This window comes from Gavia stellata, chromosome 9 (genome assembly GCF_030936135.1).
Source record: "Gavia stellata isolate bGavSte3 chromosome 9, bGavSte3.hap2, whole genome shotgun sequence".
NCBI classification, from domain to species: Eukaryota; Metazoa; Chordata; class Aves; order Gaviiformes; family Gaviidae; genus Gavia; species Gavia stellata.
In genome coordinates this window covers 38,817,689-38,889,777 of record NC_082602.1, presented here as the reverse complement: position 1 = coordinate 38,889,777, position 72,089 = coordinate 38,817,689, and the positions used below count along the sequence as shown (strand labels likewise).

General features: G+C 41.4%; 1 protein-coding gene across 3 annotated transcripts; it reads right to left on the bottom strand.

The window, feature by feature from the left end:
• Positions 1–23,965: 23,965 nt before the first annotated feature.
• On the bottom strand, positions 23,966–53,788 carry PTPRE (protein tyrosine phosphatase receptor type E). Of its 3 annotated transcripts, none has more exons than XM_059821558.1 (18): positions 53,692–53,788; positions 53,355–53,428; positions 51,487–51,623; positions 47,024–47,114; positions 46,415–46,491; positions 46,255–46,291; positions 45,358–45,455; positions 44,173–44,292; positions 41,897–42,075; positions 38,647–38,782; positions 38,073–38,222; positions 35,724–35,817; positions 34,807–34,883; positions 33,587–33,721; positions 32,801–32,926; positions 30,449–30,609; positions 25,541–25,676; positions 23,966–24,040 (listed from the first exon to the last, which is right to left on the bottom strand). In XM_059821558.1, the coding sequence occupies exons 1-18, from the start codon at positions 53,748–53,750 to the stop codon at positions 23,966–23,968; spliced, it is 1,962 nt and encodes a 653-aa protein (XP_059677541.1). In that variant the 5' UTR covers positions 53,751–53,788. The 3 variants fall into 3 exon arrangements, with proteins under 3 accessions (XP_059677541.1, XP_059677544.1, XP_059677542.1); XM_059821561.1 differs by having other exon boundaries at positions 30,449–30,600; positions 41,897–42,057; XM_059821559.1 differs by having other exon boundaries at positions 53,355–53,422.
• Positions 53,789–72,089: the final 18,301 nt, after the last annotated feature.

Here is a 72,089-nt window from a genome sequence, read left to right as displayed (position 1 = left end):
TCTCTTGTCAGAATTGCTGTGCAAGTTGGGGAAAGTCTGTAAATAAAAAGAACTTTCAAAAGCTGTCATTGCTAGGGTGTTCAGAATATGTAGAAAAATGCCAAGCATGCAGGAAATTATCTGAAAAAGCATTGGAAACACAGAGTTTTATTTTGGATACAAAGTAGACATCAAAAATTTTTAAGACCTGTGGTGTTCTTTTCCTATTACAGAAGAAACTGATGCACTGTTTTTCAGTGTTTCCAATGCTGTCAAAACTATTTCAAAGCAGTGTTCAACATTCAAATTCAAATGTTCAACATTCAAAATATTCAAATTAACACCCAGTTATTATCTTATTTTTTAATTATATCTGTTATATACAACAACAGTTAAGTGCAGTCCAGTCCATGGACAAAGGTTGTGAACTGTCTATAAAAAAAGCACAAAGAAAACAAACTGAAGCTAGATTGCTATAAAGCGCACGTTTTCAAATCAAAATGGATGTTACTGATATAATTTGATTTAGTTCAATACTAGACGAACTTGAAGGATCATTATTGCAACTAAACTTGCAAGGAGAACCTTAATTCTACCATTTTTCAACTTCTGAACATTAGGATTTGTGTTCTAAATGCTGCGGTGCTATAGATGCTTTAGTTATTTGCTTTATGAATATGAGAGAATGTAAGACTTTGCAATTCCCAATTGTTTCCAACAAGTCCAACAACCGTCAGAAGATATGCCAATCATTTAGTGGCCTCTGCACCATGAAATAATAGACCTACTTCGGTCTTGTTCCTGTATTTTAAAGCATTAAAATTAATAACAAAAATTAAATGCTGAAACAAACCTAGTAAATTGGCACTAGAGGCACCACTTCTTCTTTTTGCATTGATAACTGCTACAGCCCCACTTCTCCTCTTCACGGGGGTGACCTTCAAAGCAAGTTGTGCACTTGTCGATTTGTCAGGTGTAGCCGTTAAAAAGGTTTTATCATCTTGGTTAATGTGAGAAGATTTAGGTGTTTTCACTCGGGCACCATTTTTCTCCTTTGTATTCATGTCTTCTGCAACAGCATCCTTCTCTTCTGCAATTGGTAATGGTGTCGTGACGTGAGAGACAGAGAAACGTCCTTTTGTGTAAGGTGCTGGAGAGCCTAAAGTAAACTTAGGTGTTGCCTTCCCAGAGGCAGGGGATGAGGCCACTGAGGACTTCTGGCTTGGCAAATTTTTTGGTGACATTTTTTCTTCCTGCAAATGTTCGGAAAGTTCCTGGTAGAAAAAAAAATACATAAAGATAAAATGTTACTGCATGTAGCTGAACTACAAATGCTCATCTACATCTCTGACAAGTAAATACAATAGTATAAAGTATCATCAGATCATTTGAAAAAAAGCCTTAAATTATTCTCTGGGAACACTCTTGTAACAATTTCTAAATTTCAAAACAGTCTCAAAAGACATATGCAAATTCAATTGAATAAATTAACTGAATTTATTATTCTACTTTATTCAAAAGTTTTGTTCACATGAAGTACACTACACACATTTTAACTAGTTTAAATCAACAGCAAATGTTTTCAAACTTCTAGCCAAACCACGAGGCAGTCGCTTGCACAGTCTACCAACAAACTACTGTTCTGTTTTCTGTTATTTATGGTAAACTGGAGCTTGTAGACACCGCTGCTAAGCACAAACCTACAGAAATATACACTCACATATGCACGAGAACAAGCAATAGTGTGTGAGGTGAATAAAAACGCACCTCCTGTATAAAGACAGGTAGATATAAAGGATAAGCTGAGCCCTTTCCTACAGTGGAGAAGCTAAATAAATGCTGATTAAATTCTTCTGATTTCAAATACCATTTTAATTTGCAATTAAAATTTCCACTTCCCAACATACATCTAGCAAGGTTTCCTAATAATTTTTAATTACTTTTTAGAAGTCTTAGAATTTACAAATTCTGTTCACATTAATTGTCTTAGCAACTTGATTAGTTTTAACATTTACCTGAACTGCAAAGTGCTTCAATCCCTGAGCCTTTTTCAGAACTGCACGCGGTGAGTTTCCATATGGTAAGCTCAGTCTCGCAGGAATCGCGCCTCTTTTAAGGGGTGAGTTGGGAGGCAAACTTTTATCAAAAAGTTCTGGACTTAGATGACCACCAAAAGACACTCTCTTTCTTTTTCCTAAAGGCTGAAGTAACAAATCACCACTTTTCCTCTTCTGAGATATCCTTTTTGTCTTGCCTAAAAATAACAATTGAAAATATTTCTATGTATCTGAGAACCCAAGACAACATGTTAACCCACATAGAAAACAGTGCTTACTTGTGCATTTTAAAGTTGGAAACTCATCAGAAGGTAACTTACCTTAAAGAGAAATAGATTCAATTGAGTAAACTTTTATACGTATTACTGTGTATTTTTATGGCCAAATATAACTACTGAGAAATATTTTAGAACTAATGATGTCAACAACGAGTTCTATGTTTTATGTAAGCAGAAAAATTCTCATAAAAATGCTACAAGAATTTATCAAATACAAAAACAACAAGGCAGGGGATTAAACATATTTACCTGATTCTTCTCCAGCCAACAGGCCAGAAATACTCATTTCTGAGACAGCCTCGTTGTCTTTCAGTACAGTAGCACTTCCAGAAGACCTTCTCTTTGATGACAATCTACGAGGTCTTGTAACACTGGCATCTTCCGGATCTTGTTTCCGATGATATCCCTTCGTGGCCAGCTCTTCTTCAGTTCCACTGTCTTTTCTGTCTGTAGTCTCATCGTGATGTTCTTGAACAGCATTTGCCTGCAATGCTTTTTCAGTTAGCAGTCCAGAGGTCCTCGGCCTACCCCTCTTTCTTCCAGAGTCAGATTTCTGACCAGCAGGAGATGCCAGTTCCGATGTTAACTCTTCTGAAGCCAGTGTTTCTGAATGGACACTTTTGTTTGATAATTCTTTACTTTGCCTGTTATTTCTTCTGGGACTCTTGGAATTAGAAAAAGCGGCAGGAGTTTCAGAATGTCCCTCTTTTGAGTTAACAAAGTTTGCCTGATCACAAATTTCTTTCAGCACTTCTTCTTTTACAGGTTTTCCTGGGGTATGTTGTTCAATATTTTGTCTTTGTTTGAAGCATTTATTTTCTGCCAAAGGCAGTTGTTTGAGGCTATCATTTCTGCACATTGAATCTTCCCTTTCAGTTTCAGCTGGAATTTCTGAAGAAGACTTGTGTTTCAATGACACACGTCGTTGAGTTGTTGGAGTACCAGTATTTACAGGATTCGTTCCACTAGTTTCTTTAGTAGGCGATATGAAATGAGACCGAGGACTCTTCCTTCTGGGCGTTGGTGTAGACAGAACATATTTATCTACTTCAGAAACATTTGTCATGTTAGTTGTTTGTTCTAGTTTATCTATGACTATTGCAGAGCTGTATATTTTCATTTTATCTGCATAATCCAAGCTTTCTATAGAGCACAGCTTCAGTGAAAATGCTGCATTTCCATCATTCTCCTTACTGGGTTTGGTTGTAACTTCAGTACCTTCAGATTTGCCTGCTGTACTTAGTTCCTTATGATCTTGCAACTGACTTCTTTTACCAGTATCTCTTGACAACTCCCCTGAAACAGAAGTTTGAGGACTTCTGGTAAAACTCTTCTTGGTAGCACTTCCTACAGCTGAGATCTGGTTAAATTCTGAACTAATTACTTCTTGCTTTTTTTTTATTTTACATTCTTCAATGTTTTCATTTCTGCTTACTTCTTTGTCTTTAGTCAGGCTTCCCAGCTCATAAACACAACTTGATGAAATTTGAGCACTTGGTTCTAGCAGAACACTCTTACCATCTTCTTTTGCGGCTTGTTGAGATACATTTCCCTCTTGCAGAGGTTTTTTCACTTTAATTTCATGTTTCAGTTTTTCATAAAGTTTACTAAAGGGAGACATTTCATTTTGCTTTTTACTAGACTGATGTATTCTGTGTGAAGATTTGGGTGTTCGTGGTTTGATGGGTAAAGCTTTGGAAATATTTTCCTCTGTACTTTGTTTATTTTCATTGGCATTTTTTTCTTCACACTCAGCATTATCTACAAAGCAAAGCAAAACAAAAAGTAATACAGATGCAGAGTTACATAAAAATTGCAAAACTACAAATATGAGTTCCATAAATACAGATAAAAATTCCTTCCTTTCCTCTCCCAAGACAGTCCAGGATACAGTACTGTAAACAAAGCTGTTAACAGTAACAATTTCTCTCATAATAGAAGCATTAGTATCTAAATGTTTAACATAAAATTTTAAGTTGTAATCTGGAATTTTTCCCATATTCAGGTAAGGCACTCGGTATGTCACACTTCTGTTTTTCTTCAGAATCAATGGCTCATATACATCTTTCAGGGCTGCCCCAAGAAAAATCTATGAGCATAGAATTAAACAACCATTTAGATCGGCTCACCACAATTCAGTCTGGTTTTTGTCCTGCGTTTACATAGGTGCTATATTGCTTGAACTGTGGCAACACATTTTTAGGGTAACGCCAGACATTAAAACAGAGCTGCCACCTCCCAGGTGAGACATAGCAAGTGACTGCACACGTGCTGCCATTCCACTGCAATCTGTAAACTGCATCCAAGGAAGCTTGAGGTAGCATGCTTCACTTTGCGTCTTCCATGAGCAAGGAGTCTACGCAAGCCAACGGAGTTCATCTGATAAGATGGTGCCTTTTTAAGCCTCTGAGACCTCATGTACATATATACATCTACAAGGTCTATTTCTCAACACTACTTTATGTAAGCAGGAACACCTGCTGAAACAAGTGCTGATATGTGTTGACTTTTCTTAATTGTGATGGGAAATAATCCAGGTAAAGATAAAGGTAGGGGCTCTGACATACAAGGAAAAGCCTGTCAATTATCTTCTGGGAAAGGAGAAAAGGAGAGGAGGGGAAGACAGTAACATGGGAAATAACAGGAAATTAGATCTTTCTGTGAAAGCTTTTACCCAGCTGCAGACAAGTACATCAGTATTTTTTTTCCTGAGCTGACAAGTTGCTCCCTTAAAGTTGATAGAACAATGAAGCAAAGACTGTCGTATCACAGGACAGTGTTGGGGAACCTATCACCCAAACCCTGTGAATACAGAAGCTCTCACAACCACCCACTGAAACGGAAAACTTTGAAACAGCCTGGGTTTTTTGCACTGGAACAAACATTTGTCACAAAAATCAAACCTGTCCATAGATAAATAGCCTCCATCTAACAAACCTTATATTTTCCCATGAAAGTAGCATTACTTAAGACAAGAAGGATGGGAAGCTGAAGTCCTAGCATTTAGTCAGTCCATGGTCTATAACTACTCAGACTTAGTAGCTCTAGAAGATTTTTACTGGGTCTCCATGAAACAGATATTGTAAATTGTTATTTCAATCAGCAAAATTAACCCTTCCTATATAACTCCAAAATTATACCTGTTTCAATTTCTTGCTAGGTAAGAATACATGAGATAATGCAATATTTGCTCAAAAGCAATCTAGCTGTGTTCTAGGTCAGCAGAGAACAGCAAGTTAAATTTTAATCACAAAGGTGAATTTGCCATGTTATACTTGTTTGATGCTGCTGAAAAGTAAAATGTAATAGGTAATTGTTTCACATATAATTTTCAACTGACATCTGTATTGCATTTGCAAAGCTGGTGTACTGAACTCCCTTCTTAACTATAGTCTTCATAAACCAAATTTGCACAAATCAAAGCAACATATATGGATTTTGCCAATTCCAGGCTAACCGTTACTGCCCATTTGTCAGGATGCAATTAAACTGATTTCTCCTGGTAGGACTTCGCTTTGGTAAATCATAACATCTAAGTATGATGAGATAGTACACTGACATAGCAAGGTGTACTGTACTCAGATTGAAAACTCTTAAAATATATTTCTTTTGCTCTTTTCAACTTTGTTTTTCCTCTTATGCTAAGAATAAATACAGTTAAGGGGAAGAAGAAAACACAGCCCCCATAAAACAGGTACCAACCTGGAGCATGAAGACTTTTAGGTCCTGAAGTTTGTTTGCGTAATAATTCCACTTCTGCCACCTGCTGAACATGAAGAACCTGTAAATTTGTACAATATTACAGCAGAGCAGCAAATATTTTACAGTTTCGCTTTCAAGTGTACATTGAACAACACTAGATTTGTAGAAGTATATGCATTGTTTACTAAACAGGCTTTAAAGTATTCCAATAAAACCTAGATTTCAAAATTTAAGAACATTGAACAATACACGTTTGAGGCCCTATGTAGCAAGAATTTAAGTCTTGGTTTATCATTAAAATGATTAGCTCTAAAAGCACATTTGATTCTCACCTTCTTACCAGACCTAGTGGAAGATTTTTGTTTAAATAGGAGAACTATAACATAAAAAAATAAAAATCTTTCAATAGCCACAGCACTCACAAACTAACACTACCCCCTTTAAGGGAGAAAATTTTGCTGAGAACAAAAATATGGACTAATGAAAATAAAGTATTAAAAGAGAGACTTAGTTTGATATTTATAAATCCCAACAATACATTAGGGTACTAGCCCATAGAACAACAGATTAGTTTTGACAAAAAGAATGCTCATTCTCCAGGGCAAACTCCCCATTTAAAGTACAAAGATAACCAATGCCTTCTGCATTTCCTGCATCCCATCCTCTCTTCAAAAAAGCTAAGGATTAATTTTTAATAACTTACCTGTATTAGCAACATCATAGATTATTAAGTATCTATTACCAGAAACTGGTAAGTCTAGAATTAATAAATTATTTTTTTTTTTTTTAAAGTCCTTATCTGAAGGAGTTTATTTGTATTTTCAAACAGAAAGGTAGTCTATGGCTGAAAAATTATTCCTAAGAAAACAGAACAAGGAAATGGAATCAGTACTAATACCAATGTACTTGTAATAAATAAGCCTATGGCCACAAAATTACCTGCAGCGTTTCATCTTTTGGAGATCTAGAACGCCTCTTTCTTGGAGTTGATTGGAGAGGATATTCAAATCTGGAAGAAATATTTAAAAAGTAAGGCAACAATTTTTTGTGAAATAGCTGATGACTAAATTCCCATTATTAAGACACATGACCTAGCAATCGTTGTCCGCTCCGAACAATACACACATCACTTTTAAAGGCTTTAAGTACATCAAAACTCTTCTAAGTTTTCCCCTAAAAATGACTACCTTCGAAACAAAATCAAAATGATCTCTCTAGACAATTCTATCTTTATTGGTTTAGATTAACGTAATATAAAAGTGATAAAAAGAAAATAACTTTAAGCAACCCTGCCTTCTGAAGAAGGTCTATAAGACATCGCAAAGAAATATGAAACAAACTAGACTAAGTTCTGTTTCTGAAGGTGGTAAAAGGACATTTTAATTTTTCCCATTTATCTACAGCCATCTTCTGTATCTTCATCCAGCAGTAAGAGCCCGCATCCACAAAGCTCACTCTGCATTGTTTGCCTGCACAACATGGGCTAGGATCAAGGCATTAAGAGTTTGTCACTGGCACTTACCTGAAAGAACGATCAATAATAGTTAACACATCTCCATGCTTCAGAGGTACCGGTTGCTGAAAACAACTGCCATTCAGCTGCGTAGGATTTACTGTACTTAAATTAGTCAATATTGCCTAAAAATAAAACAAACACTTCAGTAGCCTGATGACATGCAACGATGCAATGCATATGCCATTAAAATGTGTGTATCTTACCTCCTTGTTTTCATTTACTTCAATTTTACAATGTTCTTTTGAGACCTGAGGCAATTGGATGCGAATGTCACATTCTGTTCTCCTGTGGGTGAAAACACAATTTGAGTTTCAAGACACCCAGAAGACAGAAAAATCGAATTAGGTAGTTTCCCAACTTTTCAGCTAAAAATTGTACAGCAGCATACTTTCTTGAATTTGGTAACATGAAGAAAACAACTACCTAAGTCTTTCAACTGTGGCAAAAAATAACAGGAGCTTACACTTCTACAACATCAGAGAATCCGTATCAGAAAAAATATGTGAAATACCCAAATTCTGAAAACAGCAGTTCACAACAAGCCGAAAGAGACATGTCTACAACAGATACCCGGTGGTTTGAAATCACTTGTTTCCTGACTTGCAAGTTGCTGAAGACTTGTGCAATACTTTTAGAAAATACCAGCACATGCTCTTAAGCTCGCTCTTAGACATTTGTTACTGATCACTCTCAGAGACAGAATATTAGGTAGATAGACCTTTGTTCTCACCTAGATAGTTACTTGTACCTTCTTAAAAGCTCTTAGTAAGTGAAACTGTGTTTCTAAGCGTACAGGCTTTTTCTTTCTTTTTTTTTTTTTTAAGGTAATCTCTAACACTTTTGACATACTGTAAGTCTTAGGCAGCAAACATTATCAGCTATCATACCAGAGGTACTGTTCACAGAAGTACCTGACACCTCTCACTGATGCAGCTGGCAGAAATTAACGTTTGCACCATTAAGTATCACCTGCCTGGGCAGCTCTGCTGAAGCCACAGAACAGTATTATTGTCACTGGAGTACTTCCCATAGACTTTCACTACAGGATCTGATTCCGGACTGAATAATTACAGTTATTTAAGATATCTGTCAGTCAGTAAAGTGCTGAACAGGCCTAGTTTAAGAGAAGCAAAACCATTTTATTTGAAGCCTATTTATAGTAAGATCATCTATTCAAGTCTTCACATATACTGTTCAGGTATATTAATTTTATCTTTTAATGTAAAATAGCTGGACCAAGCTCAAAACCCACTATCACTCAAGTGTATAAGTCAAAGCGAGTTTCAAGATTGGAGGAGGAGCTATAAGTTCTTATTAATTTCTAATGTTAATTCTAGATATTGGCTGATGTATTCCATTACTGAGGTTTTGGAGAACAAAAAAAAATTAAAAAAAAAATTGAGAAAAGAACTTATGTAATGAAGATGGTTGAATACAAGCCATGTACCTCGCCCCTCTTCACTAGTCAATTATCTGGAAACTGCCTCTGTATAAAAGAATACCATCACTGGCTTGTCAACTGTGTATTACTTTCAAACCCTTCCCCAGATTTCCTTTGGCCAGCAACTTAAAAAAAAAGAAAAAAGTAGTTCTGGCAAGGGAAAAAAAGGGTAACAAAAATTAAGGTTAGCTTTTTAGTCTTACAATTAACCTTAGTCCAATCTCACCCTCCCTCCCCCGAACATGATTCACAAATAAACAAACATTTATTTTTGCAAATAACTATTAAAAGATACAATCTGCAGGAAAAATATCACTAATACTATTTTGATGTATGCAAGTATTCAACTAATTCTCACCTTCCAAATAAACAAGAACTTGCAGTGAGTGGAAAACTAATGCCATCAGTCCCATTCCGTTTAATTACAACAATATTCCCAAAGAGTGGCATCTTCAAGTGTAAGGAATCTTACCTATAAAAGAACATCAAAATTACTCATTGAAATAATGCTTTACATATTTATGAAAGTAAATCAATGTAAGTATTTTTTTTACTTCTGTTCAAGAGACATTTTCCAAGGTACAACAGAAGGATCTCAGTGCCATTTACATGCGCCTGCCTGTGTAAAAAACAGGGAACTATTTACCGTGAGCAACCGCTGTAATCACACCCGGGAAGCTGAAGGCACTACACATTTGGAGAAACTGAGGCTTACACAGGGTAGCAAGGGCAGTCATCACATGTTCACGTAAATCCAGTTATACTACTTTCACATATGCATTTGGTATTTGCTACCCATCAGAGCCTTTGCAAAGATTCAGGGCCAGCACGTACATTTCATCCCATATGCAGCGTAAAACTACTCTCATGTAACCAGTCACTCCTCCTCACCTAAATCTAGGTATTACGCATTCTCTTACCTACGTGGAAATTCTTAGACTTGATTTTAAAGTAAACAGAGACCAACTGACTATAGTTGTACCCTCCTGAAAAAGGAGGAGATGCTGGCACTTCCACGAAGGAGGACTCGCAGGAAGACAGGGGAACAGGAGGCTGGAAGTTTGGCGGTTGCTAGGATCGGGTGATAGGCCGCCGGTACGACTGCAAGGGTGGCAAGTGCATCTGTGCGCGCACACACGGCGAAAGCAGAAGGAACGGCGTTTAACTCGCAAAAAAAGCCCAAACCAAACCCACAGCGTTTGCACAACCAGATACGCTCCTCCTTACATACAGAAATGTGAGCGTGCCACGAAGCACAAGCAATCCTCAAAAAAGCATATATAAAATGCGCTATCAAATACACGTTTGCAAGTGGCAAGCGGAAAACAAGGGACCTAATGTAGTTAAGAGCGATCCTTCTGAACTTTCTGGCTGAGTTTCATACGATAAAATACTTGCTGAAAAAGCAAAACAACACACGCTCTAGGACAAATTTGACAGTACCCTGCAGAAAAGCCTTTACCTGTACGTTACAGGAAACGGCAGTCTTCAGTTTTCCTTCCCCAAAGTGCCCTGTTCACAGTTTCCACCAACTCCTACAAGCGAAAAACGCCACACGAGATGCAGAAGCCGGAGTCTACGCCACCGTTACCCTCCGTGCAGCCGCGTCCGCACGCCAGGTGCCCCACAGCCACCGGCGCGGCCGGGGCTGCTGCGGCCCGGCTCCCGCCGGCCGGCAAGCAGGCGGCCACCGAGGGAAGCAACGCGGCCCGACTCCTCCCCGCGGCGCCCCAAAGCCGCGTCCGCTCGGCCCGATCCCCCCCTCACCCCCGGGACGGCCCTTCCTCCCCACCAAGCCGCGCTCGCCCACCGCCGCGCCCCGCAGCCCTGAGCGCAGCGGCGGCCCGGAGACCTCCTACCTGCGGCGGAGCGCTGGCAGCCCGCTGAGGGGCCGATGTGGCGGCGCCAGTGCTGCGCCCCCCGCCTGCGCGGCCCCTCCTGTCAGTGCGCGGCGCCGACTGAGCCTTCCCGCGCGCGCCAGCGCCCGCCGCGCCGGGCCCTCGCACCCCCGGCGCCCGCGGCTGTATCCCTGCGCCGCGCCGAAACAGAGCAGGGGCGCGGTGCGGACAGCCCCGGAACCGGCGCCGCCCTCACCCGCTGACGGCCGGCATGGCTGAGGGGACACAGCGAGCCCGGGCGGCTGTGGCAGGCGCCGCTGGGCGGCCGGACTCTTTTAGCCTTACTGATGCCGGCTTGGCGGAAGGAGAAAAGAACTGCCGACCGCAAGCGACGAGTTTTTCGAAAAGGCGCGCGACGGCCCACGATTGGCAGAAGGGAGGTCACGTGAACGCGCGGCGGACCCAATAAGTGGCGCGGAGGCGGTTTGATTTCAAATGGCGGCGCAGGGCTGGGGCGCCGCCCCTGGGAGCCGTTCACCGCCTCAGGGCGGGCCCCGCCGCCAGCGCCTCCGCTGTAAAACCCTGCGCCTCCCGCAGCCTTCGCAACGGCCCTCCGCCGGGCGGGCGGGCGGCCTCCGCCTCGCGGGTGCCGGTTTGGGCCTGGGCAGGTTTCTTCAGCCCTTCTGTGAGCCCTTCAGCCCTGTGTGAGGGAGAGGGATTCGGGGGGGGACTCAGGTGGGTCCTTAATGTGCCCCTCTTTAGCTACTAATGTTGCTTAAGCCTCGTGAGAACCCCTCAGGTCAGTAAAAAAGGCCCAAAATCAGTTTATATCCCTTCAGCTTAATTTAGGCAGCTGCCTTCTAAACTTATTTAAGCATCTGTATCTGCTTTCTGCACTGGTCTCTTGGTAACTATATTAAAATAAACATAAAAATAAGGGGCTTTAACAGAGGAAAAAAAAAAGGGGGGGGGAACAAGAATGAGAAAGCTGCAATAAAAACTAAACTAGCGTTTTAAGTCCATTTTATTCAGCCATTCATTACCTTCATTTATCTACAAAACCTGATTCCCATCTCTGCTCCCTGACAGGGATCCATTACTAAGACTTCAATGTGAGAATCTGCAAGACAAACAATCAAGAATCAAGACAAATGCTGTTTGTGCTGCTCTGTATTTGAGGACACAAAGGGAAAAAAACAACTGTCAAATAACCAGAATTTAGTTCAGTCACACAGAGGTAGAAAGAGCTGTTCCTAGACAAATCCGGTACTGTTGCCATCCTCATCCTTGATCAAGCTTATATTTTTGATATTGCTATCATGTCTTTGTAAAAACTTAATCTCTCATCAATGAGATAATATCCAGGTGTTGAAAAGGACAAGAAACCCTAATTTGAAAATAGCCGAGGAGAGGAAGGTACCTTTGAGCCCTTTGAATATAATCTCAGATCAGAAACACTTTTCAGATTGGAAGGGCTCTTAACCATAGTCCTCTCCAGAATACAGAAGATAGCTTTTTAAAATGCTTTTAAAAATTTATACAGATTATGCTGAGACTACGGAACTTCCATGATTATGTTCGGTTCTTCCTGTAGTTTGAAAATTTGCACCAGTGGTCTGAAATTACAAAATGTAGGCCCCAACCACCTCATTTTATTCTCCAGTCCCTTCTACGCGATGCACAATATTAAGTTTTAAAAGCAAGCTACCTCTTTGCTTTCTCATTCTTTCTGATGTCCAAGGGAGTCATGAAAGCTTTTGGACTTCCAGAAAAGAGAGCAGAAGGTGCTGGTTTTGCCTCCATGAAACAGTATAGGCAAGTGCTTAAAAACCAAGGGAATAGAGATTTGCCAGGCAGCACGTGAATATTCAGGTGACTTAACACTCTTCCCCTCCCTGCTAGGCAGGTACTGAGGGGGACAGGGAACAAGACTGTTCTTTTGGCATCAGTTTGCTCAGACTGTCTGAAACCTCATTTTCAGGCTGTGGTTCCACAAAACTCTAAGCCAAAGTAACCTCTGTTGCTGGAGAAGTGAATAGAAAAGAAATTTAAAATATGCACAAAAACAAAGTACTTCCAGAAATTCTGAATAATTTAAAAAAAAAAAAAGAGGGAAAGCAATTTACTCTCACAGATTATATTTAAAATATACCCTGCATAACATACATAAGTTTGAATTTCTGAGATTTTTCCCCTCTATTTCCTAGCCACCACACATAAACTGGTAACTAACACTTAAACCTGGTTGTTATCTTTTAAGATGACCACAGGAAAAACATCCTGAAGGAGCAGTGTGGGTTCCAACTTGCACGGTATTTTTGATACACACCATATTATCAAAGACATATGAAATGAAAATATTTTAGTTACCAGACTCCTTCAAAAAGCAAACCTTATTTTTACTGTTATGTATTTACAGCAATGACAGCCTTGCTCAATTCCTTTCTTTCTACCCCAACATCACACTTTTACAGTTTCCCCCTCAAGATGGCTGGGGAAACTCCAAGGGAAAATAGACAGGTTGTTGAGCAATGCCTGATTTTTTTTTTTTCCTAATAAATAGGCATTACTGAGATATGGAATCTGGTGACCTTAATTCCAAGTTGAAGTTCTATGCATGCATGGGTGGGGGAAAGAGATAAAAAGGGAGAAAGGCCTTTTACAGGGTCATCCATTGTTTTGTGCTTCAGGGGATAAAACTCTACTATTCAGATCTTTCACACAGCAGAACTCCTTTTGATATTATTACTATTTTAATTACCTAGTCTGCCTCCAATACTGTTTTATGTGGTATGATGACTTTAAGGTACTTTCGATATGATACAGTTATATGTAAGCAGCTTTTTAAATGTTTTTTTTTTCCTTCGAATTAAATTACTCTTAAGTCTATTTTATAAGCTTTTGTGGGGTTTTAGTTTAGTTCAGCATATTAAGTCACGACCTCATTATTATACCTTCAGCTTGTCACGATAGCTTTATGCTACTGGCCACTCTTGTATTTAGATGTAAAACATACAGACAAAATCAGAATTCTAACACTGGGTATCATTGCCAATAAACAGATATTAAAGTCAGATCCTTCCTGGGGGTCTTTACACGCGCAGTTATACCTGAACAATGTATCTAAACCAAACAGTAAATACCAGTAAAACTCTTTGAAAGCCTAATTCATTACAGTCTCTCCTAGCCCACACCTGATCAAACTGAGCTGGACAGCAAAAGAGCAATTTTTATGCTATCATTATATGGGCATTGTCATGTTGACAAGGGCTTTGGTGATTTTTAGAAAAAAAAAAAAAAGCAGTATGCCAGTAATTGTATATTCTGGCATGACATACAGTGGTTTATTAGCACACTTACTGCACAGAATCCTGTCACATCCTCTGTGATAAATGTCTCTACATACACAGCAATACTTACAGGAAAACACAAATTATAATAAAGGCTTTAAATGTGCCTTTAAATCTGTCTTCAAGGGCAGCAGTGCTCTCTTAAACAGCATATATACAAATATTTCCAAAAGTAGATCTATAGGAGGGAAAAAATGACATTTGCTTCAAGGTTTAAATTTTCTGTTAGGTTCATTTGTATCTGTGAACAGTTAATTTACTAGGACTACAAGCTGACAAATACGTCTGCATACATGTTGAAGTAAAACTGTCAACTTTCAAAAACGTGTTGAAAAATAGTTTATTTTAAATCAGTCCTTGAATCTCCTTGCAAGTTGTTTAGACATTTTTAACTTATTCAACCAATCAACAGGTGATTAGGAGAAAGCTACTTCACTGAGATCCGTCAGTCTGGATCTGTGAGCCTTTTCAGGACTTAATGATCCGGCTTATCAGTGGAAGGTAGTGGCCCAATAATACAAAAAGGCCCCTAATCCCTAACGCATACCGGGGCTGAAGTCCCGTGCCAAGAGCACAAGAAGAAGAACAAAATAAAGAGAATTAGAAAAATTAGCATCTTAATTCCTCACATGAAGATCCTTATACGAGGTCATTTGTTCTAGTTTCTGAACAGCTGGTTTGGAAGCACTTGAATGAATGAATTATTTCTCACAGATTTGTACTACTGCTAGTTTTTAACTGAAAGTCTAAGAAAGCGCAAGTTCCAGTTAAACCTTTTGCTAGATTAGGGCTTTTATAAGGTATGTAGGTGTTAGGTAAGTAAGGCACTAAGTTCAGGCAGCAACTTTAGTATTAGTGAAGGGCCATCACTGCTAATCAGCCCCCATTTTTAGAAAACAGCTACCCTTGAATGCACTAGCACCCTCTCAATGCAGTTGTAATTTGGGCAGTGGATCCAGAAGACGCAGTAGGGAAACAGAGGCACAAACAAAACAATTACGGTAAGTCTTGCTTCTAGAATTGCCAAAACTAAGAAAGTTCAGACAGAATTACACCTGGTAAGTGATGATTAAATTGCTAACTTCTACCAAAAAAGCGTTAATGTAGATGTGATTAGTATGAGTTCAGTGGCACTGTCATCACAGATGAGTTCTCAATTTGATTTAATTTATGAATTTTTATTGGGCACTGAAAAAATATATACTTCAGGCTATTCGCACTGTGTAAATCGAAGTCTAGGGATTAGTAAGCTATTGTATGATGAATCTCTAAAAATTTAATCTTTTGCAATAGACTTCCTCTCTTAAAATGATGGCTTATTACACTGACACATTACTGCACCTAAGATTTTTTTGAATGCTTATATTTAAGTGTTTAGTTACCAGTTTATGTTTGGTGGCTAGGAAATAGAGGGGGAAAATCTCAGAAATTCAAACTTATGTATGTTATGCAGGGTATATTTTAAATATAATCTGTGAGAGTAAATTGCTTTCCCTCTTTTTTTTTTTTTAAATTATTCAGAATTTCTGGAAGTACTTTGTTTTTGTGCGTATTTTAGATTTCTTTTCTATTCACTTCTCCAGCAACAGAGGTTACTTTGGCTTAGAGTTTTGTGGAACCACAGCCTGAAAATGAGGTTTCAGACAGTCTGAGCAAACTGATGCCAAAAGAACAGTCTTGTTCCCTGTCCCCCTCAGTACCTGCCTAGCAGGGAGGGGAAGAGTGTTAAGTCACCTGAATATACACAGAACTGAATTTTGACAAATTCTTTTATGCGTGAGGAATCTGCGTAAGTTTATGAACAAATGTGGTATGTTTTCCAAAATGGTTTCTATTCACCTTTAATAAATACTTTGAAGTAATACATTTCTCTTTCTTCTAAATGGTCAAAGAACACAGCATAACAACCTACTATGGGAAAGAAATTGTGAAAGATCAAACTTCTGTATATGATGTGAAGCAGTTAACAGTTATTTTAAAGCAAAACCTTCTGTATTTCACAAAATCAAAGTTCATCTTGAAAAACAGCTTTCCAATAGGCTGTTTTCGCATAAAGCCTTCACAGCCATGAAAGATGACTGGAAAGCAAACTATACAGTGTCCTGGTGAAATAGATAATTTTTTAAATGTAAATGAATACTTTGTAGTCCATATCTGGGACCAGGCATGTCTTTGTGCTGTGTCTGTGTGACAGGCTTGCCAATTACAAAGTTACAGAACTGGTGACATAATACACAAGTGTACCGCTCACCAAGAAACGTATCATTGACAACCCTGCGTACTAAAACAGTGAAAACCCTCTCATCTGGGAACAAAATTCTTACTCCAGGAAATTTTGCCATGAACTTCAACAGCTCACTTGTAATCCTAAAGGTGACCATAAGAGGGATTTTGCATTGCCCATTCGGTCATTTTGCACATCTGCTGTTTGTGTTAAGAGTTAGGGCTTTGTACAGTTGTTCATTATGACTGGGGCAAGATTCCACTGAGCTCTGTTTACACAGACTAATTACCATTCAGCAAATTATATCAACCTCTATTAAAGTACGCAGTACTCTAACAAGAAAGGAAAGCTATTCCATGCGCTGCTTCCTTGGAAACAGCTTGCGCTTGATCTGTAGGCTGCCACATACTTACCATAAAAATCTCAGCTGGAAAATACTTGTATAAAATTTTGAAGCAAAATAACATAAAAGCAAAAAAAAAAAAAAAAAAGTTATATATTTCATAGAGACTAAGACAGTGCTGGTGTCTCTCACAGAGACCATGAGCAGGACAGAGACAGCCCTCCGGCTGCTCACTCACTGCCGGTTGTACTGAAACATAAAATACGTGGCCCACAGCCTATTCTGCTACACCCTGTCTGCTGGTATCGGGTCACTGCTGCCACGAGCACAAACTGAGCTTCAGAATCTGATCCTACTGCAGCTGTGCTAAATAATTCCTTCTCAAGCTCTTCCAGACTGCTATGGTTTTGCTTTCTTTGTGTCTACCCAACTGACATGAAGTCGCAACTTGGGTCTTTTGTTCAACATTTATAAATAGCTTGAGTGTGATATTCAGGAAAACACTGGAACCATTTCTGATGCAATGGAAACAGGTGAAAGAACAAATTATTATTTGTGAAAAGAACTTCCTTGGCAAAGTCTCGACTTGATTAATAATTTAGTAATTCTCCTACTCTGTGCAAAGTAGCACAGAAAATGTATAAAAGTCACTAGAAGAAAGCTCTTATTAAAATATCTAAATTACAACATAATCCTTTAATACCCAAGATGAAGAACATCCACAGTGAAGTTCAATTGCTTGAAAAATTCTCAGATGCATTGAACAATTTCTGTATTAAGAAAAGCATAGCTTAGACTTGACATATATGCCCTATACAGAACAAACATGTCTTTGATCTTGCTTAATTTATATTGTTTAAATAACCTATTAAAATAAGTATATTTCACGAACAGTTTACAACAAAAGGTTGTTTGTTCTGAAAGCTGAGTTTCTACAAACATAACCATCTTCAGCATCGCAAGTTGTAAAATGCAAAAACTCGATAAAGAAACACGGGGTCTTTATGGTATTTCCATGTAATGTTCAGAAGTAGGAAAAAAAGGTGCACATTCTCATCAGATGAGCCAAGAAAAAATAATTGCTAGAGAAGTGCACAATGATAAAATTTAGTTCTTTTATATAAACAAGATTGCAAAAGATACAGGTTTCATACTTTCTGTATGATTATTTTTGTATTCCAGGGAAGTCTTAGATTCTTCTGTTTGTTACAGATTTGTCATTAAAATGGGACAGAGCATGTAGAGAACAGAGGGTAGCTGTTGTGAGAAAAACACTTCCACTCATTGGGTCTTAATTATACTGTTGCCTTCTCACAGAAATCTCTTTTTACAGGATGTTAGAGGCAAATACGGAAACTTTATTATCAATACAGTATCTAGACAGCCATATGTTAGCTGCTTTAAGGAGGCGAGGACTGAGTGATCCCAAGTCCTTTCTACAACTTTAGATTTGTTGTTAATAAAACCACTATGATTGGCTGTGTGTTAACAAAGATACTTTTTAGTGTTGATCTTTAATACAGAAACAGACCAACAGAAGCGCACTGAGATGAACACAGGAAGAAAGTAATTCTTCGTCTCGTAGCTTTTAATCCCCATTATTTGGCTTGAATAATCTAAAAATAGTGATTCTACTATACTGCTAGACAGAACCTTATTATACTAGAAATTGTGCAGATCTGTAGTAATCAATTATTAAGTTGATCAAGAATGATTTAAATTAATCAATGATTAATCAATAACTGATTAATATTTGAGATTCTTCTATTTTCTGAAACCACATAGAGGCATCTGTCTGTTCTCACACAAAGTTAAATTGCAGTGGGTTCACAAGCCGTGCATGTTGGTCTCTGCTAAAAGTATACGATCCAGTCACACAAAATATTTTATCAGCTCATCTGGAATTATTAAAAAAAAAAAATAGCTTTTACATGTAATGCAAAAAAACCTTGGTAATATTTACTGTCACAGTAAGAAACAGCAGTATTTTCCTGAACACTGATTTCCTAAAGGCTCTTGTATTTCAGCGTGGTGTATCCCTGTATTTAAAACTCTGCAGGCAAATTCTTGGTTAGTAAATCTATCTTTTCGATGAAGCCGACATCTCCTCAGGATGCACACGCTTGCTGTCTTCAGAAAGCAACACTTCAGTAAATTTACTACTGGCAGACATGTTGCTACAGCTATTCTTGGATGGTTCAATTTGTGTTGGAAGCAGCGTGATTACCAAGTGCAAATACTTAAATGTTAGAACAAGGCATTTGATAAACACCCAAAAAAACAAAGAGAGTTCTGTAATAGGTTATCATACAGTGCACAAGAAGGACATGCAAACTAAAAGTTCTTCCGAACAGGTTTGGAAAAAATAATCAGAAAATTATCTACAGTATTGTGCTGGTTTTGGCTGGGATGGGATTAACTTTCTTCATAGCAGCTAGTATGGGGCTGTGTTTTGGATTGTATGGGGCTGTGTTTTGGATTTGGGCTGGAAACAATGTTGATAAAGCAGGAATGTTTTAGTTACTGCTGAGCAGGGCTCACACAGCACCAAGGCCTTTTCTGCTCCTCACCCCACCCCACCAGCGAGTGGGCTGGGGGTGCACGGGAAGTTGGGAGGGGACACAGCTGGGACAGCTGACCCCAACTGACCAAAGGGGTATTCCATACCATATGACATCATGCTCAGGATATAAAGCCGGGGGAGGAAGAAGGAAGGGGGGGACATTCGGAGTAATGGCGTTTGTCTTCCCGAGCAACCGCTACGCGTGATAGAGCCCTGCTTCCCTGCAGATAGCTGAACACCTGCCTGCCGACGGGAAGTGGTGAATTAATTCCTTCTTTCGCTTTGCTTCTCCGCGCGGTGTTTTTTGCTCTACCTATTAAACTGTCTTTATCTCAGCCCACGAGTTTTCTCACTTTTACTCTTCTGGTTCTCTCCCCCACCCCACCTGGGGGGAGTGAGTGAGCGGCTGTGTGGTGCTTAGTTGCCAGCTGGGCTTAAACCACGACAAGTATAAAAGGTACCTCCCAAATGTTGGGTGCCAGGTGTGCCATATGAAACAGGGCTAAAGGGGTCAAATGCATAAATATTGCTTCATTAAATCATACTTGGCAAATAACGTTCAATCTTTCCAAATCTCAGTGATATTAGCTTGACATTAGGATTGTAATCTTTCAGCATATTTACTCCTGGTTTACATAAACCTCCCCTGACACTTGTTACAACAGTGGGCCATCTTGATTATTTTTGGCACGAGGTCCAATATAAAGCCTGTTGAAATTAATGCAGAAATTGCTGTTAACTAGAGTGGGCTTTCAGTTAATGATGGGTGACATAGTTGAAAGTTAAGCTACTATTTTTATCTTGGCATGATACCGTAGTGTAAGACAGAACTATTAAAAGCTACATACAAAAGAAGAGAAAGGTTTCGTGTGCTGTGAGTGAGCTCTCTCCCCTCTCCCTAACCTTCCCATTTGGTGAAATCCCGTCTCCCTCAGCTTCCGAAGCCCACTCCTACATCCCACGGAGCAGCCTGCAACGCAAAATGGCGCTGGACTCCCCCGCTCCTCCCCACCTCTCTCGAAGGGAGCATGACCCCCAGCTCCTTGCAGCTCTGCCCCGCACTGATGCTTTGCTGGGAGGAAGGGCTTGAGCGAAGAGCAAAGAGCCGTCGCGCTAGGTGCTGTACGAATCTACCCATGGAGGAACAGCTGCTGAGGTATTGCAGGGTCAGACTTTGAATCCTCACGTTTACACTCAAAAGGGAAGGCTGCAATGGGACGAGTCATGTCGAAGCTCTATATTGTCAGCTCTTACCTGTTAATACAGCCTGGGAAGCCCTGGCCTTTCAATTGCTGTCGTGACTTTATATGCACTTTATATGCACAATGCTTCAGTTATGACATGAATCAAGAGTATTGCTTCCAAAGAGCTGCAGGTAAGTACTGAAAAACTACTTATCTAGATAATGGATTTCAACTCCTTTAGAAAACTTAATTTAAATGAACACACAGTACCGGAATGAAATTAAAAGATTTAAAGAAAGTAATACAGTTTGAGAATAAAAACAAAGCTTTGTTCTTGCATCAGAATGTATTAGATCTTGCAATTTGCATATACAAATAATTCAGCAACATTCACCGGCATTAAAAACACAGCAAGATCAAATTATAAATGTAATAAAAGAAAATAATAATAGCTGAAACTGTATAATACATACATATATTATAAAGATTTGACAAATTAAATACAATTTGGTTATACAGAAAAGTTTCAACAACTTTACATTAAAAATGGTACTAGGGAAATGAAAACATTTCAAAGTACTGAACGCAGGTGGTCAGGCTCATTTTAAAAGTTTAAAAAACTGATACGTAAAAATACCCTAAAAAACACTGGTAATTACAGTATGCATTCTTCATTAAGGCCCAATTCAGCAAAGCACTTAAGGGATTGCTTCAGGAACAAAGAACCTATGGTACTTAAATGTTTTGTGGAATAGAGATGTCATAAAGCGAATGCTTAAATGCTTAGGTGAACTGGAACCTATCTTAACACGTGAAAACAGACAGTTGAGTCACATAGTGACCAAAACCACATACAGATCAGAATGTACAACTTCTAATCAACTATTTGGCATTTTAAAGTAACTCCATGCAACATAGGAAAATTTAAAAGAAAATTCATACCTATCTATATCAAGATACAGCTCCCCAGTTACTAGGCTGCTGCAACGAGCAGTCTATTGACTAAACACAGGAACTGGAAAGCGAGCTTTTCAAATTATAAAAAAAGTCATTATGTAGCTGTATTTGTGACTTCTGAAATATATTATAGCTATTTCTGTTTCCTCCTAGATTATCTTAACATAGTTAGCAACTAGAATCTGAGCACCCCCTTAGTATCTGATGTTTCAGCTTAACTCCATCCTACTACTTGCTGCAACTACGGAGAGCTGCCTGCGCCCTGCGGAACGATCCCCTGTAGTAAACCCTGTGGGCAGGTGGAGCTCTGCTGCAGCTCCTGTCGCTGTCGGGGGGGCCACGGGTCCCCGCTAACGTCACACCGCATTGCTGTTGCGCCGAGGAGGTTTGCTTCACGGATCAACTCTTAATCCAAGCTTTTATTTAAGGGAGCCAAAAGGCTGTCCAACAGACAAATTATTTTTCAAATGTAGCTAAATGTTTGGAAAGATCCTGATGCTGGGACCTAACGGGACCATAAAACGTGCTGCTTTGGAAAACGGTGGAATTCCTTTGCATTACTTTCTATCATCATTTAACCTCTCCGAGTCTCCCTGTGCTACAAAAGATCATACTGAAAACCCCACTGTATTGGTTTCCACACTGAATTTATTTGATGGCTTTTTAAAATTTGATAAAATTTCAGCATGCAGTAGCAATGTAAACTTACTTGGCATTCATTTTCGTTACTCAACACTTTTTGCGGCTTGAGTGTATCTTCTAATAGCAACTCACAACAAAGGTTTAGTCTTTAAACAATCTTTTTTAAGTGCATAATTTACTGTACAAATAAATACAGGAGTGCATCAATGGGAAGACAAGAAGCAGTAAATGGCAGTGTTCAGAACAGTGTGCTTGGAAACTCCTAAACTGCACCCTTCCCGTTCAGTATGAAATGAAAGGAGAGGTACGAACACCCTCCCGTTTCCTCGCACTGTTATGAAGTATAATGCTATTTGTTTTCAGAAATGAAAAGTGGTCATGGGATAAAATAGTGCAAGAACAATAGTGAAATGATCAGTGTAATTTGCTTATTTTAAATAAGGCTTTTATGTGTGCATTGACTAAAAAAAAACCCAACAGGACAAGACAGAACTATTGCATATTAGTTATGTAATTAAAATACATATTCGCATACTTTGTGCTCATTAATTCATATATGCATTTTAAAGAGTGGAAAAGATATACTTTTTAATTATTCAACATTCGGATGCCCTGTGATTTTTTGGATTTTCTATCCCCCAAGCATATCCTGTTCAGGGCTACGATAAAGACTTTTAAACTTTATTTCACCAATTATATTATCAGTAGTACTTTCATTAAAAATATATCTATATACACAATCATAAACCCCTTTTAGATAAAGGAAGCGTTCCTTTTTTCATAATATATATGGAAGGGTAAGAATGTAGAGGAGGTTTTTGGTACAATGCTTAATGTTGCTAGCATTACACTGTTAGTAAAATGTTTGTTTCAAGATTTTAGCAAATACCGTTAATTATTCTGTTGAGTTGAATCGAAGAATAAGAGTTAATCTTCATCTCTTTTGCCTTTTCTCAAAGAAGTGGGAAATTATGCATGCGTATATAGAGAAGCTTGATAGCCACTTCTGACAATGGCTTTAAAGCCTCTTCAAGTAGACAAGTTCAGGTGCTGCAAAATATACTCTTCTGATATGCAAAATATTCTCAAAAAAGTGGTAAACTCATATTATTGTCTTTCTAAATTGATTTAAGCTGGTGTCATATTTAGGGAAGAACAAAATAAATGGGACTTTGAAAGCTATATTAAATCAAAAATTCAAATCTGTATTTATACCGATTTTATCTTATTGACAGCAAGACTCAAAATAGAACTGCCATCAACCTGGAAGTTCTTAAAAACAGACTTTAAAAGCAGTGACATTTTTCAGTTGGACTGTACATTATTACACATGAAGGGCCATATTCTGATACCTTTATCATTAATAGCACTCACTCGAACAGTCTCTTTGCCTTCACTGAGACTATCTGTGAAATAAATTACAAGTAAGCATGAGCAGGTTATCAAAATGTGTCCCCAAATAAACATCTATTTTCATAGTGAAGCAAGGTTTATGGCCAAAACATGTTTAGTTTAAATGTGTGTACCACAATTCATATTTTTTAGTATGAAATGTGAATCACCTATGTAAAGTTTCAAGAATTGGGAGGTAACATTATTGATAAATATTTATAAGTGGAAAATTTCAAAGAAATAGACCCCCAAGAATTAATTTACTGTTATTTAGAATAAAGATTTCTATACCATCTTATAGTGATATACTGTATATGAACATTATACTTCGCTTTAGAAGATATTTATAGTTAAGAAATAACTTTATACAGCAAATGCAACTTTTAGAGCAAACACAAGGTCATATTTACAGTAAAGTCAACAATCAAAATGACATGAAATAAATTAACAGAATATACAACTATTTATACAGACAAATTAAAAAATAAGGCAGGAATTTTCATTTGAAATTAGCATAATCTGAAAAGATGTCGATGAAATCTTGTACCACTCTGTAGCAGAATTCATACTGTTCCTGAAAAACAATGGAAAGATAATCAAAATGTGCTTTGGTTGCATCGTATGACTACGCTGGAGAAAACCATACTTATGCAAATCCTAGTGGTAAATGCAACATGTTCTAAACTTCGGCTGTTACTCGGACCAGTAGCTGAGGACTGGTCTGTTCTGATTTTTATTTATGTGTTTGTTTTTTAAAATAAAAGCAATGGTACCTCGCTCTTTTGTCCAATACAGGCTGATTGTTGCTCGTCAGTTAAAGTGATTTCTTTAAGCTTTCTAGGTGATAGTTCTTAAACTGAATCAATTCTTAGGCCTGTCTTCCCATTTAAATTAAGCAGCTTACTGGACCTGGCTGTTACCCGGCTCACGCTAAAGCAGGGAGCTCCTCCTGTGCGCTCCCCAGGGAGCCTGGCTGCTTAGCTCTGGGCTCCATCTTCTGAGCTTTACAGCAGCAAGGAAGCAACAACATAACTTCTGACAATGTAACTTTAAATGTATAGAACATTAAAAAACCTCTACGTTCATTTGTCTGAAATGGAGCTCCCCTTGCAAAGGCTGTCTGCGATGTATTTATCCACTGCCTACGTTAGCCTGCTGGCTAGTCCTCCGCACCCTGAAGATGGGACACATCCTGATCTTCCAGGCACGCTGATATGCCTTCAACGTGATTTGCTGGATTACAAAACCTGTAACAACACTGATAATAAGCGGAATTGGCATCTGAATTCACCCATGCTGGAAAGCAGAGTTTAGCAGAAGCCTTTCCGCAGGCTCAGCTGGGAATACCTGTGGCCATTACACCCTTAACTAACATCATTAAATCACAGAGCCAGAACCCTGAAAGAAATATTTCATCCCTGTCTCAGCGTGACTGCGGATAATCCAATTCTACTTCTTCAACCCCTTTCTTCCTATCTGTAGTATGGAGAAAACATCTACCTGAAAAAGGTGTTTTCAGATAATTGTTTCTAAAGAAGTTTCAAATCACAGAACGGAAGACACTATCAAAATACAAAATATCAGCATTTTTATATATTTTCCAAAAACAAAAGTCTCAAAAGAACTTTTTAATGTTCCTTTAATAAGGAAAAGTGTCTGGACCAAGCTTCACGTATTACCTGTAGATGACTTCAGAGAAGTCAAAGACATTTCTCCCTTTAAGTGACCAACTGCAAGCCAATTTAAGCCCAGACATTTTAAGTTAAGAAAGACCAATTGATACACAGCTTAAAAGGCATTTACTTCATACGTTTTGTCACCTGCAACACTCAAAAGATTTTGGTTTAACTGTCTCCAGTTCCCAAAAGACACAGAATGTTTAGCCAAGTTGTATTTTTAGAAATGCTATAAAAAAAAAATCTGTAAAAATACAGATTTCTGATAATACCTTGTACATACACAGCCATCATACATAATTTATTTCAACCTGCAAAAAAATCCTTTGTTCTCCTCCCACAAGAATATTTACAAACATACATCCTTTGACAAGGATCCGGATTGTTAAATATCATACCAGTGTTTGCACCATATGTGGCCTTTGCAGTCTTAAGCTCTTCACAGCTTGAAATACATCTAAGAGCCCTTCAGCCTTCACTCGTTCCAGAATATTGCTGAGTGCTATGAAGGTACCTGTTCTTCCAGCGCCAGCACTGCAACGTAAACACATTCGCTTGACATGCAGTAGGATGAAAATGTTAAAAGAGACATAATAGTGATATAAAATAGCCAAATACTACTGTTAGCCAACTTCTATTCATTTTTTGTGCTTAGTTTGTCACCTCAGCTATGCTAGAAGGGAGCCAAAGTCTGAGACTCAAATAATGAACTGGCAAAGCTGCTCACTCAGCTCTGCATTCATCATCAGCAAAGACAACTTTCGGTGCGCCCACACTCTGCTTTCGGTTTTATTCTTGATGGGGGAGAAGACAACCTTTGGACTTGCAGTCGCAAAACACGGTTATAACGCAAAGAAGCACTGTGCGATCAAACCCACATTTTTCTGTTAGGTTGTGATTCATACTTCTGCATGGTGGACAGACATGAAAACATTATTATTATCGTTATTATTATTATTACTACTCCAAAGCAATTTGATGGAAAATGTCCTATCCAGCTGTAATGATTTTAATAACTCTTACGATTTAAGCCATTTCTCAAAGAGATGTACTGATACAAGGACAAACTAAAGCAAGACTACATATGAGGCTATACTGCATACAGAAACTAAAATTGACTGTTCTGCCTCTATCTTGACTACAATAAGCAGCCTAACGTACTCCCAAGTTACTGTAGTTTCTTTCATTTCAGTATGTTTGACTCGGTATATTTTGTGCTTATATCTCTTTCAGATCATGTTTCCGTGGAACCAAAATATATTGCAGTAATTATTATCTGATTTACTATGCCTAACTCTAGAGCAAAAAAAATTTGAAAAATAAATAAACCATTTCTTTCTTTCTCCTAATCACACTCATTAGGGACTATCTGACACCAACAAAACAGTGGCTGTGCACTGGAAGGCCAATAGCTTTGCTAGGCAGTAGTTACTAAAACCAGGGTGGGATGGGGAAATTGGCAATCAGCGGTAAGATGGAGTGGAAGGTTCACGGGATTGCTGAATAAGGATAAACACAAAATTCATTAAATTTAAAATTTTTGTGTATTTTAACCGTAAGTAGGTGAATTGTGATCACAGGTCATTGCTTCTACCTTATTTCTACCAAATACACCAAAATCTGATAAGCACAAGCCTTATGAAAAGATTAAGTGCAAATGCATGTATCCTCAGCTGGATACATTAAAAGTCTCGTTGGAGGAAAAATGAACAGGTACAATGTATTAGATGTGTTATTCCCTTTAGACAATTACTTTTATCAGATTAAAGACAAACACAATCTAAAAGGGTTCAGATTTATTTGTAGTTAGCTAATCTCTAGTAGCCATCTGTGGTTTCTAGAGTAACCCATGAGTGATGCAACTGGGAATAGTCTACAACTATCAAAAGATGAGGACATGAAGACATGCAGTAAACCTGTACGCACACATCACATCACCACACACGTTGCTTATTCATTTATGCTGAGAAGAGGCAGGCATGCATTGCTTTGCAATTCATTTTTAACACTCCTTGTGCTAGGCTCACTCTCCTTTCTTCCGAAAACATGCTTTCAGCAAATCCTTAAAGCCCACACAAGTTGGGGTTTTTTAAAGTAATTTAAGAATTTTTAGTATGGATGCATGGAAAACTAAACTGCATTTAAAAAGCAGGAGAAAAATATGTATTGTCTCATGGGAACACAGCACTACTCTTTGCACACTCGCTTCTCTTTCTGCAATTCCCTTTTAAAAAAAAAAAAGAAGTTAAGAAAGATAACTTTTAAATTTGACTCAGACTTCTTTGCTTGAGACAGAAAGTTCAAAGGCGAAGGACATGCAGAATGAGGAAAACTGGGCAAAGGACAGAAGTAAGGGATCTCTAAATAACACCTGCATAGTTTATTGGAGTGGGGAAAGGAGGAGACAGTGAAGAGAGGAAAAGCAGAGGCAGCCATGAACTAAAGAGAAGGCAGCTGCAGACACGCACTGGAAGAGAAGGGAGTTCAGTTTTAGAACAGATTGGCTTTGAATTCTGTTGGCAACACAGTTAGCAAAACCCTTCTAAACTGTTTAGGGTGACGTCTTGTTTCTCCTTAAGAATTATCTTTTTTAGCAGCTCCTTAAACTGTTTGTAAATAGTTGGAAAAAATGAACTGAAGTTTTCACAAGTTGATGTGAACACTCTGAAAAATCAGTCTTAGACTTGAAATGTGTTTACTTATTCATAAAGTTACATTCATTTATATTTGAAGACTCAAGTATGACTTCATGGAGAAGTTCAAGTCACTCAACAGCTGCGATGTACAGGCTGTCCAAGTCGGGACAGGAGAGAATTCTCAGCATTAAAAATCCTAGAATACATTGCGTGGTTTGGGTTTTATTTTCTTGTTTAAATCCATTTTATAGTGATTGGAGTAGATTTAAAAAGATCTAGGACAAATGCATGCCAAATGATTAAGCTAAGGCTTCAGAGAGGCTGCAAGTCTAAAAGCTCGGAAAAGTAGAAGCAATGTATACCTCAGATAGTTCTTCCACATCTAATTTGTGCATATCAAAGACATGAGTTACTTTTATCTCTTATTTTACTGGCTAGAACTCCTTGATATGTTACCCACTTTAATTATCATTCAGAATTTTAACTCCCTAGCTATTAAAAAAAAGTGGCTGTTCAAATTCATCAAATTGCAGAATCAAACACAAAATGTCATCATCACCCTCGAGTGTGGCCAGCACAGGGTGGGGGAACCCACAGTCCCCTCGGGAAAATGTATGAAAACAGCAAAGAGCAAAACACTTCCGAAGCAAGGAGGAGAAAGTTTTAGCAATGAATATGCATTAGTACAGGATCATGTCGCAAAACACCAACACATCCGAGCCCTGGCTCAAGCTCCCAGGATCTCTTTGCTTCAAGAGGGCATGAAAACACAGGTGACCCTGCAGACGGCCAAACACAAACCATAGTTCTCAGGGACTGAGGCAGCACCTTTGAAACTCAAATCAGAGCAAAATAAAAGTCAGCGTACGCTGCAGAGAACAAATGTAACGTGCCGTTCCCAGCTCTAACTCTAGCAACAAGCAGACAGGTGATTCTATCAAACCACTTCCGAATGGTCAGTGAGGGTACTTCCCTGGAGATGATGCTACAAGAACAATTTGAGTGTCACATAGATCAATATAGTGTATTTTTTCCAAAGAAAAAATAATCAGTAACTCATACAAAACCAGATGGATATTCTCTGAAATGCAGGGAAAATCTAGAAGCGGCAACATACTATCTAGGTCACTGACAAAAGGTTGGAGAAGCTTATTCATGGAGTAGTCAGTCATAGGGGGTCTCTATCACCATGTAGGTGCCAAGCATTTCTCAATAGCGGGATCACAGCTAGGTAGAGAAAATACCACAATTAATACTACACATTGTTAGATATAAAGATGCCAGAACCTTGACCTCCAGGTATTGCGAGAAGAGCGCCATGGCCCAGCAAAACCAGTTTACCTTGTACAATGTGCCCAAGAGGAAAAGATTTAAAGGCCAGTATTTAGCATGAATTAAATAATTGATTTTGAGGGCAATCAGAGAAGAAACAATGATTGGTTTTATATAGTGGTTGAGCCTGTGGGCTTCAACCGCAAGAGACACTCTACTGCACGAGGTCTTAGATGAACACAGGAGAGAGATGGGGCCCCTGAAAACCTTCACGCTGGGACGAGCAGCCGGGAGTCAGGCAGTGCATCTCCCAGAATAGGTCCAAGCAGCCCACAGCAGTAAAGAGGTTCATGTCAAAGGGTCACCTCTTGAGGTTAATAGCTTCTCATTTCAAAAAACCAAAATAAAACATAGGAACTTCTCTTCTGGAGGCTCTGAAACCCTGCTGACCCTGTCCCTGTGTACTGGGAGCTTGAATTTGTATTGAGCAGAAAACAAAAAGCTTTATTGATTTATAAAGATTAAAATATTTTAAAAGCAAGGTATGATTTCTGAATTAGGAAAAGGCAGAATACTAGTTTTACTACTACTTAAAAAAATAAATAAATCAGCAGATGTCGTACCGAAAGAGAAAAGACAAATTTAGTTTGATACAAAACCCCACACTCTGAAAAATATAATTTGAAAAAACAGAGGAAAAGCCCAATGTATACCTTTAAAAAAAAAACCAAACAAAAACACCCCAGATGCTGCAATAAAAATGTACAATTCAAAAAAAAGAACTCCCCAGAAAGTGAAAACCTGGCACAGGACAAAGATATATTCTAGTTATCATGTATCAAGTCATACACAAGGTACCTCTTAGCATTAATGTAACCATTGTTTTCTCTGTCCTCCCAGCTCTCACATCGGCTTTTAAGGACAGGAGAACATTTTGCCTTCCGCTTAGATTAGGGATATATTTTATTCTCTTGATAGCTTGTAAAAACCAACAGCATTTTGATCTTGATAGAACATTTGAGCACTATATTGGTGGGATGTATTACACTTCACCGCAATAAACCTATAGCTTTACTTTCCTAATCATAGCATTTCACAATACTCAGGTGCAAGACTACAATACCGCAAGTTAATAATACACTTGTTTAATTCCAGCCATTAAGGACAGCATTAAGGAATCCACTTTGCTAATTTAGCCAAAGACAAATCACAAATCCTTGATGTAAGCCTAGATTTTCTTTTTGTCTATCTTTTTTCTCCTATTTCTTAATTTCTGTTTATTTTTTTAAAGGATGCAGTCTACTCCCTCACGAAGGAAAGCTGCCGTAAAAACAACCAGACTGGAGAAAAAGCAAGCCGGTGCCTTAGCTAATGGTGGGAAGAAGAGGCGCGTCTTACCTGCAGTGCACCGTAATCGGGTGATTGCCTGTTTGCTGCTGCTGCTTTTGGACAGCTGCAATCAGGTCGATCATTCCTTTTCCTTCTGCAGGAATCCCGATTTCTGGCCACCCATGGAAATGGAACTGCCGGACGAGCCTGCTTTGCTTCTCCTGGTTACCCTGCGTGCATGCAAACACCAGATTTATCCAGTTGTTACTTCAAAATGGAAACACACTTCTTACCTGAAACGTTCGTAGCATAAACTTTGCACCACTATAGTAAAGGGGGTTGTTTGCAGCCTGGTCCATAATATATCGGTCATACAGACCTGATAGTTCCGTTTCCAAATTCCCCATCCACTGTCCCGATAATTTACCCCTATAATTTTCCTTCGGATTTGCACAGCTGCTTCACCTGGGTCGTACTAAGGACACACTTAAAGATTATTCATCCTGAGTACCAATGGTTGGAAGCTTTCCTCATGCGCAAGCCAAATCCAAAGTGCCATTAAAACAACCCAATTCATGAAACGCATTCATCTTTGCACAACACTACCTGCTACTTTGAAACTTAACAAATTATTTGTCTTTATGCTTGCTGATTAAAACCACCCCTAAAAGTTCAAATAGGTATTAATACCATGCTAAGGCAGTTAGCTCTAGACAGGTTTGGATGCACGAAGGCTCTTCACTTCACAGAATCACAGAATCATTAAGGTTGGAAAAGACCTGTAAGATCATCAAGTCCAACCACCAACCCAACCCCACCATGCCCATTAAACCATGTCCCGCAGTGCCACGTCTACATGTTCCTTGAACACCTCCAGGGATGGTGACTCCACCACCTCCCTGGGCAGCCTCTCCCAGTGCTTCACCACTCTGTCAGGAAAGACATTTTTCCTAATACCCAGCCTGAACCTCCCCCTCAACCTCCCCAACTTGAGGCCATTTCCTCTTCTCCTATCACGTGTCACTCAGGAGAAGAGACCAACACCCACCTCCCCACAACCCCCTTTCAGGCAGTTGCAGAGAGCGATGAGGTCTCCCCTCAGCCTCCTCTTCTCCAGACTGAACACCCCCAGCTCCCTCAGCCGCTCCTCATCAGACTTGTGCTCCAGACCCCTCACCAGCTCCGTCGCCCTTCTCTGGACACGCTCCAGCACCTCAATGTCCTTCTTGGAGTGAGGGGCCCAAAACCGAACACACCTAAAATCTGTGCTTGGTGCTTCCCATGACTGCATTACAATAGTGTATGGATGCAACATATTGTGGCAATTGTACTGTACGTCGTCAACTCTTGCAAGCCACAGAGAGTTGAAAACATGAGGTCCCTGCTGATGCTAGGTGCTTTCAATGTGTCCACCACAGGGGACATCTGGTGAATGAGTTTGACAGGAAGACTCTGGACACTTTTGTACTGGAAGCCTGGAAGATGTCACCCTTACGAGGAAAAAGGCTTGGTCAGTCCTCCTTCCTCCCAGCTCTCCACGCTTCAAATACCATTGCTGTAGTCTAGCTGGACTCAGGCACAATACAAAAGTTACTCAGGTTTCTTAGACCTGCAGCAGCAAACACTTCTAACGACGTAGGATTGTTTGGGTATTACCTAAAATGCTGTTACTTGAGTTTTAAATACTTCCCAGTGTGACAGAAGTCAACACATCAACGAGGACTCTCTGCTTTGTGAAGCACGGTGTGTATTCACACCTAATCCACCACCCTCCTTCTTAAGGAAATATAGAATACTTCAAATTTAAAGTCCTTTTGCTTTGCACGTGCCAGCTATTTAAGTGCATAAATTCTATGCAATGCAATAAGTAGTTAAATGGATCATATTCTTAACTGCAAGTAATTTTTTTTTTGTTGTTTTTCAAAAAGGGCAATGCAAATCAGATCGTAAAGAAATGCTGCAGTGAGTGAAGAGATGCGTGCCCAAAAGATCAAAACCAGGTGTTGAGTAAATCTTGCCTGTAGCAGAGCAACGTAAAGGGAGAGCTGGTAGGCAGAGGCAAGTACATGTGCTGCTAAAATGCTTCACGGGATTTAAAAATACTGAATCAAATGTTCTTTTATAGCTATGTGGGAGATGGGAGAAAAAACAAGAATAACAGCAACAAGAAAACATTTAAAAAAACCCCAAAAACAAAAAACCTCACACCCCACTTTGATCAAGGACATCTTTTACTGACCAGAATTTTCATAGGGCTTTGAGCAAAAATGTTTCCTATAAGCTTCCCCTTGACTGACACAATGTCAGATGATGATAACCACATTGATCTTTAGATAGCAATTCCAGCATTTCAGTTACATAATCATATTTGTAAATCCCTTCAGATGCAACAAAACCCCTCATGTAATTTAAAAACGTTACCTGACTGTACGTAACTATGAAGTCCCTTACACTTATGGCATCTAACAGACTGTCATTCTTTATTTCTACGGTTATCTCTCCGTGAGTTACAGAGCCCTCCGATGGCCAGTACTGGCAGCATTTTTCCTGCAAAATTGAGAGAGAATTGTAAACGTTCCTGGAAATTTTTTCCAGTTACCTACGTTGTCATAAAACTGATATAGGAGGTGACATATGGCATAATAAATGTGTTCTAAACACTTTGTAATGAAAAGGCTAATAACCAAGAATACAGTAATAAAATATTTCTATAATATAAACCATTAAGATGAAAAGGGCTTAGGAGTCATAGATGGCAAATAGTGCTTTAAAACAGATTAGAATAAAATAAGTAACTCTTTTCATTAATTAATGATGTACTAGGAGAGGTTAAGAATAAGCCACTGGAGCTTATACTGGCAGAACAGGGAGGGAGGTTTTCACAAAAGCTTTGTCCAGCTGTTCCCAAATCCCAAACCGCTGCTCCGTGTCAGGCATCCCTATAAATTTTGTGCTTTTAATGTGAACTGGGCCCTTCCACAACCATAATTTGCAGTAGTTTTAGTGGGTTTTCTGACAATTTGAGCAAAAGCAGCAACATTGGCCCAAGCCAAACAGCGAAGCAAGAGCTCGTTTTAGGGAAGGCAAAAAATCTTGTAGCACTGGAATTCGCAGGCAACAAATAGTTTATCTAATATTAATGCTCATGTTTTACAGGTGTTAACAGCAACTTCTTTGCTCTGGAGCTGGCAGCCACGGGACGCATACCTGCTCCCTCTCTTGAACTTCCGTGAGCATAACGATGGTGTGGCACTTCCACTCCCACACCATCCGCCAGAAATCCTCCACCGTGTGCGGAAGCGGTCCCTGGGTGGCAATGAAGTAATCCTTCTGGCGATAGCCCTGCGGAGAAAGACCGGGATGCCGTTATGTCGTGACACACGAGTACAAGTGCAGAGGGACGGAACGTGATGGTTGGAGAGGTGATCACGACTTAAACTGGCGCTTCCTGTGAGCCCCGCTGCTTGACGATGTGACGGTTACTGCAAATCTAGTGCTGCTGAGCCCACCTGATTCTTGCTCGTTGCCAGAAACGCAGGAAAAAAATCCCCCAATTCACAATCCTGAGTTGTATTTTATGACTTTTTACAGTCAGACGTGGCACTGTGGTACATGGTTTAGTGGGCATGGTGGGGTTGGGTTGATGGTTGGACTTGATGATCTTACAGGTCTTTTCCAACCTTAGTGATTCTGTGGTTCTGTGTGAATGAAATTCTGCAGTAATAGCTAACCGAGAGGGTTTCACAATGAGATTATCAACGTTAACAACTGCAGCTGTTAGCTTTACTACAGAATTAACATTTAACTCAGTTTTTGAGCTACAGTTCTACTTATGTACTGTGATGTGATCTTCACAGCTGTGGTATCCACAAGCCTCAATCACTAATAGGGTTTTATTGCTTAAGGATATAATTAATTCTCATATTTAAATAAAAATAAGACACGGTGGAAGGTGCTGCCCAGGTTCCAACAGGAAGCCGGGAAAAAAAGTTGTGAATTAATGCAGGTCTGCCCAGGTGAACCCTGGGCCCAAACACTGGGTCAGCCTTTCCCCATGCGAAATACGGACTTTTCTTTTTCGTCTCCTCAGAAGAGCGCATATTTACATCCGTTAACCTGAACACAGATAATGGAGCTGTTAGATGTTAGTTGTCTAGCTAATTTGTTTCGCTGCCTCTTTGTCAGAATTTAACAAAAACCTTAGTTTATAAATCTAACAACAAGAATGTTTAAATCACACAACCATTTAAACTGAAATTGAAAACACCAGGTAAGAAACGTATTTGGAAACTCTCATAAGCCGAACCCAAACAAAAAAGCTAACGTTCTTTATAAGCCAAGTGGATCGTGTCTCTTTAAAAAGACTTATCAGCAACAGCAAAAGATTTGACTTGCAATTTAAATACATGAGAGGTTTTTATACGTACATCTATGAAGGAAGCATTGATGTAGTCTGTATACTCTTGCCCTCTTTTCATTGACAGAATCACTCTATTAAAATCATCTGAAAAAAACAAAAAAGTCTAGTCTTACTTTTGCTAACTGTACGTTGATTGCTCCACTATTACATTTGGGAGAGAACAAAACCAACCAAATCTTTTATCTGAAAGCCAAAGAGTGTCTCAAAGATCTTATCCAGGATTTAGTGAGTGTCTGGAGGAGGGTGCTGGTTTTTCTGCTGTTCTTTTTCCATTCACACAGGATATGGCCAGCAAGGTCTGGAACGTTCCTTTTCAGATGCAGACATTACAGTGCTGCTCCAGACTACGCAAGGAATCGCTCACAAAATATGTTGGTTTAAAAGGTGTAACTGCTGAATTACTTAATTCAGTCCTGAAAAATATCTGCTTGTAATACATTTTACATTGATAAAGTAAAAAACAATTCATCGAATTGTTTGCAGACGCTTTACAAGGGTATTACACTTTAAGAGGAGAGGATACTGCTGTTTGTATTGTTAGATTCTCTAGAAACTTTAGAGCAGACATGCCAAAAAGGATGACAAAACAAAAGGGAAGGCTAATGGAAACACCCCAAAAATGTGTTCTAACTAAAAATGAAGGAACCCAAAAACTACCACTCTGGACAGTACAACAGCTGTTGAAAACATTTGAATTTTGCAGGCAGAGACGTTAAAACTTTTTAAGACACACGCAGTAATTAGTTGCAGAATTCCAGTTTCCAAATCTGGGCAGGACCCCTGTTCTTGAGTTATCCCAACGGAGCTGTACTCTGATATGAGCTGTGTTGTTCTCAACATATAGATATAGCATGTAGACGACAACCTTAGGATAATCATGTGTTGATAGCACTTGTTTCTCTATATAAAAGGTTGACCTCTTACATGGGATAATCTGGATGACTCTAGCTTTCTTCATGTTTGCTGGAAGATTGCCTGTTCTCATGTTTTCTTTCATTATCCGAACATTTGTTAACTTCTGTAAGAAAAGACACAAATGAGGATGAGAACTCATTGGAACAGAAGCGGTTCTCGCTCACCATATCCAGTACTCAAAGGGTTCTTATGCGTCTTTATCGGGTACAAAACGGCAACGCAGTCAAAGCGAGAGTGACTTTTCACAAAAGCCACTTCATTGTCCTGTCTATAAAAATGAATTAAGCATAAGACTCCTGTAATTTTTTCATACTGATAAATATTTAAGAATCTGAACGTACTCCCAAGGCATATCAATAAAGTTTAAGGGCTGTAAAATGACAGCAGATTTTAACATTTTGGGTCTGTTTGGTTTTGGGTTTTTTTATGACACTTTTGGATGGTCTGAGCATGGCTTTCAGAAGCATGACAGTATCCATTCCCTTTGAAAAGGTCTAAATTTGACCACTGGAAATTTAGTTTCGTTGAATTAGCCACTTTTGAAAATACCTTTTAATAAAAAGGTCTGCGCACCATTTTATCAAATTCATTTTGGTTTTTTCTTTCCAGGCTTTACGTAAGCGGAGGCAGGCTGAGCAGCACACCCACCACCACCTGTCTCCAGCAGCTTTTCATTTCCACGTTGTCCTCAAGTACTGAAAAATTTCCTTTTTATAGCCTTCCCTTCCTTTATGGTCAAAACATGAACTGAATTCGTATGCATTCCCATTCATTTCATTCATATTACTATTATTACAATCCTGTTCAGAGTATTAAAACTCTGGTCCTGTAGTCCTGGACCGTGTTTTCCCTGCGGCACACCACCCTGCTGCTGGCACAACAAGGTCGCACGAGTTTATGGACTGCTGTGCACCAAACCCTGCAGCTTGGCTCTATATATTTTCAAGCTTTTGCTAGTGAAGGGACCAATATTCCTTATTATTTTATTCAGTTTGTGCTGACAGCATTCCCAGGACACAGAAGACAAATGCTGCTCTTGCCCCAACAATTTTTTTTATAGTATCCCTTACACACCCGCAAGATCGCGCAAGATAACACAACAATAATAGGATGCTTCTGCTGGGGTGGGACTCACCAGACAATGATCATAGTTACACAGCTGCATTTTGGCAACTATTTAATATAAATTCAATTGAAATTAAAATTAATTTAATTTTCAAACTGCAAGCAGATTTTCAAGCATGTATTTGCCAGGTACTGAGTTTCAGAAGCTATCTCAATTCCAGTAAAATCTGTAGTACCAGCAACGAACTACTGAAAAGAAACCCCCACCTCTGAGAAACCAGCTCTCTGTAATACTGCGTTGGATGGACTTTACGTCAGAGTTTCTCACGCCCGGTACAACATAGCTCTACTCCTTTTTTGGTGTAGATGGGCTCAGTGCTCCTGGGCCACCTAAATGCTTTTCAGAATACTCGGCAGAACTAAACGTTGTTCTACGCACTTTAATGGAGCCTTGCTGGCACAGTGGAAAACAAACTTAGGAATTCTAGAAAAAGTAGAATACTCGACGTTTTTACTTGCTTCCTTCCCTCAGACAGGCCAATACTTTTGATTTTTCATCTTGGTGCTATATCGTCGGACTTATTTTTACATCATTTTCTTTTTCCGGTTCCCAACGTCTAATTAAATTAATCCCTTAAAGGAAAGGGAGCACTCCAGTTAACACCTATATGTCATTTAATGCTTTACACCTATATATAGAATAAATATTTTAGCACAGCCAAAGTCATAGAAAAGTTCTAACTCCTTCTTTAGAACAATAAAGTCCATTTTAAATAATGATCACAAAGAGCCAGCGTGGTTGCTTTCCGCATTTGGACTTTCTCCACTAAAGAGAAATGCATTTTTCTTTTCTTTCCTGACAGGTCTGGATATTCAGCACGGGATGTGTAAATTCTCTCTGTCCTCAGTCAGTCATCGCTGAGTTAACAATCCTGTTGAGATGCAAATTAGGTCACATTATCCAGCTCCCTCTTCCAGCACTATCTGATCTGGCATCTAGTACCAGACGGAAGGAATAATTCCATTTTTCTTTTATAAACAAACAGAAAGCATATAGGAAAAGGTCCGTAAGACGATGTAGCTTTGAATGAGCACTTGCAGAACAGGATGTTAAGCAAGGCCCCATTCACCGACTCCACGGGACCCATTCACAGCAAGCACAAAATAAAACAAGTTGTTCCATTTTGACGGACCTTTTCTTTTAAGGTTACACTCTTCCTGCTTTTGAAGTATCTTTTTGGCCTAAGTGTTTCCATGCTTAGACATCCGATGGTAAAGGCCTTTCATACTTACCTTGAATTCTTCTTCCAGCCCTATTTTGACAAGGTTTGGCGCCGCGTTGTGCGATGTTTGTAGATGTTTTTCTAAGGATGACACATCTAGCTCCGTGTCACCGTAGAGGTAGTATTCAAGTAAGGCTTGATAAATGAAGGAGTATTGCATCTGGAACCAACAAAGAGCAGCCATATAAGCATACTGCCAAGCAAGGAAGCGGAACTATCACATCTGGCGCTTTCATCCATCTCATTTGGTCTACAATCTACTAGTTATCAAAATATACCTTTAAGCTAAAACAGAATTTTCCTGTCACATCACTCACATTCTCTAAAACTCCACTCTCGTGTTGCATGGGGAAACCTGGACACGATACCTAAAGATAATGTGCCTTACGGTGGTCTTCACAGCCCTAACATGCCTTTATCTTCTTCCCCAACCCCATCCTTCTACTGGGCTTTGTTCATCTTCCAATTATCCAGGTGTACAACAGAACGGGACATACTGGGATGCATATCAGAGTGGAAATACAGAAGCATATTCTTCTTCGCTCGCGAAAAGTTGTAAATTCAACCGATTAAAGTCCACTTACGTCAGTCTGGACCATCTGCGGACGCTGATTACGGATTCTTGAAACAAACTCAAAAACATCAACTTTCTGTTCTGCGTGCATCATGTCTATTATGGCATCTATAACGATGAACGTGCCTGTGCGACCCACACCAGCGCTTGAAAAGGAAACAAAACCAAACAAACAAAAATCTCTATGGAATTACCAAGTCTGCAGGAATTGCTACAGCAATGACACAGGTAGAACTTGTGCTGCTTATACTGGACTGAAATAGTCAACTGTGAAAAAACAAATTTCATTTTTTATTTTAGCAGGGATAGCAACAAACAGGGGTCTACGTTTTTAACATAAAAAGTCACCCCTTAACAGCTCTGAAATGATAAGATCAAAATTGTATTAGAAAAGACCTTTGGAAAAAAATTCTGCTTGACCAGGCATAATAATTCAGTCTAAGATGAAATTTGACATTTTTTTTTCCTTAATTTCTGCTCTTTTCTGCATGGTTGCTGCTCCATGCCCATTAGATAATATTTACTTGTTACAAGTTCTACACTTCCTAACTGCCATCGCGAATTAGTTTCTTTTTTTAACCTACCCTTCAACAGCCACGAGAGGGAGCGCAATCATTATAAATTACACTACTCCAGCCACTTTCAGCTCTTCCTTCCAGAGGAAAAGGGCATGGCATCCTGTGCTAGGCATTAATAGCTCTCCTTTAACCTTCTGTTAGCTTACTTTGTACAGCAAGTGCTGTAGTGTCCACAAACACCTTCTGAGACACGACAAAAATCTCTCCCCCCATCCCAGCGTGTCCTAAGACACAGGTCAATTTTCAGCCAGGAAACATTAGGCTTTAAATAACATCAGAAAAAAAAAATGCATGCATAATACGACTTAGTTCATATGCACACACACAAACTTTTAACAGCAAATGCTGCGTGAAACCAAAGCCCCCCAAGCCCCTCTATTCCAGAGGTCCAGAGGGATGACCGAGATGAGCAAACCCATGGAGTACCACGGCCCCCCGCCAAAACTTCACGCAACTTCTTCACAGTGAACAAGCCCACTATAACCTTCTGCCTCCAAATCCCTTTGCGTTCAGTCATCGGTTTGGCAGGCTCCCCTCTCTCCCTGCCCAGCCACGTCCCGGTCCAGCGCTCCCACCCGCCAGTCCCCCTTGGCCCCTCTGCGGCCATTGACCACGGGCCACCGTGGTGGGCCAAGGCTCCCTTCCCTCTCGCTTCCTTTCATTCATGTTGACCTCTGCCACCACGGATGAGTCCACCTCGAGTCCTGCTGTCTTGACTCTCAGTTTACAGAGATTTTCCTCTTCCTGACATGTCCTGGAAACCACCTCTGAGTGTGGGCTGCTCATCGCCAGTTCACACTTGTCCTTCGTAGCTCAGTCCTGTGAGCTTCTACCCATCGAGCCCCGCGCTCAGCTTCCTCACTTCTCTTCCCTTTGCAGATATGATCCCTTTTTACACATCCTTGTTCCCTCCCCGTGCCTGTGCCCCAAGGTCACCTTACTTCGGATCAGTGCTTAGTTCAACCCTTGCATGTTCCTGCTAAAGCTGGTAATTTCACCAACCTTGGCATTTGCCTTGGAAGTTCCCTGACTTTATCCATCCTTAACCTCCTGCAGGGTATCCCTTACTCAGCCATTCCTCAGTGTAGCTCTCTGCTCACTGAAAATACATATTTCTGAAAACTTCTTGAAAAAAAATATTGGCAGAAATCCCCCCTCCCACCTCCCTTTATCTGCAATTCTTTACTTCCAAATGCTAAATTAGCCTTTTATTAACTTCCAAAAGATTCCGATTGAGCAGTTTTTGCTCGGAATGACTGGGTGATATTTTTATAAAAGCTCACTAAAAACAGACGGTTACTCACTATCGATGAGTTTCCCTTTCCTTTTTTCAACAATTCAGTGGTGTCATATCCTGAACTGTAACGGAAATTAAGTGTCACCTCTCTCATTCTTTATTTCTAAAGCAGGCTGAAGTACTGCTCTAGCCCCCAGCACTGACAGAGAACTGCCTTCACTTGGACCATTATATTTAAATCTCTGCAGATTTTTATTAAGATATTTCATATTTTCCTTTATTTTGTCTCTACTTCTGCTGATTAAACTAAGTACAGAATTTCCTGCTGGTGCAAAATAAAGCTCAAAGGCAATTTGATTCTCCACAGAACATCATGGCAAAAGGCGATAAAAATATTGTGGGTTTCTCAAAGGAAAGACTGTGTGAAACTACTAAAACCTTCTTTTTCCGTTTAATGCTTTTCTTTAAGCCTCTTCTGTACAACACCTGGGAGAGAAGAAGAATCCTAGCAAGGCAAGGTCTGGATGGAAATGAAGAAACAAAAACGCTGGCTTGGTCAGGACAAACATGCTCTTTTTCGATAGTACGCGCTTCAAGGACTCTTGGAGACTATTTCTAGTTGTCTGACACAAGCAAGAGAAATAGAAACAAATACATGAATTTACAGCCACTTCCTTAAAAACAAAACCCAGAATGACAAAGCTGCTATTCTTTTCTTTTTATTCTACCCTTGCTATGATAATTGCTCCTGAAAAGACACTTCTTGCTCAGTTCTGAGCTTACAGTTGCTATAGAGATTGCAATTATTCTTTTAAAACTGATTTGGCATTTGTTTGGTGTTTGAAACATAACATTTCAAACAGTTTAGCACAAGTCTTTACTAGCAGGATGTTCATGTGTGTGTGACCGAATGAGTGGGAATATGTTCTGTATCGGTACATAGTACATTTTTAAAATTGCAGCATTCAAGTCTCTTAAATGCAAGTCTTTATTCAAAACTTTCTAGGCATTTAATAGATAATTTACATAGCAAACTGCAATTTAATGGTGGGAGAAGTGGGGGATGAATTCTCAGAGGGGCATTTAGCAGCAAAGGTCGCAGATTTGTATTACAAGTCTGTTTTTCTGACAAAGAGCATATTTATACCAAACACTGGGTATCACTCATGGATAAAAAAAAACCCAAAACAACAACTTCTGTTTGAGTATTAAAGTGCCAGCAAAGACAGATCTTTTGAAATTGTTTTTACCCTGGGCTCTCAGAAAGCTCAGCCTATTACTGCCCTTTACATATATGAACATAAATATGTAAGTAAATACATATATACATACACACACACAAACAAACTTCGTAGTCTATGAACAGAAGATTAAAATTTAGCCTTGATATTCTACACGTAACTCCAGGCCAAGCTAAGAGAATGGCTTGGAGAGCACATACATACCTACAGTGAACCACAATTGGTCCAGCATGGGCAGGATTCAACGTTTTGACTTTTTTCAGGAATTTCAGCATCCCGATAGGTGTGAAAGGCACCCCGAAATCAGGCCAGCTGGTAAAGTGAAGCTGCGTAACGAGCCTCGGAGCTTTACAACCGTCATGAAGCTGCAGGGAACACACAGACTCTGAGTCTGACGTTTCATTTTTCATGCAAAGATTTATAAACAAACTGCTCTGGTTATTTATGACTTTAATTCCTGCAACACTCGGAGCCCGACTCAAGGATCAGAAGTTTACAGTGTACGTAAAAGACAAACACAGAGTAAAATTACCATATATTATTAAAATGCATCTTTGCAGTGAAAACTGGAATAATCCCAGAGCAGGAGTGCAAAGAGTAAGACTCACAATTTACATTAATAACGGATCAAATCCTAAGTCCTTTTTCACTTACAAAAATCTTCACACTTCTTTTAGCAGCCTCAGATGAAACTCACAAAATTCAGCCTAAACGTTCAGGATCTGCACCGCTAAGAGATGCTAAACACCAGCTTTCGCCGTACCGCGTATGAATAATGAAAGAAGGGCTGCCCCTCTAATGGCCAACACTGACAGGTTCACAATCTGTCCTGCTCTTCAAGAATAACAGAGAATCACAGAATCATAGAATCACTAAGGTTGGAAGATCATCAAGTCCAACCATCAACCAAAAAAAACCCAACAAACCCATCACCATGCCCATTAAGCCATGTCCCACAATGCCACATCCACACGTTCCTTGAACACCTCCACCCTTTCCCTGGGCAGCCTGTCCCAGTGCTTCACCACTCTCTCAGGAAAGACATTTTTCCTAATATCCAGCCTGAACCTCCCCTGGCACAACTTGAGGCCATTTCCTCTGGTCCTATCACTCGTCCCTTGGGAGAAGAGACCAACACCCACCTCCCCACAACCCCCTTTCAGGCAGTTGTAGAGAGCGATGAGGTCTCCCCTCAGCCTCCTCTTCTCCAGACTGAACACCCCCAGCTCCCTCAGCCGCTCCTCATCAGACTTGTGCTCCAGACCCCTCACCAGCTCCGTCGCCCTTCTCTGGACATGCTCCAGCACCTCAATGTCCTTCTTGGAGTGAGGGGCCCACTTGTAGAGAAGATACTACAGAAGCGGCGCTCAGCATCGTTTCACCTGCATTCACTAACCACAACCTATCCTTAAGGTTAGGAAGCGTGTCTGTCTCACAAGCTTGCAGTCTGTTGGCCAGGGTCAAGGCCATTGCTTTCTAACTGCAGAAAGCCGCTTGCTTTGGTAAGGTTACCTGCTCTCCATTAACGGACAGCCAAATCCTCCTAACACATACTCAGCAGTGATCAACAAGTGAAAGGCAGCTGGGTCCGTTCATAAACTTTCCAGACCTTCAGCTTATCCACAGTATGTACATCTCTGTAGAGTTCCTTCTTTCCCATTCTGCCTCTGAGCACAGTTTCTCTGAGCACTTTTATCAGCGATGCCTTATCTGCGATCACCAGTCATGCCGAAGCGATCTGCACGCTCAGTCAGCAGAGACTGCCTCACAGTTCAGAATCTGCAACTAATGCTGAATGAATCCACCCGTATTTTGAGGGGTTCTGAGCTCTCCAGGTACTTCTACACAGCTATACGTGGTTTATCACCTCTCACCAGCCCATATTGTCTTCAGTCTTCAATCTGAATTAGACGGGTGTTGCGTTACAAACACAGCAGCCCTCCCTTTAGGGGGTGAGGATCTCTAGCAATCTGCTCCCACATGAAGCTACACACCATGGACAAGCACAAAGTCTCTCTGATTATCTAAAGCTTTAACTTGCACCAGAGACCAAGGATACCACCGAAACCAAGCTGCAATGCTGGCTGACTTTGGCCAACTGATATCCACAGTCTACTCCAAATACCCAAACATACCCAAATTCACTCATTTATTTATCTATGCAATTTGTCCCCAAAAAGGTCAAGGCACCGCTCCTGTGCTCCCTCCCTGACAGTCACAAGGAATGACTTTCTGTGGCCCCTGGCTCCAGGCAAGAAGAAACCGAACAGAACCTCTTGCAACCCACTGAACCGTAGCGGACGCTGCGTGTGCTGACCCGCAGCGCTTGCTCACCCGCCTAGGAGAGGTGTCACACCCCTCCCGGTTTGCAAATGCGTTTAACTGATTTCCTGAATTTCTTTTAAGCAAATATTTGACATTGTAAAAATTTGCTTCAAAAATTAAAATGAAGACCCAGCGAGAGCATTATAGTTACTTACCGACTGCACGCAGAACTTGCGAATGGTGTAGTCCACCAGAACTATGCAATCTTCCACGGACACGCGGATATTTCCGTAAGTCCAGCACCCTTGGTCAGGCCAATACTGATAACATTTTTCCTGCACAAACATACAGTGAGTTTTCTAACACTGAGTCTGCTTCCACTGTTGGTCACTCATAAAACAATGAAGTTACTTGAAAATCGTGTACATACGCACGCATACGAGTATGCAGAGCTTCTCATCCGGCACAATACAGCTTTAACGCTTTGCTACTGCTATTGATGCTTAAATTTATGCAGAGAAGGTGAGAAAAGCTTTGAAGTTGTTTTTTAACCTAAACAGCTTTTGGTTTGGTTTGGTTTTTTTGTTAGGGGGTGCCTAACTGCAGGGACTGTGATGTCTTGACTCTTTATTTTTATGCTTTAGGTGTAGTCACCAGAGAAACAAGGTTCACTTCTTGGACACACATGTTTGAGGACTTGATATATTTCAAATAAGGCTGTAGCATGCTCAGTGTGGCAAACTGTCCCCCAGGGGAAAAGAAAATAATAATAATAAAATAATAAAATAATTAAAAAGCAGCTTTTATGTTTCTGATTATACATTTCCTTAATATTTTAACTTAGTTTCTCAAGTCTGCGAAGCGGGAATGAAGTGAAATGTTTCATGCTACTCGTGTGCGTCTCGGCATTCAGCCAGTACATGTAGAAAGTCTTGCACAACGGGAGGAGCAAGACGCGTACGAGGAGGAATGGGGGGACAGGAAGGAACAGCATCACTCTCATAAGAAAAAAGTGTTGTTTTTTAATTTTTACATGCATGTGCAGAAAGAATTTTGAAACCTAGCTCTCAGAAAAATGAATAAAGTTTTTATCTTCCTTTCTAATCAAACCCACCCACAAGCGCAGCCTTACGCTGTGATAACACAGGCCTGAGAATTTGCCTTTGGCTATGGGCTATGCAGGACAAAATTAGCTATCAGAATTTTCTCCTTGAGATCTATGTATATGGATTTGTATCTTGGAAATGAAAACTACATTTATGAGCAGAAACTCCAATGTGCTAACAGGGACTGGAGAAGGAAGCGGTCAGAAACGCGACTGGCCAGATGCTGAGCGACCACGACTGCTTTTGGAGCACGCTCTCGTAGAGACATCCCAGAGCAAACTGAAAGCTCTTTACCTCTTTTCTTTCTTTCAGGTTGGTTAACATGACGATAATGGCTGACTTCTGCTCCCACATCATCCTCCAGAAATCATTAACTGTTTCTTGCTTCGGTCCTGCAGACAGAATACAGCTTTGCTCAAGAGGGGTGATGGAGACCAGCATGAACACCCTCTGCCCCTGCGCGCTGGGTGCCCACCCAGATCTGTGCTTCCTGCAGACTGCTCAGGTTTTGAATATACCATGTATTTCTTTAAAAAATATCATATTTTCTTTTACACTATCATATGCACTCAAATCTATGTTTCTAGCAGATATCTCCTCTCTTGAAATATTACTAACGTTCTTTTAAGTGGGCTACGGCAGGAGCATCGTTTAGGAATTCTACGTTGCAGCTCTCCCCCACGCCGAGGTCCAACATTATGTGGGACCACAATGAACAACTGGTCTTGAGAGCTGCTCATCGTGCCAAGCAGGACGGGAGTATTTTTGAAGGGCAGGGGCAGCTATTGCTTTGTGCCTGGGATTGCGGCAACAAAGTTCACAAAATTTGCCACTAAATACCGCATAAGAATTCATGTGAAAATGCTAATTTCTGTATCAGGATCGCTTAGACAGACTGTATTATTAGGACACATCGTTTTTCAACCCCCCAGTAAGCAGATTAAAAATAAGAAGAGAGAAGCAAAGCGGGGGTGGAGGGGGGAAGGCGAGCCTCTTCGCTCAGAGCAGTATCTGCGGGTCTAAAGGCAGTGGGTTACCTCACATTCGCTTTAATTTCGTTTAAACTGTAACCTCGAAATCCCACCTCACATTTGGCCACCATCTGTAGCTGAAAATAACCTTTAAAACACGTCTAAAATTAAGTACGTTCAGCCATAAGACGTACAGAATAGAGAAATCAGAATAAATTACCTTGTGCGGCGATAAATTTATTCTTTTCTTTATAACCCTATGGAAATAAATATCACAGCCGTTAAAAGATGAAATGCCAATGTACGCAAGCAGAAAAATACTTATTTAATTCACAGTCAAAGTTTGCAGTTTGGCCAACAGTGGAAAACTGTCAACTTACATCTATATACGACGCATTAATGTAGTCTGAAGGTGGGACTCCATCGATTTGGGTCAAAATCACTCTGGAATGATCATCTGGAAGAAATCACATCACAAGCATGTTTGCATGTGAATCAACCTGAAATATCTTACATCCTCACAAAAGGGAGGCCAGGCTAAGCACACGCTTCCCAAACCAGCTCTCTCCTGTATTGCTCCTACTTCTCATCAAGAAAGTTTCTCCACAAACTCTTGCTTTGCTTCCACACCTGGAGGTCAGCAGGACTGCAGCTCTACAATACTGGAAGCCCAAATTTTGCCATATTTGCTTGCCCAAAACTAACCTGAGACACTAAAATATCCACTTAACATAGTGAAATTCGGTAGAACCCCGTGAGAGCTAAGGCTTTACGGCGCAGCACCTGCTAACCGCTGCAGAAAACCTAACGGGAGACGATCAACACTAGAAACATGCCACAAAACAGACAGGTTTTGCACGGACAACATATGAAGAACATTTGTGACTGGTGAAGTTACATTACTTGGGTATTTTCAGCAAATGAACACTACTACCAGCATGCTCAGTGCCAGTTAATCGTCTGATTTAAAAGAAAAGGTAATGTCTTACATGGCAGGATGTTAGGGTATCTGTTTTTCTCCCTGTTTTCTTCCTTATTTGCCGTTTCAAATGTTCCCTGCACATATCCAGGTGTTAATGACTAAAAAAAAAAGACACAAAAGTCAATGTGTTAGAAAACAGCTAACTCTTGACTGCACAAGGCTCAGGGAAAATCTGCATTTATACATATCGCCTTGCAGCCACCAGAATTAAACACATTTCATTTTTTTTCCCCGCAATAACTTTCATTACTCTAAAACAGGAAACCACGTCCTGGCAGATTTCACTACAGAAAACGAGTTCAGCAGTTCTGGAAAAATAAGTAATTTTTCCACCAGAGATGTCAGTTATTTAGAAAATTGTTAAACTCTGAGCCGCTGCTTTAAGTGCCATCTGCCGCGGTGATTCACAGCGCCGTGACCCAGCCGCGCGATGCGCCGCTCCCTCGAGCTCGGCTCCGACAGCTACTTTTAGCAATAACAGTTGGTTCAAGAACGTAAATAGAGTTTGATTGTTAATAGCTGACTGCTAAGGACATTAAATATCAAACATCTTGCCGAGACCCGCAGGTGAGGGCCCAACTCCAGCAGAAAGGGAGGAAGCAAAAATAAATCCCGATTCTTTTATGCTAAAAGTGGCTGTACGAGCACAAGTCAAATTCTGCAAGGAATCAGCGAGATCTAAGACTGCAGATAAATTTAGTCAAGCTCAAAAAAATAAAGCACTCTTGCAGAGTAATGAGATGAAAGGAAGAAACGGAGAGGAAGAGGGTGAAGATGAAAACAAGGAGGTGACTGAGGTGGAGCCCCTCCACCTCCACGCAGAAGCTGCTGAGATACCACCACCGTGGCCAAGCGGCCGAGCTCGGGCTGTGGCGGAGAGCCCCGGGCAAGGGGAGAGTCGGAAAAGGCAGCGTTCACCAAGAGACTTGGCCCGAGGCTCCTGCCCTGCGCTTTCAGCTGCCCCCTCACTGCGAATGCCGTAAACAAGAACCAAGTTTCATCAAGCTTCTTGTATTGAACCCCTAAAAAACAGTGTTAGCATGTTGGATCCCACCGAGGTAAAATCCCAGCGGTTTGGGAACGCACAACCACTTTCTCCCACCCTTCTACCTCCCACCACCCAGTCTGAATCACACGGGGAAAGGGAAAAAAATGGTAAGCGACTGTACAGCTTAAAGCAACTGTCCTGGCTTGCCTGGCAGTGAGCGAGGCTCGGAATTTCCCCTTAAAAGCAGCAATCCGTGTTGTCAGGGTGACACGGGATAAAAGGGGGAGCACGGGGAGGACTTCTCCACCGCCACAGAGGAAACAGCAACGTGTGTTTGTGGGTTTGATTTTTTTTACTTATATCACTTAAACTTGCGAATGTAAGTAGAAGAAAGGAGAGAGAGAGAAGGTTGAAAAAAGAGTTGAAAAAGAAAGCTGCTTTTAGCAAACTGCTTAATTCCTTTTTTGAATGAAGACCATGGTTTTACTAATTAAGTACATTTACAATTTAGAAAACACAGAAACTTAATTTATGTTTCACATACAAAGAAATAATTAGCACTTCAAACACAATTTCTTCCAACTTCAAAAGTCAGGCAACAAATTCCCAATAAACAGTCATAGAAGTTCTGCATCTTCATGTGAAAAACACAGGAAAAGTAATTCTCCCCGGCAAAATAATCTCTCCATTCCCTGCTCCTCACTCCTGTAAAGCCCTGGCATCTCCCTAGAAACCTCCTTTAACATCACGCTGCACGGCTTAGAGCGGGTGTTGAACCCCGGTGCAAGGACACAGCCCGTTCCGCCGCTCCCACCCATCTTCAGAGGGGAGGATGTGATTCATCGAGGATGCACTTCATCACGTCCTCTCCATCACCCTGCGAATCACGAGGAGCCGATGAGTCTCGGTGGCACTGGGTCATCTGCTGCCACCGCAGCCTTATCTGTTCCTACTCCCCAGGAATCCTAAAATCTCTCTGAAGGTTCCGAGGGGCTCGATCTACCCCACCATCGCCTCTTTTTCTCCTTTTTTTCACTGCACGAGCCACAGGAATGTCTTAATCAAGTCAAAATTAAAATTTCAAAAGCAAATTCTTACGGGAAGGTTTTCAGACATTAATCTGAAAATCAAGGCAATGAGCCAGCCATCACAAACTTCAAACACCCAGCTCACTTTGCATTATGGATGATAAATGGAGGTAAGGGCCCATATGGAAAGAAATAGATTTTTTGTTTCTTCTTTTTTTCTTTTTCTTCTGTCTAGAAAGAACACACTCTTTCTAGTGTTCTATGCTCACAAAGAAATCAAATAATAAAAAAATGAAACAACTGAGGGTAGAAGGAGCCTCTGCTATTTTGGTTACTGTACAAGTGCAACAAGTGCAATGTACTTCTTAAGGGTAATTTAGGCTTTAAGGATAAAATAAAAAATACTGAAGAACACCATTAGGCACATAAATCTAAGAGGACTGTCCTCAAAAATCCTTTCTAACTGCTGCGTGTCGTCATCTATCAGCACTTAGTTTTTCTTTTCACCAGAAAAATCCCTTGGGACCTCACTTCTTTGGCTGGTGCTCGTGCCTGGCCACTGCTGGCTCCCAGGACTCATTGTTTTCGGCCTAAATCTGCTTCAAATTCGTGACGGAGACGCTGTATCTGCGCTCCCGGAGACGCCTGAACACCTGACACATCAGATCAGGCCGTGTGAAGCAAACACCGCAGTGGGCAGAGATCCCCTGGCGCATCCCCACCAGCTGAGCATCCCCAGCCCTGGGCTGCAGTCAGGGTCCGCCACGGCTCAGCAGCTCCCGCCCAAAGGCTTGTGCAAAGGGGACGGCTTTGGACCCACCCAAAAACTGCAGGATTTGGCAGCTACGGCTTTGAGGGGCAGATACAGGTGTAACCCCAGCTGGAGGGAGGATGGAGCTGAGTTCAGGGCTTCCGCGTGCCAGGGGATGCTCTGAAGGAAAGGTCATCACACGGATGTCTGAGCTGAAGGGTCTTGATTTCTCAGCCCCTTTCCTTCCCGTTCTGCAATTACAGACTTCTCTTTGTCAGCTTTCCTGCTTTATACTACAACATCAATCACTCTGATTTTCAACTGTCTTTCACCCTTTCTTCCCCTCTCAGGCTCGAGCAAATAGCTCATACATCCACGCAAGCAGCCACAGGAGACAGCGGGGACAAAAACCCACAGAAGGCATCATGCAGAATTTCTGTACCATCACCCCCCGTCACTGCTCAGACTGCTCAGTTACGGGGACCGGACCCCAGTTTTCAGACTCAGCGCTTGTGTGCAGACAGAAACTCACACACTCCCAGCATGGTGCGGAAAATGATCCAAGCAAAGCAGCTTTTAAGAATAAAAATAAATGGCTTGTTTTGCTCCTGACTGCAGAACGAATTAATCAGGAGAGTCAAAATTCACAGGCGCACATCTTGACAAATTAGTTTTCACATTCATTTTGTTGACTTTGATAAGTATCTCCACAATGCTCCCTCTCTGATAAGGCAAAGGAATTATGTGTTTTAAATATATCATCAAACAAATTGCAGATATAAATATGCTACCAATTAAGAAGGTAACTTAACAGACGGTCTAATCAGTGCACGCATCGGCTTTGACAACTCCGTATTTGACATTTAAGCTACTGCTCTGTTCAGCTTGCTTCTGCTGTGAAGGGAAGTGAAAAGAAATAATAGACGTATGGAAAAGGCCCCCGAATGCAGACGTGCGAGAGTAGACTCATCGCGCCGGGTTTCTCCATAGAAACCGGCTCTGCAGCAGCTCGCACAGACTCCGGTTAAGACTCATCTACACGACCACAGGCGACTGAAGCTCAGGTTATCGGCAGAAAATAAAATCTCCTTCCTGACCAAGGCAACACTTTAAAGAAAACCACTTAAAGTTGAGATACTTCATAGAAATGTATGTGCTAGGGCACAGGGCGCTGCAAATAGGGAAGTGATGGGATGATAACAAAGAGCAAAAGGTCAAATTACCAAAAAAAAAAAAAAAGTCAGACCTCACTAGGGCAATATTAAAGGCCACACTGTGTCTTCTCCTCTACGTACTTCCCATAGAGGTCAAACACTCAGACTCCCCAAAAACACCCTCCACCATCACCAAGAAAATCAATGCTAAAGAGATTCATATTCCATTTTCCTCTCCTCCAGCTTTCAGGCAAATACTAAAGACCTTCTTTAAATGTTAGCAAGTGTCAAACAGTTTATATATTACAGATTTGGCATCACTGTATCATAAAGCAGTTAACCTTCATGATTTTGTCCAGATAAAGGGTTACCACGCGTGACACAGCACGTACAAACAGCACCAGGACGCTCACGCAACAAGTGCCGAGGCTCCAAGATACCGACGTCACGCACCAAACACTTTTAAAAGAATTGTTAATATTTGCAGATGTTTTGATTTGCCCCCCACTTTTCGCCACGCAGCCGTCCACTCCACATGTGAGGACTTACATTAAACTCCTCCCGGAAGAGTTTCCCTTCGTCTGCTGATCGCATCCGTATTTCCTCTTCGAGGTTTTCAACTGGAATAGGGAAATACTTCTTCGGGCCCGAGGGAGACCTACTGAGCAGCATCACCCGTTGCTGTTCTGTCGGTACAAGGAAAGTACGTGTTAAAGGCACGTCCAGAGCAACAGACAACAAGGTATTTCCAACTGCAAATTAATTTTTGTGCTGGAAGATGCCAAAACATACTCCTCACGAGACTTCAATCGGTAATAAAGCTGATTTAAATTAAATAAAAATCCAAAACCACAGGCCAAGTAGTTGCTTTGAGAGCAGAATAAATTAAAGCAGAATGACTATTGGTAAAACTAATGGTTTCCGTATTTACACCAGATTAAAATGTGACCAAGTTTTATTTAGAAAAGGAGAAGGTTCTTTCTGCTGACGAAGAGCACACCAACCCAGAGCTGCTCTGCCACAGGGCAGGGACTGCAGGACAGCTTATAGTATCTATCACTGAAGAGATATGCTAGATTATTTGGGGGGAAAAAACACCAAAGCCCAAAAAACTTTAACTGAGCAGACAACAGAAACTCTGCACTGAGATGAGCTGCTGCTCTCTGTTGCCCCAGATCACCGAAGCCTCAGCCCAGCCCCGGCATGCCATCACTCTGCGGCAGCACTGCTCCGTCCAGGGATTGCTGCCTGGACTTCTCACCACCTAGACCTCAGCTCGCATAGCGCAATAAAGCCTCAGGACACCGTCACCTGCTGCCTTCACGGCCCTTCAAGAGCACAACTGGCAAGCTGGAAATTGAAATGAGCATCCCACGGGCTGCCTGGCAGGACGGCTGCAGGAAGTGGAGGGATTATGCCCGCTGTTCGCTGAAGACAAGTTTTATTCACACCCAAAGGCAAACAGAAAGGCAGACCACTTCTCTACAGTCCAATAATGACAGGGCGATTTCCACTTGCAAACTCAAACTCGCTGGTGGTTGCACTACCCATTCAGCGGCCAGGGGTACTAGCCGGCGCAGGGCCACCGCGGGGATCTCCAAACCGCGCTCGCCGGGGTTCCTGTGCACAAGCACCGACCCAACAGGAAGCTGCCGGCTGTATTTAGAGGTTTGACTTTCTCTATGACTGCCACCGGGTTTGTTAACCCACTCTTGGGTTCACACGCAGCGACGTGGAACCGGCACAAATTCTTTTTATCATTAATTTTTTCTCTTTATTATGGTTGAAATAATTTGTAAGAAAGAAACAGACGGCTCCTCCACGTTTGCTAGGTCTGAACTGAGCCCCACAGAGCAACCCACCCCAAGGGCTCCCCGCTAACAGAAACAAAGCCAGCACATTGAAAAAGCCAGTGGAAAACATTTTCAGCTCCTGTTTTATTTTAGTGCCGCTGGCTTACAATACTGCCCTGTCTCAGCCCCTTCCTTGTTTCTCTTTACGTTAGGAACCAGCCCAATTTCACAAAGAGTTAAGGATCTATTTTATCTCCTTTTAAGAAGAAATATTGCAATCCTTTCTCTGAATACAAAGATCACCGTACCAGAAACCTGGATCTCAGCTGGCATCCTAATAAAACATATAGAAAGAGCACGAGGAACACTTACAAAGAAATATTTTCTGTATCACAACTTAAAGTGAAAATTTTTTAAAACCAACAACTGAAAGTTAAGGTTATACACACACACTTAAATATGGACCTCTATTTTTTTAACCTTTTTCTTCTTAATAACAATCCTGTAACTTATATTATAAATGAAAAGCAAACATAGCTGAGTAACTGAATTCTTAATTAGCAAACGAGCATGTGTGTACACAAAGAAAATTCACAGTGAGAAGGAAAGCAAAGCTCTCCATACCTTGTTCTTCTAAGATCCCATTTGGCATCTTTTTGTCCCCGGAGTTCACAACAGCTTTCCTATGTCTCCTGAACCTGAAATACACACACCACGTTAATCCGAGTAAGTATGCTGAAAGGTAACAAACATTTTTCCCAACCAGTCTTTACCAACCATGTAATTCTGGAGAAACTCTTCCTGTTCATCTTCACAGCGAGAGCCACCACCGCCGCGGCACCCTCCTCTACGCTGTGATGGAGGCTCCTGCCTCACCATAAGTATGCATTTCATTTCCTCCTTAGATCATATCGAAACAAGCCTGAGCTAGTTCTGCACGCAGAGCTCCACACAGACCTACCTGAAAAAATAGCCAGCCAACAGAATGAAAATGATGAAGACCAGGAGCAGAATCAGCATCGAAGTCAGTAGGTCCTTGTGTAAATTGCTCTCCTCTGTAGAGTCTGTGGATTGAACAGAGCAAATGTGGAATGTTACAGACACGGATTGCCTTATCTGGTACAGAAACTCTGCTTGGTGTGTCATAAAGCTGTGGTTCTATGCAATAATCTGCTTGTACTTACTAAAAGCATCACAAATTATTTAATACATGCAAAGCTGAAATTGAAAGTTCAATATTTTTACTTTTCCCACCCCTTCAAAAGCACAACCAAACTACCTGCTGCTGAGAATATCAAGGATAATTTTTGGAATGACTGGTTAATCAAAGAATTTCCCTCTAGTTAGAGTAAGTTTAATGGGTACAAAGTATTAAGCTAAATTTGAAGCCCATTCAAAAGGGTTGCTGCAGCACCCCTACGCACATCAGCTGTTTCTCAGCCAGACAGAAATCACCCAAGAATGCCACCCTTTGTAGAGACTTTATTGACTCCAGGGATACAACATGTGTTTTAAGCACATCTCATTTACCAGTTCCAACCACCGCTGCTGGCTGTACCAGGCTGTAAAGCACACGCTGAGCACGACGGAGGGGAAGGCGGAGGGGACAGTGCAAACTGCTGCAGCTTCTGTGGCTTGTATTATATATAATATATATATAACATATAAATATAAGAACAAGCAGGAAGGATGAGACTTAACAAATGCTTAGAATGGAGATTAAAAAAAATTGAAATTTTGTTTTACCGAGTATAAATTGCAAGTCTCATCCTTCTGTTAATAGCATTTTTATGTATGCAACTCTTTAATTTCAGTTTCATTATGCTTCTGTAACCTTTTAATTCTACTGAACAATTCAATATTTAACACATTAAAATAATTTAAAAAACAACATGTTTTATTTAAGCAAGCAAAACTCTCAACCTTCGCCTTCAGCAAGCAAAATACAAACCTGCTACCTGTTTTTCCTTCCAACCAGACGAATCAATCCAAGTTAGTGTAACAGCAGTGGTAGAAATCTTGCTAAGAGGGAAGGATGAGGGCTTCACATCCAAAATTTATTGCCCGTGCCAGAGGATACAGAAAGAGGCCGATCTTTCCTCAGTTACAGCTAGAGGAGCCACCCGAGGCAGCAGCCCCCACTTAGGGCATCCACTGGGACGGTTCCCCGGGGGTCCGCACCCCCCGCTTTCTCCATCGTTACCATCGTTACATCAGCCTTCCTCATTTGCGCTGTTTAGAAATCTTACCAATGTACACTCTTCCAAAATTAAGGCAATTTTTCACCGAATCACAGAATCACTAAGGTTGGAAAAGACCTGTAAGATCATCAAGTCCAACCACCAACCCAACCCCACCATGCCCACTAAACCATGTCCCACAGTGCCACGTCTACACGTTCCTTGAACACCTCCAGTGATGGTGACTCCACCACCTCCCTGGGCAGCCTCTTCCAGTGCTTCACCACTCTCTCAGGAAAGATATTTTTCCTAATACCCAGCCTGAACCTCCCCTGGCGCAACTTGAGGCCATTTCGTCTTGTCCTGTCACTTGTCCCTTGGGAGAAGAGACCATCACCCACCTCACCACAACCCCCTTTCAGGCAGTTGTAGAGAGCGATGAGGTCTCCCCTCAGCCTCCTCTTCTCCAGACTGAACACCCCCAGCTCCCTCAGCTGCTCCTCATCAGACTTGTGCTCCAGACCCCTCACCAGCTCTGTCGCCCTTCTCTGGACACGCTCCAGCACCTCAATGTCCTTCTTGGAGTGAGAGGCCCAAAACTGAACACAGCATTCGAGGTGCGGCTGGTGCATTTTTTTCTTTTTAAACTACATTTGCACACTTTTAAGGAGTTCTTCACCATTCCTACAGCTGTCTTTGAGAACTGCAGTAGTGATTCTCTCAACACCTCCTGCATTCACACTTCCCTAAACTCTCTCTTTTTGCTTACTTGCAGCAAAGGCTTTTTGAAGAGATCTTGCCACAAGCCCCGACATAAAATACCATGAAAGCACAAGATTACAGTAAATATATAGTAGTACGTAACACCTGCAATATTATAGAAAAGAGCTCATGTGGATAAACCGACTGGCCCGAATTGATCGCTGCAAAACCATTTGTGTGTTGGTTTGTGTCTTGTGAGCAGCTGGAAACTCTCTGGATACCTAATACAAGGTATTAGGGCTCAGCAAAACCTCCTTTAGAGGCATAGGTGCACTGGGAGCATACAAGGAAAGAAGGTATCTCAAGTCAACACAATAGTACAAAGAAAGGGAAGGCAATAAAATGCATGAAGCTTGATTTTTAAGTGGTATATAAAGATAAAAGTGACAGGCATGACAAAACTGTAATCAGAAACCATCACTTGGCAGGGTTTCAGAACATCACTATTGGAAGGAGTGTCTGGATGAACGTGCATCACCAGAAGCAGCTTAACAATTTCTGTGTGGTATTTAGCAATATCGCGCTCTGGTTTTGCCCGTCACAGGCAAAGAGGAGCCACTTTAGCCCACTCCTGAAGCTTAGAAATTTCAGACTCAGTATCTCGGAATCTGCCAGGATTTCGGGGTTTTGTGTTAGGTCTCATCATTGGCTCTGTGTCAAGACCCATGACACAAGGGGGGAAAAACAACAAGTTTGAGTCACGAGGGAATTAAAATTTCCCTCAGTTCATTACACAATACAAAAATCACCCGTCTCTTCCTTTCAGAGAACTGACATACCTCACACCACATTTTTGGGGTGTCTTCAGAAAACTGATTCCCGGACAAACACGCAAAGCCTCAACCCAAGCCAGGAGAAGTTCAACTTCCTGCCAGACTACTGTCTACATTTCTTTAGTTAGGGACAGAGCAACCCCTGCAATTCTCTGCATCAAGACTGCACCTCTCACAGAATCACTAAGGTTGGAGAAGACCTGTAAGATCATCAAGTCCAACCATCAACCCAACCCCACCATGCCCACTAAACCACTACCATTTCACAAGGAAATTAGGTCAAAACCCACAAACAGTCCCTTCTTCAGTTACAAGCGGGCTTAGGCCACTGTAGACTCAGAGGCTGAAAGATCTTTGGCCAACATAACTGTCTGCATATTAAGTGGGATTTTAAGGGGAGACTTAAAGACAGACCTGAAATATCTTTTTAATCAATGCTGCCTCAAAAATTGACAACTGAAAAAAATTATAAAAAAATTTATAAATTTGATGAGCTCTGCCGGTCCCTGCAGTTGTTCTCGATGAATTTTGAGAGAGTTACCTGCTCTGTGGGGCACATGGGGAGCATTGAAAGACTACAATAAAAATTTTATAAAATTTCTATTAAAAAACCTGAAAAAATTGACAATTTTTGAGCTGCCTCAAAAATTGACAACTGAAACTTAATGAGTAAATGCACAGAGAAGAGGCAGATGTCCTCTAAAACAGATCTCTACTGCAGCCACTATCAGGGAAAATTTTCCACTATTCCAACACAAAAAGAGCTGTGGTCCAAAACCACAGGGCTTTCTGTTCACAGCCACACGAAAAAGATCATCCCCAGGGTATTTTTCAGAAATACAATGAAATAGTGACTGTCACCTTGACAAGAGAGGAGGATTATTGCCAGGAGGATGGTGGCAACCCCTCGTGCTTCCCCTGCCACCCACCGAGGCTGACTCATGGGTTCTTCCCAGCTTCATTCCCTGTGCCACCAGCCCAGGCATCTGAACGGCTTTCTGGAAATGTATCACCGTTTCCTTCAGGGTTATGATGTTCCCACTTTCTGTATGTGTCAAAAATAAAACCACCCACAAGAAAAAAAGGGGAACTAACAGCAGTGTACACACATCAGTAACTGTCCCGTGATCCTCCCTCCACACTCTCTCCCAAACTTTGGTTTTCTTCATCCCTGGATCGGTTCCTTTGCATGTAGGAGCTGAACGGTAAAACGGCCCATGAATAAAAGTGTGATTAAAGCACTTTTTTCTCCCTCCACAAAAGCAAGCTCACAAGGCAAGGCACGTGGCTTATCCTAGATTAGCAAGTCAGGTACCTGAAATTATTCCGGTGCTCGACAGAGAACAGACAAGGTACTGTTTATCTGAGCACAGGAGAAACACCACAGCAGACTATTTATTCACAGGTCTGAACTTCTTTTCAAACAACAGAGAACTTAACCCTCCACCTCTCCAAAACTAACACTCAACTGCTGTCACCCATCATTTGGGTTAGACTTCAAGTGGGTTTTTTCAGGGTGCATCCTTCATCTCTGCTGTCCCTTCAGCAGACACCCAAATGTCCTTTAAAGAGTGCTCAGTCAAATCTGACCACAGAGGCTTTTGGGCAGTGACACGTGCCTCTGTTTTGGGTCAGAACTGTTGTTTCAGACATCCAGCCCTGCAAAGGACCCCGACCTCCTCTGACATTTATTTTACATGAAGAGCGGCTGTCACAACACGCGAGACAGACCTTATCCATCACATGGCAAACACAGTGCATGCAATCTTAAATAGTGCCACAGTACAAAATACATGACTATGAATACAATTCTGGTCAAATTTTAATAGAGGTGTTTCGTCACCTGCAGGCACAAAACCCAATGCTTCCCAGCTTACCACAGTGTTGGTACTTACACACAACTGCTACCAGAGTTACGCACCCGCCACGTGCGGGATACAGGAGCTCTTAGACATGTCTCTGCTGAAGAGCTCAGTCCAGCTTGCATTAACTTCTGCAGCCAGCTTGCCTGGTGACCGAGCAAGACCTCACACATTAATTTAGGGGATACTTCAGACCGGATAATCTATCATGCATGAGAGTGTCGAGTATCTTCCATATTACTCCTTCACCTGTTCATGTTTCAAAGGGCAATGAAGCATCTTCAATTTTTATTGTAGTCTTTCAATGCTCCCCACACGCCCCACAGAGCAGGTAACTCTCTCAAAATTCACGGAGAACAACTGCAGGGACCGGCAGAGCTCACCAAAGCCCACACTGCCACGGGACAGAAACTCTTCCATGTTACCACCTCGCTGGGGGTACCGGGACGCTGCTCACAGTGCAGATGTGCATGTGGCACAGGCTGTCCTCGTGCCATCATTTGGACTGATGCTAAGGTGAAGGCACACCCAGGTGACATATTTTGGGTAGCCCTTAGTACTTTTTGCGGACGTAGGCATTTTTTAAATGGCTAGATTGGGTGAGTAGCAGAGTATTTCAATTATTTGCTGTTGTTTTTGTAAAAACTTCCGCAAGTGCTCAACTTCTGTTTGCTGAACTTTCTGTTCAGATTTACCAGTGACTGAGTTATTATCATTAAGCCTCTTGCACATCACTGTGTGCTTTCTATATGCTGAAAACCTACAAGTTAACCCAATAAAAGGAGAACTATCCTCCTTTCTACGTTTTCATCTAGCCACCCTGTCTCCTGGAGGTCCGGCTGAGCTTATGCTGTGATGATGGGGCATGTCAAGGGGGATATCACAAAGGTCAGACTAAGCCCTCTCACACTATTTTTGGAAGAGAAAGCCCCAAGCCTGCAGAGAATCTCTGTGCTTCACCCTGCCTTGACTGCAGAGAAGAAGCAGATACGCAGCTGATAACCAGGAGATGCGTTTGGTACGTATGAAAAACAAACCCAAATTAAAAAAAAAATAAAAATAAAGGAAAGGTAAAAGAAAAAGACAGGTAGGGAAGACAAACCAGTGTCCACAGCCTGCAGAACACAAGAAGGCAAGCAGCAGCAAATGCAAGAACAGTGCCTGCGTTTGCCATCCCTGAGCCGAATGCCGCACAGCCGGACAGAGCACAGCCCCGCCTGCCGCCGCAATCACACAATCATAGACTAGTTTGGGTTGGAAGGGACCTTTAAAGGTCATCTAGTCCAACCCCCAATCCAAAACCACCGATTTCTGAAGTTCTGCTTTTCAAACTGATTCTTGAAATTGAGTGTCTACCAGCAAAGCATCCCTTTGGCTTTTAAATACTAAGTAAAACGAGCCAGCCTCCTTCTTCAAAACTCAAATTTCTGATGATGCCTCATTTTCTACATGAAGGAAGCCCCACAAATCTAACGTTACAGTCCTCGTCTCTGGGTCTCTTTCTGGCTATCGTATAGCAAGACTTCATTCTATACATTGCTTCAGTTATCTTCAAAGACACACACTAACTTCTTGAAAGTTTAAACCAGTAATAAACAGGGCATCAAAAGCCGCACCATTTGCTGCCTTTTAACCTCTCACTCACCCGATAAATTCATTACCTCTGCATGTTAATACATCAGTAGTGGAAAGAAATTGTAAAGATGGGCATGAAACCCATGAAATATTCATCGAGTAAACACTAAAGAAATTTCAACATTTGGAAAGGACTTAAAAGCTTTACTACTGCAACTCCCAGGCTGCTTTCACATTTATACTACATAACAAGTAAAAATACAAGAGGAAGAAAAAGAATCCTGACTGTGATTAATACTGGATAACTAATTAATATTTGAATAACCAGGAATTATTTGAATGCTATGGACAGTATCATGTATAAATAGTCTGTCACATATTTGATAGCATAAAGTTTTATCTACTTGGAAATATACATTTATTTATGCATATCCAAATAAATAAATACTGGTTTATATTTCTTTAATACAGTTAAATACTCTGAGTAAATGGCAGTGCATTTTCTCCAGTAAATGGCAGTGCAGTAAAACGCAGAATATTCTGATTTTATGAAAGGGAAATTTCATGGTAGCAATTTCATGGTACTCTTGTAGGAAGCAAAATGGCAGGAGTGCTGAAAGATTGAGCCATACAGACTAGGTATCTGTGTTTAAAATAAGAATAAAGCCAACATTTTAATTCAACAAATGTTTTAAAAATCAAGTCAGCTAAAATTATGACATGCAATAAATTGTAACTATTCCTTTCAGAATCAAAAGCACCTTGTCTTTTTGGATCATTCATCAAATTAGCATGCAAAAGGAAAGCTGGATTTTTTTTTTTAGTATCCTTCAGTTCTTTCCATGTTCTTTTATATGGAGTTTTCTTGATGCTTCAATCAAAAATCTTTATTTTTGTTTTAAAAAATACTGTACTAGTTCAATGGTTATCAAATGTATTAGATAACCCTATTATCTTGGAACATTCTATACAGCAATATAATTTCAGTGTGCACGTACTTGTCTATCAGACAAAACTCTTCTTCGCTTCTCACTGCAAAGTAGTGAAAGTTTTGATATTTAGGAAAAACCAGTTTAGTTGTACTAATCGTGTCTAACTTGTATCACTGAAATTAAGTTTTAATTAAAACATGGATTATAAGATTACTCTTATCCATATTATCATATTTAAATTCAACACAATTTTGAATTAAGCTTTGAAGATGAACAGCATCTATGGAGAAATTCCCTTTTTATTAGTTTCATTAAAATTCTGGGAAGTGATACTACTAACAAGTTACTTTCCTTTCCCAATGCCCATGTTCTTACATATTCAGACCAATCTTAGTAACTTGTTCTTCCACCGCCCTGGGCACCAGGCAAGAAGCAGGGCACTGACAACTGCTTGACAATCCTACAGCAGAGCCATTTATCAGCTACATTATACTTAGCTGAATTTTTATTTATAGTAGCAATGTATTTATTTTAAAAGCCCTAAGCAAAACACTAAGATTGTCATTACTAAGGGTAGAGCCCCTTGCTCTACCACGTTCCTCGTGGAGGTCTGTCAGTGCCCAGGCAGAGCAGGGCTCAGCTGCGCCTCCGCTCTCCTCCAGCCTCTGATTTTGGCAAAAGCAAACGCCTAACACTTAAATTACTACAACTAAGGACCAAAACAACCAAAGCGGCCATCAGCCATGCCTGGCATTTAATTCTTGCTTGGCTCTCCCTTCCATATGGGTGTAAAGTTCACAGGCAGATTAAAAACAACCCAACCAAACCACCGCACCCACAAAAACACCGTCCTGTAAAGACTGGGTGTCAACAACAGTCACCTGAAAACTTATCAAGATTTTACTACACTGTTTATACGGAACATCATCAGCTTTATTTCCCTTCAACCAAGTCCATGGAGCAGCTACCCCTTTGGAAATCGCCCTGTGACGCAAGCACAGCGTCATGCACTGCCACCGCCTTAACAGCAAACCACTGCCTGACAGCACAGGGATTTTGAAAACAGCTAGCTAGGATTACGAAGGGTAAGGACAATGTGCAAATAAAATATATCATCCCATCACAGAACATAATAGCAAAATCAATGTCTTAAACAAAAAACCCCAACAAACCCTTATTTGACTTGAACAAGCCCCTCTCCGGGACTGTAATGTGTTAGGAGGTAGTTGTAGGAGGGCTTGAAGCAAGAGGAAGAAATTCTGGAAACAGAAATGAGGATGAATAAAAGATGCTGTGGTGGACTGGTGAGTAGAAGATTGCTCTCAGGTCTTTGAAAAAGGCTTTTCTATTTTTCACCCAACCTAATCTTATGCAGGACACCTGCATTATTATCCATCTCCTCAAGTCTTGCCTTAGACGGCTCGTATCGTTAGAAAACACAGAACACATATAAAGACCGTAGTTCCTCATGATGTTTAAATATGTTCATCCTGTTGTCTAATTGAGAATTTCTTTATTTCATGTTATCTGGGTCCAGGTCCCATCGTTGTGGAAACCCACAATGACAGCTCCTAGGGCATGGCGAGCTTGCAGCCCAGGCAGGAGGAGACATCCTGTACTTCTCCACCTCTCCCAAACCTATCCTGCGCATGTCCCATACACAGGAAAGAGAAAGTAAAAGTGTACAGCAGCAGTCATATGGAGATCAAATACAGAATCACAGAATCATTAAGGTTGGAAAAGACCTTTAAGATCATCAAGTCCAACCACCAACCCAACCCCACCATGCCCACTAAACCATGTCCCGCAGTGCCACGTCCACACGTTCCTTGAACACCTCCAGTGATGGTGACTCCACCACCTCCCTGGGCAGCCTGTTCCAGTGTTTCACCACTCTCAGCAAAGAAATTTTTCCTAATACCCAGCCTAAACCTCCCCTGGTGCTACTTGAGGCCATTTCCTCTAGTCCTATCACTTGTCACTTGGGAGAAGAGACCAACACCCACCTCACCACAACCCCCTTTCAGGCAGTTGTAGAGAGCGATGAGGTCTCCCCTCAGCCTCCTCTTCTCCAGACTGAACACCCCCAGCTCCCTCAGCCGCTCCTCATCAGACTTGTGCTCCAGACCCCTCACCAGCTCCGTCGCCCTTCTCTGGACACGCTCCAGCACCTCAGTGTCCTTCTTGGAGTGAGGGGTCCAAAACTGAACACAGCATTCGAGGTGCGGCCTCACCAGCGCCGAGTACAGGGGCACGATCCCCTCCCTGCTCCCGCTGCCCACACCATTTCTGATACAGGCCAGGATGCCGTTGGCCTTCTTGGCCACCTGGGCACACTGCCGGCTCATATTCAGCCGGCTGTCGACCAACACCCCCAGGTCCTTTTCTGCCAGGAAACAGATGACAGAGGTCATCTGGGAAGATCAGAAACACATTAGTGGGGTCAAAGTCCTGGAAAAATATCCAGGACTATGTCACCAGGGAGACCTCGCCAGAAGTCCCTTTCCACACCCACTCCCATCCCTGCAAATTAAGCGATGTCCTTACTTGTTGTTGTTGTTGGTTTTGGCAATTCAGTTCCATTGGGTGGTAAAGCTTGTGCCAACAGAAAACTAACACAAAGCAGCAGGAGCGAGCAGGAATGTTCCATGCTGGACCTAAAAGAAAATGAAAGCAAAAGATAAAATTTTCAGGTTAAATTATTATTATGTTTTTTCCTCACGTCAGAACAAAGCTAAAAGAGAAAGCAATGTTTACTTTAGATGAGGAAAGTTTTAAAACTTGTTTTATACTCTCCCATTGCCTTATCACTCAACTTTCAGTTTTGGTGCAGAAGGAAAAGGAAAATACCAGTTGCGCGCACTAAGAATTCATTAAGAATGTTTTAAATCCAAGAACAGGAAGATAATGCTCAGCCATCGTTCAAAGACAATGACCGAAATCAGGCCAGAAGAGCTCCACATCAGTAAAACACCGCAGCAGAGGACACCGAGGCAAGGACTCTTGAAGTCATTTCCATAGATAAGAAGAAAGCTCCTAAGTGCCAGCAGCTAGAATCTTGAGAATAAATGTAAATCTTGAGAATAAATGCAAAAATCACGTATTTTTGGTGGTTCCTGCCATAATTGCATGTATTCTACCTCCTGCAAAGAGCCGGAGTAGGAGCAGCGTGGGCAGCACGCAGCCCGAAGCCCCAGCCTGGCCGGACCCTGCCTTACGGGTCCAAGTGACTTTCCTCCACAAGACCAACACTTCGACGCCGTGCAACTTCGCCACACAATTTTGGCATCGGAGATGCCTGGAGACCGAAACAAAGAGGAAAAGCTCTTACCATCAAGTAGACCAGTAACAACCACAAAGTCTGAAGTACCTGTAACAAGCACCTTTCAGAGTTTACTTATCCCACCTCGATCTCCTATGGACATACACATGGTGCTTCAGGGATATGTTCCTTTGGACAACACATGGGCCACAGCTATGAGTCTGCGAGCTATAAAGCATTTCACCAGAGCCTTCCAAATACACAGAATTTCATGAGACCAGAAAACAACTTCCAATGTAGAGAAGGTTAGCAAAAAGGTGTGATGAGAATGTGCTGCTGCTTTGAAGACTATAGAGAAATTCAGGGAAATTAATAGTTGTAGATAAATGAGCTGGTCTAGAAATACTCTAGTCCCTCTAAATTGAGGTTTAGGTGGAAAAAATAAATGTTGTTATTAATTTGCTGTAAATCTATCCAGACCCTAATAAACACATTAATTATAAGAGGCTGCCATCTCATCCATTAGCTGGCCTTGCTTGATTTTAAAATATTTTCTTCGGCAAAAACATAGCACACAAGCATTACTTTCTGTATTTCACAAATGGCAGAAGACATCCAGATGGTGGCTCTACATCCATTGCTAAAATTGTAACCACAGTAATACTGCACAACAAAGCTCCCCGATGTTTCAGTATAATATATTTAATATTACAATTTCCACGGGACATTATATAGTACTGCCTAACAACAGAAAAAAACAGTCCAGGAACTTGGCAGTCATTAGAATAACCATTAGAAAATCCTTCCTTTCAATGTAAAATGGGATAATCCACCAGAAATAATCTCTGGATAAACTCGAATGTATAAAAAAACTTCCGTAACAACAACTTTTGCACCACCTTTTCACCACTCTCACGTGCCGTACTCAGAGGTGAACCTTACTGCCAGCCTCCCCGCGATACCTAGGACTAAATTCAAACTCAGCGCACACCTGGTATTCTTTAAAAGAAAGAAACAGACTTAAGAATTAACTCTCTCGTGCTTTGAAGGGTGTCAGCAGCAGCAAGGCTCTGGCCAAGCCGAGCTGCCAGCGCGGGTGCTGCTCAGCGGAGGGCCCCAGAAGCTGGAGCTGCCTTAGGGAGCACAGGGACCCTTGAAGGAAGGGCATCAAGGAATCTCAGCTGATGTTCCAGTTCATTATTTCTTTTCTTTTTCAAGGCTCTGCTAGATACAGGGCAGCCCTTCTGCCCCGCTGAAAGCGCTTAAAGCACCCTCAGTTTACCAAGGTAACCCCCTCCAGAAGGGATTGCAGGGTGCCTTCTGTCCGTCGCCTCTAGGATGCTCTTTTAAACTCTTCTGAGTGATATGAGAACACAGGAGTAAGGAAAAAAGAACATGAAAATAAATTTTCATTAAATAATGTATATTTGGGGGGGGGAAGTGTCAAACTTTTTTACACCGGAGCACGCACACAATAGCATTTCTTTATTCTTGCTTCGCTTCTTACAGTTTGGAAGCTCAACGGATCTAGCTGAATTTTTCGTTAACATACTGAGTGAAGAAAGAATAATAAAAAGTATGATTAGTCTCAAACTTTATTTTCTTAAATTCCTTTTGATTTTTTCCAGTCCAGCTTCCTACTGACAGTTACTCATTCAATTCCTTCTACTACTGTTTATAATTTCAGCAACCTAGATGTCTTACACTAACAGGCTCAGTAAACAGCCAGGTTAACCCTGAACTAAAAAAAATTAAAAAATTAAATAATTTAAGACAATCACCTGCTCTAAAAACCTGCAAGTCATTGTGAATTTTTCTGTTCAGCAAAACAAATACGACCAGGGGAATTTGGTGTAATATTGGAAGCCACTTGTATTACAAAAACCTGGTAAGGCGTCATTGTATTTAGCATTATATATAATCTGCCAAAATCTAACAGGTTAGAATTATAAACCAATAGTATGCTGGAAGCTCAAAACACGCAGCAGCATTTTATATAAACTGAAGGGAGGGGAAAGGAAGGACAAAGATTTGGAAATCTGGAATAAAGCCAGAATACAAGTGGAATCAATAGGCAAAGGGCTGGCGTTGCCAGGAACACGGTGCTGAATGCTGCTCTTCACCGACGGGAATGCTTTACACCCTCGGCAAGGGCTGCTTCAACCCACGGGACTTTTGGGTGATCAGTTCTGGCAGTTACAGCGAGCTGCTTTGCTGACCGATTTTGCAGTGCAGCGTTGAGTTCACCGGCGCATCGTTAAAATACATCCAGCTCTTAGAAAAAAAGTAATAACTGAAGTTGCTGACAGGTTTCCAAAAGACTAGAAAGTGTAAGGAACACCAACATTTCTCACAAAACTACTGTGATGAGGGTTGTACAGCTACAAAAGCCACACCAGACATCTTGTATCTGTTCTCTCGAACGTGATAAAGTATAACTCGAGTACACATTCAACACCCCACAATTTATCAGAAATAAACACATCTACAAAGACTATGCAAATTCTGGGATCTCGTTTTTGTCTGAAGCCATGATTAAGCACTTTATATTTGTGCTTAAAACGATGAAAATTTATAGCAAATTTAGGTGCTGCAGCACGGAGGCAGATGCAAGAGACTGAGCTCAGCACGACCAAGCACTATGTATGACCAACTAGCCGGTACTCCACTTCAGACTGGGGTGGATGAGGAGGGGAGCAAGTTCCAATAACATAAAACCACTGTAAGCTTTACTGTATATCTGTATCATAGAATCATAGAATTATTTAGGTTGGAAAAGACCTTTAAGATCATCAAGTCCAACCGTAAACCTAACGCTGCCAAGTCCACCACTAAACCATGTCCCTCAGAGCCTCATCCACACATCTTCTAAATACCTCCAGGGATGGTGACTCCACCACCTCCCTGGGCAGCCTCTTCCAGTGTCTGACAACCCTTTCGGTGGAGAAACTTTTCCTAATATCCAGTCTAAACCTCCCCTGGAGCAACTTGAGGCCATTCCCTCTTGTCCTATCACTTGTCACTTGGGAGAAGAGACCAACACCCACCTCACCACAACCCCCTTTCAGGCAGTTGCAGAGAGCGATGAGGTCTCCCCTCAGCCTCCTCTTCTCCAGACTGAACACCCCCAGCTCCCTCAGCCGCTCCTCATCAGACTTGTGCTCCAGACCCCTCTCCAGCTCCGTCGCCCTTCTCTGGACACGCTCCAGCACCTCAATGTCCTTCTTGGAGTGAGGGGCCCAAAACTGAACGCAGCATTCGAGGTGCAGCCTCACCAGCGCCGAGTACAGGGGCACGATCCCCTCCCTACTCCCGCTGCCCACACCATTTCTGATACAGGCCAGGATGCCGTTGGCCTTCTTGGCCACCTGGGCACACTGCCGGCTCACATTCAGCCGGCTGTCGACCAGCACCCCCAGGTCCTTTTCCGCCGGGCAGCTTTCCAGCCACTCGTCCCCACGCCTGGAGCGTTGCACGGGGTTGTTGTGACCCAAGGGCAGGACCCGGCACTTGGCCTTGTTGAACGTCATACAGTTGGCCTGGGCCCATCGATCCAGCCTGTCCAGATCCCTCTGCAGAGCCCTCCTGCCCTCCAGCAGATCAACACTCCCGCCCAACTTGGTGAAGTCTGCAAACTTGCTGAGGGAGCACTCAATCCCCTCATCCAGATCATTGATAAATATATTAAACAAGACCAGCCCCAGTACTGAGCCCTGGGGGACTCTGCTTGTGACCGACCACCAACTGGATTTGACTCCATTCACCACAACCCTTTGGGCCCGGCCATCCAGCCAGGTTTTTACCCAGCGAAGAGTGCACCCGTCCAAGCCATGAGCAGCCATATTCTCCAGGAGAATGCTGTGGAAATGGTGTCAAAGGCTTTACTAAAGTCCAGGTAGACAACATCCACAGCCTTTCCCTCATCCACTAAGCGTGTCACCTTGTCACAGAAGGAGATCAGGTTGGTCAGGCAGGACCTGCCTTTCATGAACCCATGCTGTACATATGTATGTACTTCACACACAGGACCACAACTGTATAATTTTTTGAAACAAAAAACCCCACTGCCATAGACACAGCAGCATTTTCCATCCTCAAGAAGGTGCGATGTCATGACACAGTCTGTTAAAAAAAAAAGTAAAAAATAATAACAACTCCTCTCCAGAAAGAACAGGCAGGTAGGAAAGCACTGCAGAACAAGAAAGGACAACCACGAACTACAAAAGAAGCCTCTTGTTGATAAAATCAGAGAGAAACAGATCCAGGTAGAGATGCACACTGTCATTATTACACAGCTTTGCTGCCCCGCCTGGAAAAAGAAATAGGAGCTGCTTTCATAACTGTATGGGTATACAATGCATTTTTATCTACTTATTTCCTACTACCTCCAGCCTTTATTTCCTGGATATGCATGGGTAAATGGCTCAGGCACTTAAGCTTTAACTCCATGGACTAATACTTTTTTGCAGTGAAGGATTCTTGGCTATTTCTGATTATCTGAATCCTTAAAAAGGTGCCAATGATTCCTGTTACAACCACAATTTTAAAATTCTCCATTGTTATAGACAAATGCTTCTATGTCCAACAGAGAACTTGATACCATGACAAAAAAAAAAAATCACTGTGAAATTGCACAGCTAACTCAAATCCCGCCAAGGAGGCAGAGCACTTGAAATCCAATTGCAACCCAGTAAGGATCGGCTCAGAAATCAGGGGAGTGTGTGGAGCCTGGACACAGCTCTTCCTAGCATCGGGAACGCTGGCACTGCTTCTCGCGCAGCCCAAGGAGACGCCACAGAGGATGGCCCAGCTCCCCAAAACGCGAGAAAACGGCATTATTTTCAGGAATTACTACATTAGTATACATACTTAATTTCTATTTTGGCTGCAGAACTGAATCCTCACCTGCCCTGATGGCTTAAAAATAAAACCTGGATTTTAAGAAAACAGACCAATAAAACCTTTGTCATGCTGTGCGGCATTGCTACCGCTGTGTGACTTTTTTCAAGGAGCCTGATGCACAAGCTGCTTCAGAGAGGGTTAAATAGATACCCATCCCCTGCATCCTCCTAAAGCAGGAATAAAAGAGCAAAACATCCCATCTAATACAGAGGATGGTGGCGAGACTGTTGGGTTTTGTTTTTTCCCCCCTAGGCTTTAGTAACATGCAGTTCAGGTCATGCCCCAGATTTTTAGTGCTAAAAAAGTAATATTCTAAAGGACAAGCACCATCAATTCAGAAAACATAATTAAAAATGAGAGACATGAAAGCATTGTCACTGTAGGTTGACAAATGCGTTGGCACCTGGGACACTGGCGATGCCAAGAGCAGGCGCCTACCCAAAAAGACTGATAGTTAATAAAAAAAAAGCCTCCAAAAAGGGGGAAGGGGGGAAAGCCACCCTCTCTCCTTGCTCTACCTTTTCTCCTTTTGTTCTTCCTGCTTTTCACCCATAAACCCCCAAACACAGTCAGTCCCATTGAAGAGCCTTAAGCCCCAGTCTCTGTTTTCTCCAGCTGGCTGCCCTACCTGGAGCAGGTGAGCCGGCGCGGTGGCATCCCCCCCCCGGACGGGAACGCCGAGCACTGGGAGCAGCTCTCGTCTCCCATTGGACTGACCGCAGCTACTTTCTCTTTCCCGAAGCTCTGGCATTCCCACTGCGTCTCCGCCGACCCACCTTAACACACCAGACAGCGCCGAGTTATAGTTTAACTGAAGAACAGCTCTTGCATGACTTCATTTTTGGTTTGGACTTTATTGCACCATTACATCATAAGGCGGGTACGAAAGCATTACGGAAGCATTTCAAAGAAAATTACTCATTTGAATTATGTTTTTACAAAAAAACTGGAGAAGGAAGTCCTTTCCGTTCCAAAGGAACAGGTGGGAAGTGGGAGCTGGCACGAAGATGAATTCAAAACACAGGGCTTCAAGATGATTCAATAAACAGTGGAGGGGAGCGCCGAGTCCCAGCACACCTCCCGACCAAAAGGCCAGGCTCTCCGCCGCCGTCCCCACCTTGGGCAGTCGGCATCAAAGCCCGTGGAGCAGCAGGACTTCACGCTCCTGAGCTCAGCTCCGTGGGCGAGCACGTCCCACCACTCCATGGGGCATCAGCTGGCAACAGCTTTTCAGTATTCCTCGTTTGGGGTAACCATTCAATAACGATTTGTAACTTGGAGCTATATATTAAGTCACAAATCAAATTTCCAGAAGCTTGGTAAAAGTCCTATGTTTTGACCTGCTTTAAAATTTGGGAGCTTTAGAAGAAATGAATATATCCAGTATCTTTCCCTTTTCTTTTTCCAAGTCCCTGTAATTCTGGCTCAGAGACTTAGGATGTCCTAAAATCCAGAGGAAGAACAAGAAAAGGACTTAAGACGTTTGTTGGGACGTTTGCGTGTGCGTTCAGCACAGCCCAGCGAGCAGCAAGAAACTCGGGCAGGGACCCCTCTGCTTGGGAAACGCTGCTCAAAATCCAGCCGTGCGGTCTGCTGCACGGCCGCGCCTCAGAGGCAAGTTAGAAAACGCCCTGCGCTGAGAAGTTAAATTTCATCATAAAAACGTGGTTTTTATGAGACTGTCTACAGCACACTCACTGTTGGGTTTTTTTTTTATGTATAAATACCAGCTTTGTTTCTGACCTCTTCAGGAAGAGCAAGAGAATTTAAGGGATAAATATCTAGCATTTAAAATAATATATAAGTTAATATAACTGCTCACAAAATTGTATCTGACAATAACAATTCCTCATGTATTCTATACAAATACCTGCAATAAAGATTATTTAAAGGGGATGGAAATAATTGGATTAAAAAAATACAAGTTAGAATAATCACTTACACGTAAGAGACTGAGTGAGGCAAAGTACCAATTAACTGAATAAAATGAATTTCCATTTAGAATAATCAAGCTTGATAGACTGTCGTACTTGCTTAGTCACTTTGTCTGTAATACAGGTAGACAAATTATTACATTTGCTTTCATTTTCATGTAAAAGGAGGTCAGCATATGCAGCACAGAGTATATGTGGGACAAAAATTTGCAGCAGTCAGCGGAGAAATGACGATTTCTGATGTGCCAGAGGCCAGATTCTCAGGTAAGCACACCAGCAATCTGCACGGCAGTCCACACACATTCACATGCAGCTTAACAAGGATTTATAGAGAAAATATGTTATCTGTTCAAAAGTTCAAGTTATGTTTAAAGATCCATAACTTAATACAGACAAAATTTACCACTTCTGTAATAGTAATTTTTAAATTCTACTGACCCGATATAGCCAGTCCTATCTGTCTTTCTCAGTATCGTGAGCAAGTCTCAAAACCCAGTCTACCACGACTAACACGAGTTCAATTAGCAATGCCGAGACCTCCAGGGAATATAAATCACTGGTTGTCACCGGCAGCTTAAGCACTGCATTAGCAGGTCTGCTCCGAAAGGGATGAAACGACAGTGTTGACAGTGGGGTTGACGTGCCACCATTACATTCGCCACATTAAAAACGGCGAGGAACTTTTCAATCAATCTGATTCCACAAATGCACCCAGGACCGGGAGGCAGCAGCGTTGAGTACAACGGTCATCTGTTGTCTTCCATTTGCTTGGAGTTTTTGGTACTATTGCTCACCAGGATTAGATTCAGAGCAGTTATGAAGATATGCTATGAGCTAAATTGTATTAAAAAGAGGATCGGTTTAAATGTGTTTGAAACCAAGAACATAATGAACTTTGACCGCAGCCTTAATTTTGGGAAACTATGCATATCCCACTCATGTATTACGTATATGGCTTATCTGCAGCCCCATGCTTCTGGAAATGAAGGGAAAAACCAGAGATTTCTTTTCCATGCCGTGCTGAGTGGCTCTCAATGAAACAACACAAAGGCTGCAAAGACTTTGGGACATCATATTTAGAACTACACAGATTAGACTTGGAACAGTCAGTTTGTGTATCATAGAAAGCCAAAATTAGGAAAAGAATACACAAGATAAAAGAGAAGGAACTACAACT

Excerpts from the sequence above, each read along its gene's own strand:
- PTPRE (XM_059821558.1), bottom strand. The coding sequence starts at position 53,750 with ATGCTGATTCTGCTCCTGGTCTTCATCATTTTCATTCTGTTGGCTGGC. Across the intron at positions 38,783-41,896 it reads CCAATTGTGGTTCACTGTAG|CGCTGGTGTGGGTCGCACAG; the intron begins GTATGTATGTGC and ends TTCCTTTTCAAG. Across the intron at positions 35,818-38,072 it reads GGCTGGAAGAAGAATTCAAG|AAGTTAACAAATGTTCGGAT; the intron begins GTAAGTATGAAA and ends CTTTTCTTACAG.